Here is a 72,089-nt window from a genome sequence, read left to right as displayed (position 1 = left end):
TTTCTCACCGAATCCCAACCCTATATATATATATATATATATATATATATATATATATATATATATATATATATATATATATATATATATATATATATATATAATGCAAAAATTTTTTGATGCAAGTCTCTAAAGTAGGGTAGGCCGGGTGTCAAAAGGTACACAACCTATCATTTCTGTACTCTTCAAGCCCCTTTAGGAGAAGACAAAGAAGTTCAAATTTTGTCATAAATAGTCTAGAGGAACACTTTGGACAATCGAACTAGTTTGGGATAGGTGTAAAAAGTACGCAAATGTACCCTCTTGTTTGATTTTATACCTTAGTATGTACCTTCAAGATGATACACGTCAAGAAGGTGGGATTAATGCGTACGTTATAATTATGTCCCTTTATTGATTCAGTTGGTGCAAAGCTTCAGAATTTCAAGTCTTACCCGCTTAATTGCAAAATAAAAATAATACGAAGTATAAATTAATATTTCAATGTACTCCCCATCGGAGTCACCACTATGAGGGGTTTAAAAAGTCTGAACCCCGCCCTTTTAAATGGGCAAGACGCTTGTTTTTCCTATTTATGTTGGAGTGACTTTTGCGATTCAAGAGAGGGACTTATCATGCCTTAACTAGCTTATGGACCCACAAGATAGTTTTAGGCTTGTCGGAGAAAACTAACAAAACCAGTGTTTGCGTTATAAGCGTAGCTACATATGATTACATCTGTAGATGCTCGAATATTTAATCACAATAACAATTAGTTCTCTTATGGTCTTGAATGAAGATCTCCCCAACATACATCCGCAACGTAGAGAGCGGATTTGGGGCTAAAATTACTAATTAATACTGGGAATGCATGCCCAATATCAACCCTCTGTGGTCTTCACTAGCTTGCAAGTTTGTGTAACAAATCAATGCAAGGACATGCGCTACCTATAATACCATTAAGTTTATTTTAATGCACATATAATATAAACTAATTAATATATCAAGAGATTAATTGATTCTAATAATCCAAACTTAAGGCATTTCTCTTTTATTAATCCCACACATGATATGTTTTTTCAATAGTACGACCTTTTGGAGATATTCTCTTTTAATGGTCCCTTATGACCGTACACTTGAATAACCGGTTACTTTTATTAATATAATTTCTCACCCCTTAAGCCCAATCACCAAGAAATATGTCTTGTTGACTTTTCAGACAGTAAAATGAGACGGGGTTGTCGGCTTGAAGGGAAAGGGAAAAGGAAAGAAAATTAATGAGTTTTTTTTATATATATATAAATTAGACGAATAAGAGAGAGACACGTGTCAAGGTAACCCGCTACAACGAGTTGGTTACTTGTTAGGACCATTAAAAGAGAATAGGTCCGAAAATTGGATTTTTAATAAAACTCATATGTGAGATTAATAAAAGAAAGTCGGTCAAAGGTACGTAGGATTAGTATAATACTTTTTTCATATATCAAGAGAGTAATTTAGATTGCTTTAAGGTTCTTATCAAAATTTCACAAAATTTCAAGAAATATTTTATTAGGCGTGATCGAACATATTAATTACGTTACCAATTTAATTATAAAGGTTTAAAAATTAAATAACATAGATTTCAAATTGCAATATAATGTTAGAATGGTATTGTTGTTTAGAATGTTATCACTAGTTTTTGTTAGCTAGATCTCCTTTTAGCCTTCAAAAACCCTTTTTCTTGACCAATAGATCCTAATTCTTAATCGATTATTCTAGAGCATCCTTACTATTATCCTAAGCTCCCCAAATCAGAGTTTTTCTGGAGTAACTTTATTGAGATTGTGTTTATAGCAAGGCAAAAAATAAGACAAGAAGTACAAAATATCGAGACAGAGATTTTTAGAGAATAGAGTATGAAAAATAGACTGTAAATGAATTTTCGGAGGTGCAAAGGGACCCATTTATAGTGTAAGATGGTTCAACGGAAAATAAAATTTTAATACGACTGAAATACTCGAAATACGATAAAAAATTTCTAGCGTAGAACATTATACGTTAGAAAATTTCTAGCGCAAAAGTAGTAGAATTTCAATTCAAAACGTATGCAGAAATGCCAGCTAGATGCGCTTGAAAATTCTAGCGCAGTCCAATTTGCTAAATTATTTCTAACGCAGCTTTGGCAGCGATAGAAAATTCATGCGTACGTCAGCTTGTTTTCAACATCTCGTAACTTAAGTTTTCAACATCTCATAACAAGTTTGTTCATATGAATTTGGATTCTAGAAAATGATCTCTTTATGGAATGATACGGAAACCTTATTTCCAAACCCACGGGTCTTGCATAAGGATTTGTATGAATTGAGATATGGCCAAAAGAGTGCGAGGTGTTCCGTTTTGGTAAAGTCCAAACAATATCCTTATTATTTCTTTATTTTAAATCCCATTTGGGTTTATGATAAGTCCATGGAAATCTTATTCCGAGGCCTAAAAAATGCATGATCCAAATAATAGGCCATGTTTGGCTAGGAGCTGTTAGCTGTTTTGACTAGTTGTTAGCGAGTTGTATTAGCTGGTTTGACTAGCTGCTTGAATTATCTTCTTGTGTAAAAGTGTTTGGTAAGTTAGGAGTTGGCTGTTTAATATGTTAAATGACCATTAAGGACAATGATATAATTTATTGTTGAATACTTTAATTCATATTAGCTTTAGACAAATAATTTAATATATTGATTATTTTTCATCCCTTTTTATTTATCTTCTGCCTCGATCTCTGTAATTACTTTAGAAAAATTCTGAATAAGTGTGTAGTACTCCTTTTGTTTAACTATGGCTGCGGTTCATTCTCCAACGCAAAATAACAAATGACGGTAAGTATGTGACTAATGAAATATTATTAGAAAAAAATGATGTACAAACTATACGAATAAGTATTTTGAATGTCGTAAAATAAAAAAAATTATAATTAATTACCCAATTTTAGATATCATAGTATTATTAACATGATCAAGTATCGTCACACACGCTAATGAGTAGTAAGTTACATTATACTACATTACCCCGTTTATAAACGCTAGAAATATAAAAGAAAAATATGCTCAACAATATGTAAATACATGTTTATAGACATTAAGAAAATATTGTGCTAATATCTCTAACTGGATTAGATGTAAATTTGGCTTCATAAAACAACCGATTTTCTACATTTTCTAATATCTGTAACTTGATTAGACGTAAAAGTGGATTCATAAAATCACTTATTTTCTATAAACAACATCTGAATATACAAATGTTATGAAAATTCGAGTAGAATTTGGGATTTTCAAGGCAGGGACCGAAGGATCTTGTTTAAAACGTCATTTCCACCCAAAATACATGAGAGGCGGTCGCACACCTATAAAAAAACCTAACTTGTACAACTAACTATGTAGTAGGGCAAGTAGGGTCGAATCCACGGGGAATTACTCATAGAACTAACTTGACTATCAATCTAATAGCTAAGGATAAAAATCTTTGGGGGTTGATTAAGGACTAATTCTATCAAGAGCAACTAAATAATGAGACTAAGAAACAATTGGCTAAAGGTCTAGAGATATGAGGCATTTCACTAGCACGCATTGGCTGAATTACTTCCCCTACTACAACAACGAAACAATGAAATGCTTAAGAGAATAGATGCACCCTATATAGTACCGGGGCCCTCTTCCAAGAGGAATCGCCTATTTCCTCTACCTTACTATCACTAGGCCTAGATCAAGCAAAGGAAAAGACTTTAAGCATAGCATCCTAACATTCAACTAATTCCTACCAGCTATTTCCATGGGGTAGTTCAAAGTCTAATTAGGAATTCCTAATCAGCATAAGCATTACAATTAACCACATGAGGAGATTAGGGGAACAATTAATTCACACCAAAACATACTAGGGGTTATCTAAACCCCTAGACTAATTTCCTACTCACACATAGTGAAATTGGTACTAGCATTACTTCTACAAGCAAACAAATGTTCAACAAGAAGAAATTCTACTAATAATGAGGAGAGAGAAAATCAAGATAAAGAAACCCTAATTTCACAAATTAGATGAGTAACCACAATAAATGCAGAATTGAAGTGTAATAAATAGCACTCAACAACCCAAAGCATGTAATTAAAGATTAAGTAATTAAAAGGATTAAGAAGTTACAAAGAAACTTCAATGGCTACATGGCTTCCCCACCATTAATGGAGAACTTGGATCCTTCACAAGCTTGAGAAGTTGAGTTGCAATAGAACATTTATGTATAATTAAATGATAATCATCATGGAAAACTACCTAAACTAAGATTTAAGATTAAGCTAATCTAAGTTGAAGAAATAGAAAATGAGGGTCAGGGTTTACAATGGAGAAGTTGAGGTATTTATATGGGGCACTAAAAAGCCAAAAATACTTCAGATTAGGCACGTGGATCTACGCGCCCCTTGCAAGCTTGCATGGGGTCCTCCTGCAAAATCTTGGAGATATTCTACCCGCAAGACCCCTGCAAAGTTGCACGGTCCGTGCAATTCCCCTGCCGGACAAATTCTCGTAAAAACATCAGAACTTTATTTCTAGTTATAGAAATCAATCGTGTGACCACTTTTTGGAAGGCTATTAAGATAAGGTATCACCTCGAACTTGAATCACCTTCATATGTTAAGTAGAAACAGAGTTAAGCTCATTTTAAGTTTATGTTTGTGTAAGCTCTCTCCCATGTTCGACCAAGTAACTTCATTCCATTCCGAGATACCTCTACATAATTTGTAAGACCTTCTAGAACATACCTACAAGGTCAAACTAGTAGTAGTGGTACCCATGTCCTAGAAATATGACTAAAGAAACTAAAAACATGAAATAAGTACAAGCTACATAAAGAATTGAAACTAAGGAAAAGTAGGATATAAAGAGTAGAATGAGGATAAAAAGGGAGTAAAAGTCAAGGGAATTTGGGGTCTACAAAGAGGTATAAAACAAAACTTATCAAACTCTTCCAAGCTAAATCTTTACTCGTCCTAGAGTAAAAAAACAAAACTACGAAACACCTACCTAAGAATGAAATAAACTCTTTTTATGGTTTTGCCCAAGTTAACTTGAAATGAAGTGGTTCACAAACAGAGAACAATGAAACAACTTTTGAAACTACTTAATTTCAAATGTGCACATAAGTTAGGATTAGAGAGAAAGACTATTCAAGATTGGAATAGAACACCTCTTTAGGCATTTTACTCATCCATTAGAGAAAAACTAGCAACTCGAAATTTTTATAACCTCTCCTTAGGTTATATTAGCCAAAGTAATAGTCCACCTCCCCTAAATGTATGTATAGACCACTCCACCCTAATCGAGACAAAGACAAAAACAAACTAAATGTTGGAGGCATCCACAATTTGACCTGATGAACTTTTTGTGCTTTCATTTTTCATTATTAACCCTTTTTTCTCCCTTTTCACGCCTTTTTTTCCTTTTTTGTTTTTTCATCTTTCCCTTAATATGGGAATTCTTCTAAACAAGAAATAACTTTACTTGACTTGAACACAATTATAATGCACTTGTGGGTCTTTGTCCCACTTTTTACACGAAACAAAAAGAAAAACTTATGTCCCTTGTAGAGTTTATTTTTGAGGGAATGGGAAGTACATTTACAGACACAAGGGACCGCATATTGACGCAATTATATCCAATTATAAGTAAATTAGCCAATTTCCTAAATTATAAGTGCAAGTGGACATTCATTAGCTTCATTTGGTAGACTCTAAGGCAATCAAGATTAATGAACCCCTAAATGACCCTAAATATTATATACATTCTTCCAATTGAAGTATCTACTTGTCCATTCAAAAGTCAAAGTAAGGAATCCACATTGAGATCACAATTAAGCATCTTCCTTGGGTAAGGAAACCTATTTTTGAATTTATTTTATTTATTATTATTTTTATTGGGAAAAATAAATGAAAAACATGTGCACATAGGATCGAGATTTATATCACAGGAGATAATACCCCTCCCTCCAAGATTGAATGGATCATTGTCCTCAATGCTCAAAACAAGGCTCAAGAGGGAAAGAGACAACTAAATCAACCATCCAACCCAATGCCTCAACAAGTCATATACTAAACAATCCATGTAAAAGTAAAAAGAAAGGGAGGGGAAGGAAAATATAGGATGTTAGGTGGGTGAAAATACCCGCAAAGGACCTAATTTTTCCTTTTAGAAGACTCTCCTCCACATCCATTTTTTGTTGTTCATATGCTATTGAGAGTGAGTGTTGTTTTCCTCAATTTTTGATCCAAAATCCATGTACATGGGTATATATAATCATGATACCCGACTCAAAAATATTTTGGGTTGCCTCCCAAGAAGCGTTAATTTATAGTCCTTAGCTCGACCGCTTCAAATGTTCATTGAGAATGGGGATGGTATAGGTAGAGGACTACCTTTTCTTTAATTGGCTCTCCGGCTCTATAATGCTTCAACTTATGCCTATACACCTTGAAACTCCCTTCTTTGGGTTCTATAACTCTATGGAACCATATGGGAGATATGTTTGATCTTGAATAGGCCACTCCATCTTGAACGAAGCACGCCCGGAAAGAGTTTGACCCTTGAGTTGTATAAGAGCACCAACTCACCTTCTTTGAATTAACTTTTTAGTAAGCCCTTGTCATGCCATATTTTTTTTCTCCTTGTATAACTTAAAGTTCTCATATGCGACATGATGAAGCTCTTCTAGCTCATCAAGTTGAAGTAATATATTTTGGCCCACCAAGTTGAGATCGTAATTGAGATTCTTGACGGCCCAATATGCACGGTGCATAAGCTCAACCGGGAAATGACAAGCTTTATCGTATACCAAGAGATATGGTGATGTGCCTATAAGAGTCTTGAAAATCGTCCTATATGCCAAAAGAGTATCATCTAGCTTGTTTGCCCAATCTTACCTTGACTTGACTACGGTTTTCTCAAGAATGGTCTTGACTTCACGATTTGAGACTTCAACTTGGCCACTTGTTTGAGGATGGTAGGATAACCCAACTCTATGGTTTACACCATATTTCTTCAATAAAGCTGCAAAATTATTCTCAAGGAAGTGTTGGCCACCATCACTAATGACAACTCTTGGTACGCAAAACTTTGGAAAAAAATGACCTTTTTGAAGAGCTTGCTCAACACTGTTGCATCTTTGGTAGGAGAGGCAACGACTTCCACCAATTTGGACACATAGTCAACGGCCACAAGAATGTATTTGTTTCCCTAACAAGATGGAAACATCCCCATGAAGTCTATCCTCCCCACATCAATAGAACTTTGACCAATATGCTTTCTCAAAGGATAATAAAATTATGGAAATAATTTTTTAAGTATTAACAAATAAAATGCAATGAATAACTTTGGGTGGACGTGTTGTTAACTACTTAATAGACACAACAGTTTTAAATTTGATGATAAGAAAATAAGAGAGTTTATTGCATTTGATACATTTAGGAGACTATGAGCACCTATAATCTTTCACAAACTTCAGTGGAGCTCCAAACTGATTCATCAAGTGGAACAACATGGTCAATATCTAATCTTATTCTAAGAGTTGACAAATACAAGGTAAGTCTCGAAGAGTATTGAATCAAAGGAAATTATCATAAAGTTTATATGCAAGTATGCAAATCAAATGCGCAAAAACAAGATGGGGCAGTTTTGTTCTCTGTTAGTGGTGGACATCAATAAATTAAGTGGAATACCATGGGTACCTACTGAGAAATTACAGAAAATACATACAAAAGTGTAGACACCTAATTTGTGTCTCCCCTTAGGATCGAGGGCGATACTAATTAATCAACCTAACTTCAAGTTGGGGCAACTCCGAGCGGATGCACCAATTGCAAGATACAACGAACTTCTTTCAAATTCCAAGATTCCAAAATCCAACTCCCAATTCCGTTCCAATCCCTGACCTTGGTTCAAAATTCAATTCCAAAAACAAATTAAAAATCAAATTACAATTTCGCAAAGAGGATACCATGGTCAATCTCCGAGGCACGTTTCCACTCAATATCATATAAAGCACGTCAAATTCGGACGCCGACCCACAAAATCGAGCATCCCGGGCGCCGAGCCACAAAACCGAGCGAAAACAACAAAATATCGCAAAAAATGCCTTAAAATGTCGCTTTCGGATACACAATTGGATTCCTTAAGAAACAAGCCAAAATCAAGGACGATAGTACGCCCGTCCTTTAGGCCGCCAACGCCCCCGAGGACAAATACAACTGTCCTATTGCGTGCAAGGCTTGCGCCCTGCACAAACCAAGCCTAGCGCACAATGTAGGTTTGGCGCTTGACGCAACCCCTATTGGAAGCATTCTTCCACTTTTCTATAAATACCCCCATTTTTACACAAAATGGAGGAGGAAAAATCAAAAACTAAGAGAAACGAAACTTTGCTCATTTTCTCCATCAAAATACAAATCTTCAAACACAAATTCAAGTTCTAACACTAAGCATTGGAGCTCAAGAAAGGACCCCAACCTACAAGATCTAGGTACATTTCTGAGGCTCTAATCTCACATTCTAAAGCTTCTACCTTTCTTTGCATTTAGTTTCTTCAATTTTGCAAAGCGTTTAAGGATGTTCATATGAATTCATAACTCATATGAACTAGAAAAATGCTATAAAGGAGTAATCTTTGAAGGGATTTCACTCTTGAAATTCACTTCAAATGATCTTCCATACTCTTATTTCAAGTTCAAATTTCAATCCTTACAAGTCCATTTTCGAAAATATAATTAGTAAATGAGATTTCATTATCGAAAATTCTCTGTGCAACAATCATCATACAACTTTCCAAACCCTACTTTTGTAAATGATCAAGGATGTTTGAAGAAGTGTAAACACTTCTTCAAACTAGAACTCATGAACTTCAAGTTTCTGTTGGAAATTCTCATTGGGAAACACAAAGGGAAAAAAGTGAGTGAAAATAAAAGAGTCCCACATGGAAAAAACTCTTCATATTCTCCTTGTTTATTAATTGGGGAATGAGTGTAACTCTTGTTTAAGAAAGCGTGAGAGTGGTATGGGTGGACACATCACACACGCGCGCGCGCGCCGGGCCGGGCTCGGGCCTTGGGCTCTTGGGCTCTTGGGCTCTTGGGAATGCGGTTCGCGAGCGTGGGGTGGGTTTTGTGGGTCAACCCTATTCTTTTTGGTAACTGGACCATTTTGGTTAAGTCATTGTACGGGAATCTGTATTGATTACGTAACCGTTGGATTAATTACCATTAATTACGTCCGTTACTCCATTCAATGTTTCTGACCGTTTTTGGCTGTTGCAATATTCATTCCCTCAGCCGTTTTTGTCTGTTGAGTTGCTCTCCTTCTGATTACTTAAATCAGAGTTTTAGTTTCCTTCAAACACAGAAAATCATTCACACAAATACGAAAACACATTCTTTCTCTCACACAAAATTGCTCTCGGTTTTGGGCATATGTTCTGACTCCATCCGGCTTTGTGAGTGCACACAACGTCGGAGTTGCGCTAATCCTGGAGGGCGACCGCATTCTGTTCTACTGCACCGGGAGGTAGCGCGGAATCGTCTTTTAGGACAGTGGGTGTCCACGACGCAACAATTGTTCTTCGTTCAGTTCATCGAATCAGATAAGTTTGTTCTAATTTTTGGTTTAGTCGAAACAATCTAAAAGACGATTATTATGGCTTTGACTTCGAAATTCATGATTCCTGATATGTCTAAGTTAGAACCTCTTGATGGAAAGAATTATAAACGTTGGGCTGTTAGGATGCGATTCTATTTAGAACAAATTGAGATTGCTTATGTGCTTGATGATGTTGTCGAACCTGATGATGAAACTGAATTGCATGCTTTTGAGTTGAAATTTGCTAAAGATGATAGGACATGTAAGGGCATGTTGCTGCATCATATGTCAAATGCATTGCTTGATATCTATATGGGGTTTGGTCATGCTAGGGATATTTGGGATGCATTAGGAAAGAAGTATGGAACTGATGATGCTGGTACTAAGCGTTATTGTGTCAGTAAGTTGTTAGGTTTTCAAGTTCAATATGATAAACCAATTATTGATCATATTCATGCTTATGAAAATATTTGCATTGCTATGGCTGCCGAGGGTTTGGATATTTGTGATATTACTCTTGCTATAGTTTTAATTGAGAAACTCCCACCCTCTTGGAAAGATTTTCGTAATCAGTTGATGCATAAAAAGAAGGACCTTACCTTAGAGGAGCTTGTAGGTCACCTGAAAATTGAGGAGGAAAATCGTATTAAGGATAAGGGTCAATCTGTGTTTTCCGGTTCCGCTAAGGCTAACCTTGTAGAACCTAAGCCTAATGCATATTCTGATAGGTTTAAGGGAAAGGGCAGTCCTTTCAAGCCTCAAGGGAAACCAATGAAGTATAAGTTCAAGGGGAAATGTTTTGAATGTGGGAAAACTGGTCACAAGTCTGTAGATTGCAGATCCAAGAAGAAGCCTGATCAGAACCAAGCCAACCTTGCTGAAGCTAATGAAGTTTCTGATCCTAACCATTTTATTGCTGTTGTTTCAGAAGCTAACTTGACAGGTAATGTTGCTGAATGGATCGTAGATACTGGAGCAACGAGACACATCTGCACCAACAAAGACATGTTCACTACCTACGAAAAAATTGATGGTGAAAATGTCTTCATGGGTAATTCAGCTTCTGCAACTGTTCAAGGCAAAGGGAAGATCGTTCTCACTCTTACCTCTGGAAAACTTATTAATCTTACCAATGTGTTGCATGTTCCAGAAATGCGTAGGAACCTGATTTCTGGTAGCTTGCTAATGAAGGCTGGATTGAAGCTTTCATTTGATTCTGATAGGCTTGTTATTACTCACAATGTGGAGTTTGTGGGAAAGGGTTTCTGTAATGGGGGTTTATTTACTCTTGATGTCAAACTTGAAATTATGAATAAGAATACTAGTACTTCTTCTGTTTATATTGCTGAGTCTATTGATTTATGGCATGCAAGGTTGGGTCATCTCAACATTGCTTCAATTAAAAAGCTTAAACAACTTAATTTGATCCCCAGTTTTTCTAAAACTGATTTTGCAAAATGTGAAGTATGTGTTGAGGCCAAGTTTGCAAAGAAGCCATTTAAATCAATAGATAGACAAACTGAAGTACTAGAGCTTGTTCATAGTGACTTAGGGGATTTTAAAAATTATGAGAGCAGGGGTGGTAAAAGGTATTATATTACTTTTGTTGATGACTGCTCAAGATTTACCATGGTTTATCTTCTCAGGTCAAAAGATGAGGCTGAGGAAATGTTCCTCAAATACAAGGCCGAAGTGGAGAACCAACTTGATAGGAAGATCAAGAGACTTAGGAGTGATAGGGGTGGTGAGTATGACCCTAACACTCTTAAGGAATTTTGTGAGCAGAATGAGATCATACATGAGACAACGTCTCCCTACACACCCGAGCAGAACGGGATTGCTGAAAGGAAGAACAGAACATTGAAGAACATGATGAATTCTATGCTTATTAGTTCTGGGTTTTCTGATAACATGTGGGGGGAAGCTATATTATCTGCTTGTCATGTTTTGAACAGGGTACCTCACAAGAAGCTAGACAAGACTCCATATGAAATATGGAAGGGTCGTGCACCTAACCTAAGTTACTTGAAAGTGTGGGGGTGTCTAGCAAAGGTGGCTATACCCAGCTTCAAAAGGGACAAGATTGGTCCTAAAACTGTTGATTGTATTTTTATTGGTTATGCTTACCAAAGTGCTGCATATCGTTTTCTTGTTAAGGGTGCTAACAATTCTTATGCAGGTGGTAACATCATTCAGGCAAGAGATGCCGAGTTTTTTGAAACTGTATTTCCTTTGAAAATATCTTGTATCAATGATGTGCCTTCTTCTAACACTTCTTCCAGTATGCCTGTTGCTGCTCCTCCCACCTCTAATGTGAATTCTGAATTGGAGCCAAGGAGGAGCAAGAGGGCAAGAAAGGAAACCAGTTATGGTGATGATTTTATTACTGCTTTCTTAACTGAACCTTACTTGATTGATGATGACTTTGTTTATGTCTTTATTTTGGAAGATGATCCTAGAACCTATGAAGAGGCTATGAAATCTGTTGATGCAGTGTTTTGGAAAGAGGCAATAGATAGTGAACTTCAGTCAATCCTAAGTAACAATACTTGGGAGTTGGTTGATTTGCCTAGGGGTTGCAAGCCCATTGACAAGTATAAGGCTAGAATTGTGGTAAGGGGATTCACCCAAAGGCATGGTGTTGATTATTTTGATACTTACTCTCCTGTCACTAAAAACTATTAGAACTTTGATTGCTCTTGCTTGCATTCATGATCTTGTTGTGCATCAAATGGATGTTAAAACTGCATTTTTAAATGGTGATTTGGATGAGAAAATTTACATGGTTCCACCAAAAGGGTTTGTTGTTCCTGGTCAAGAGAATAAGGTTTGTAAATTAGTCAAGTCTTTGTATGGGCTTAAGCAAGCTCCAAAGCAATGGCATGACAAATTTGACAAGACTATGACAGGTAATGGGTTCCATGTAAATGAAGGTGATTCTTGTGTTTACTCTAAGCATGATTCTGATGGTTGTGTGATTATTTGTCTTTATGTGGATGATATGTTAATTTTTGGGACTAACTTGGATCGTGTAAATGAGACAAAAAGTTTTCTAAGTTCTAAATTTGAAATGAAAGATATGGGTGAGGCAGATGTGATTTTAGGAGTAAAAATCAAGAGAACTCCAAATGGCATTTGTCTTAGCCAAGCTCACTATGTTGAAAAATTACTTAAAAAGTTTAACTCTTTTGACGTCGATCCAGTTAGGACTCCCTATGATCCAAGCATCCACTTAAAGAAAAATAATGGTGATCCTGTTAGCCAATCTGAATATGCTAAGATTATTGGTAGTGTTATGTTTCTAATGAACTACACTAGACCTGACATTGCTTATTCTGTGAGTAGATTGAGCAGGTACACTCATAACCCAAGTCATGAACATTGGGATGCTTTGAAGAGATTGCTTAGGTACCTTAAGGGTACCATGGATTGGAGTTTGCACTACTCCAAGTTTCCAAGAGTTTTGGAAGGCTATTGCGATGCCAACTGGGTTTCTGGCAATGATGAAATTAACTCTACCAGTGGTTATGTTTTCACCCTAGGGGGTGGAGCTGTGTCTTGGAAATCTTGTAAACAATCTTGTACTGCTATGTCTACTATGGAATCTGAGTTTATTGCTCTTGAATTGGCAGGTCATGAGGCAGAATGGTTGAGAAATGTGCTTGCAGATATTCCGCTGTGGGGGAAGCCAGCTCCTTCAGTTGCACTTCACTGTGATTCGCAAGCGCCTATTGCTGTGGCAAACAACCATGCCTACAATGGGAAGAAAAGGCACATTCGTTTGAGGCACAAGGCCGTCAAAGAATTGTTGTCAAGTGGGGTGATATCACTAGACTATGTAAAGTCTGAAATGAACATTGCGGATCCGTTAACGAAAGGCCTATGTAGAAAACTAGTTTTGGAAACATCGGAAGGGATGGGCTTGAAGCCCATTGAATTAATTTTAAAATAATGAACTCCTACTCACAGAGTTCAAAGGACGACATTATGTTATAATTCGGAAGCACAAAATTTTATTTTTTGTCCATCCCCTAGATGTTATAATGTGCTTGCTACAATCGGAAAGAGGTTGAGCATACGGCTCTTAATGAACCCATACCATATGTTTGGTGGTGTGAAGGTAGCTCAAACTTGATGGGATTCACCTACGTAGGTGTGGAAGTGTGGCCGCTTCCTATGAGAATTTCGATGTGGGCTATTCTCTAGAGCACCTATGAGCATATCCAGGTCGGACGTATGGCCAGTATAAGGCGTCACTTTATTCGCGGAGTCAGAATGTCATACATATTCAGTTGCGTGCTTTAAGTCACGGGTTTCTAACTCCCTATCAAGTTCAATACGAAAGTCACTTGGTAGGAAAGAGATCATAGCTTAAATGTCACTAAGTGTTAATTCAAGTCGAAAGACATTGGCACCTATTCAATTGTTTTGTTTTGCCCAAAACCAGTATCCTTCTCCTTTTTCCTTTCTTTTCCGCATATTCGAACCTGTGGGGGATTGTTGGAAAATCTCATTGGGAAACACAAAGGGAAAAAATTGAGTGAAAATAAAAGAGTCCCACATGGAAAAAACTCTTCATATTCTCCTTGTTTATTAATTGGGGAATGAGTGTAACTCTTGTTTAAGAAAGCGTGAGAGTGGTATGGGTGGACACATCACACACGCGCGCGCGCGCCGGGCCGGTCTCGGGCCTTGGGCTCTTGGGCTCTTGGGCTCTTAGGAATGCGGTTCGCGGGCGTGGGGTGGATTTTGTGGGTCAACCCTATTCTTTTTGGTAACTAGACCATTTTGGTTAAGTCATTGTACGGGAATCTGTATTGATTACGTAACCGTTGGATTAATTACCATTAATTACGTCCGTTACTCCATTCAATGTTTCTGACCGTTTTTGGCTGTTGCAATATTCATTCCCTCAGCCGTTTTTGTCTGTTGAGTTGCTCTCCTTCTGATTACTTAAATCAGAGTTTTAGTTTCCTTCAAACACAGAAAATCATTCACACAAATACGAAAACACATTCTTTCTCTCACACAAAATTGCTCTCGGTTTTGGGCATATGTTCTTACTCCATCCGGCTTTGTGAGTGCACACAACGTCGGAGTTGCGCTAATCCTGGAGGGCGACCGCATTCTGTTCTACTGCACCGGGAGGTAGCGCGGAATCGTCTTTTAGGACAGTGGGTGTCCACGACGCAACAATTGTTCTTCGTTCAGTTCATCGAATCAGATAAGTTTGTTCTAATTTTTGGTTTAGTCGAAACAGTTTCATGTTCAAATATTCAAATTTCAAGTATGTTTATGATAGGTGGTCGCACACCTATACAAAAATAATACCTAACTTGTGCAACTAACTATGTAGTAGGGAAAGTAGGGTCGAATCCACGGGGAATGACTCATAGAACTAACTCGACAATTAATCTAATTGTTATGAATAATGTTTGTGTTATAAGAGAGTTATGGTCATTTGAAGTTGATGTTTGTGTAAGCGCTCTCGCAAGTTCGTCCAAGTAACTTCATTCCATTTTGAGATACCTCTAAATACTTTGTAAGACCTCCTTGAACGTACTTACAAGGTGAAACATGTAATAGAAGTACCCATGTCTTGGAAATATGACAAAATAAACTTAAAACATAAAATAAGTACAAGCTACAAGAAGAAGTGAACTCAGCGAAATAAGGCTATAAAGAGAAAAATGAGGACAAAAGGGAGTAAAAGTCAAGGGAATTAGGGGGCTAAAAATAAGTATAGAAAACCTTATCAAACTACCCTAAGCTAAACCTTTACTCGTCCTAGAGTAAACAAAAAAAAACTACGAAACACCTACCTAAGAATGAAATAAACTCTTATTATGGTTTTGCCCAAGTCAACTTGTAATGAAGTGGTTCACAAACTGAGAACAATGAAACAACTTTTGAAACTACTTACTTTCAAATGTGCACATAAGTTAGGGTTAGAGAGAAAGACTATTCAAGATTGGAATAGAACACCTCTTTAGGCATTTTACTCATCCATTAGAGCAAAACTAGCAGCTCAAATTTTTTTATAAGCTCTTCTTATGTTATAATAGCCAAAGTAAGAGTCCACCTCCCCTAAATGTACGTATAGACCCCACAGACTCCACCCTAATCGAGACAAAGGCAAAAACAAACTAACTGTGGGAGGCATCCACAATTTGACCTAGTGAATTTTTTGTGCTTTCATTTTTCATTCTTAACATTTTTTCTCCATTTTCACGCCTTTTTTTTTCCCCTTTTTTGGCTTTTTATCTTTCCCTTAATATGGGAATTCTTCTAAACAAGAAATAACTTTACTTGACTTGAAGACAATTATAATTCACTTGTAGGTCTTTGTGCCAATTTTTACACGAAACAAAAAGAAAAACTTATGTACCTTGTAGATTTTATTTTCGAGGGAATGGGAAATACATTTATTATATCCAATTATAAGTAAATTAGCCAATTTCCTAAATTATAAGTGCAATTGGACATTCATTAGCTTCATTTGGTAGACTCTAAGGCAATCAAGATTAATGAACCCATAAATGACCCTAACTATTATATACAATATTTCAATTGAAGTATCTACTTATCCATTCAAAATTCAAAATAAGGAATCCACATTGAGATCACAATTAAGCATCTTCCTTAGGCAAGGAAACCTATTTTTGAGTTTATTTTATTAATTTTTTTTGGGAAAAATAAATGAAAAACATGTGCACACGAAGATAAATGATCGAGATTTATGTCACAGGAGATAATACCCCAACCCCAAGCTTGAATGGAGCATTGTCCTCAAAACTCAAAACAAGGCTCAAGAGGGAAAGAGACAACTAAATCAACCATCCAACCCCAATTCCTCAACAAGTCATATACTAAATAACCCATGTAAAAGTAAAAAGAGAGGGAGGGGAAGGAAAATACCAGATGTGAGGTGGGTGAAAATACCCGCAAAGGACCCGGTTTTTCCTTTTAGAAGACTCTTCTCCACAACCATGTTTTGTAGTTCATATGCTATTGAGAGTGAGTGTTGTTTTCCTCAATTTTCGATCCAAAATCCATGTACATGGGTATATAAAATCATGATACCCGACTCAAAAATATTTTGGGTTGCCTCCCAAGAAGCGTTAAATTATGGTCCTTAGCTCGACCCCTTCAAATGTTCATTGAGAATGGGGATGGTCTAGGTAGAGGACTACCTTTTCTTCATCGGGCTCTCCGGCTCTATAATACTTCAACTTATGCCTATACACCTTGAAACTCCCTTTCTTTGGGTTCTATAACTCTATGGAACCATATGGGAGACATGTTTGGTCTTGAATAGGCCACTCCATCTTGAACGAAGCATGCGCGGAAAGAGTTTGAGCCTTGAGTTTTATAAGAGCACCAACTCACCTTCTTTGAATTATCTTTTTAGTAAGCCCTTGTCATTCCATCTTTTTGTTTTCTGCTTGTATAACTTCAAGCTGTCATATGCGTCATGACGAAGCTCTTCTAGCTCATCAAGTTGAAGTAATATATTTTGGCCCACCAACTTGAGATCGTAATTGAGATTCTTGATGGCCCAATATTCACGGTGCTCAAGCTCAACCGGGAAATGATAAGCTTTATCGTATACCAAGAGATATGGTGTTGTGCCTATAAGAGTCTTGAAAGCCTTCCTATATGCCCAAAGAGTATCATCTAACTTGTTTGCCCAATCTTACCTTGACTTGACTACGGTTTTCTCAAGAATGGTCTTGATTTCACGATTTGAGACTTCAACTTGGCCACTTGTCTAAGGATGGTAGGATAACCCAACTCTATGGTTTACACCATATTTCTTCAATAAAGATGCAAAATTATTCTCAAGAAAGTGTTGGCCACCATCACTAATGACAACTCTTGGTACGCAAAACCTTGGAAAATTGACCATTTTGAAGAGCTTAATCACCACTCTTGCATCCTTGGTAGGAGAGACAACGACTTCCACCCAATTTAACACATATTAAATGGCCACAAGAATGTATTTGTTTCGTCCCTATCAAGATGGAAACAACCCCATGAAGTCTATCCTCCACACATCAAAAATCTCGACCTCAAGGATGTAGTTCATCGGCATTTCGTGCCTCCTTGAGATATTTTCCATTCGTTGGCATCTATCACATGTTTTTACATAAGAGTATACATACTTGAACAAATTAGGCCACCATATGCAAATTCCGATAATCTTCGCCACGGTTTTTAAGACACTAGCATGACCTCCACATGGTTTTTTATGACAATGAGAAATGACCGACTCGACCTCGCTCTCGGGTACGCACCTCTTTACCAACTTATCCATACCACTCTTGTGAATATAAGGATCACCCAAAAAGTAATTCTTTTCCTCATGAAGGAATTTATTCTTTTGTGGATATGAAATACCATTCAAGATAATTCCATATGACAAGAAGTTTTCCAAATCCGCATACCAAGGGACTTCAACATTGGCAATGGTACACAGTTTCTCATAAGGAAATGGATCATCAATAGGTAAACTTGCTCCGGATTCTTCTTTATGAAAAAATCGGGAGAGATGATCGTACACCACATTCTTCACTCCCTTATTATCTTTAATCTCTATGTCAAACTCTTGAAGTATGAGAATCCACCGGATTAAGCGGGGCTTTACATCCTTCTTTTTGAGAACATATTTCAAAGCCGCATGATCCGTATAGATGATGACTCTCAAACCTACTAGGTAGGACCGAAACTTCTCCATAACATGAACTATTGCCAATAGAACTTTCTCGGTGGTTGCGTGGTTGAGTTGAGAACCATATGGAGTCTTACTATAATAGTAAAGAGCATGAGGCTTTCCATTCTTTATTTGGCCCAAAATGGCTCCAATGGCATAGTCACTATTATCGCACATTAATTCAAATGGCAAGGTCCAATTAGGAGGTTGGATGATTGGTGCCGAAATCAAAGCTTTCTTTAACCTTTCAAATGCCTCAACACTATCATTAGTAAACAGAAAAGGTACATCCTTGGAAAAAATCACGGTGAGGGTGTAATACCTCGTATTTTTATAATATTTATAAGTATATTTTATTATATTTATAAAGCATTTTACGATTTATTAACATTTAAATGATATTTAAATGCATTTTATTTAATGTATTTTAATTAATTAGAATATTTATTATTTTAATTAATTACGAAACGAATTTAATTCTTGAGTCGGGAAATTAAATGAGTTGCAAATGAATTTTAAAGCTTCGGTTTTTAAATAAAAAGTCCAATTCGTTATATTAAACGAGCCCAATCAAAAGAGTTTAATTTAAATCATAAGCTAGCCCAAATCATTTATTTCCTAAGCCCAACTCAAATCTCTTAAGCCTAGCCCATCAAGGGATTTATAGGCTCCCCCATCATTAAATGAGCCCCTAAAATTCATAAACCCTATTTTTGCTTTGCTTGCCCAATACTCCTCTTTCCCTCTCCTCTTTTGCTCGGCTCGTCCGCACGCACGCAGCCTCGTGCCCGCGTTGCTATGCTCTCGTGCTGCTCGGCCTCACGCCCAGCGTTGCACTCCCTCGCTCCCTCGGTCTCTCGCTCGTGCCCTCGCGCACAGCGCCCACACCTCCCTCGCTCTCTCGCTCGTGCCCTCACGCACAGCGCTGCACTCCCTCTCTCCCTCGCTCGCCTTCCCTCGCGCAACAGCGCCCAGCCCTCGCTCTCTCCCTCGCGCAACAGCGCCCAGCCCTCGCTCGCCCCTCGCGCGCAGCGCCCAGCCGCGTGCCTTCGCCCCTGCTACTGCTCTTCGTGCCGCGCTGCACACGCACACACGAGTGGTGTGTCGTGTGTTGTGTTGCTTCTTTGTTGTTCGTTTTCCAATCTCTTTTCGCCCAATCACATTAATTCGTGGTTGTTCTGTGCTATAGGCCGGATTGGTATAATTCTCTTCTTCCTTACCTATTCTATTTAAATTCCGTATTTTAAATTATTATATTAATATTGTTTTGAGTAATTAAAATGCTGGGAACCGGTTATGAATACCGTGGTTTGAGGATTTGCGTGTTGTGATTCATTAGGTTTGTTTTAATTATTAAAGGATGAATTTTCAGATTTGTTTATTGAATAAAGCATTGGTTTTTATGATGATAAACTAGTGTTATTGGGATTTTCAAGTTAGGGTTTTAACCTAGACCTAATATGTCAATTGATTAGCATAATTAGGTGATGATTTTAATTATGATAATCAATTATATTTTCAGATTTGAATAAAGGTTTAAGGTGTCAATTTTTATTGATTTTAAAGGCGGAAAAAGTATGTTTTTGTACTAGGGATTGATTTTGCAAATTGAGACGTTTTTATTATTGAAAAACGATTGAATTCTAAAGTTTAAAGGAGGTTTTAAATTCTATAAAGTTTCTGGAAATTTAATGAACATGGAAATAATTTAAGTTCCATTATTTTGATGATAGGAGGTGATGTCTAGTTGAGTGCTCGTTATTGCAAAGTGGCCCCTACGCTTAGGTATTCAAGGTACGTACAAGTCTAGGGCGACCACACCTTTTGTCAATGACATTACATGATTGTTGATGATGTGAATTACATTATGTGGAATCATGTTTATTTTGCTGAACGAGCATGTGATTTGTGATGTTGGATTTATTGGATTAATTGTTGAACAAGCATGTTGGAATTATTATGAGTATGGATTTCATTGTCAATCATGTTGTTCAATATTTATGCATGTATGGTTTATTTCACATGCAAGGGATGGATTATTTATTTGTATGCTATTGTACGGGATGTCTAGCATACTTTGAGCCAATTATTCGTACTTCGTTGTACTATTTATTTTACCACATGTGAAGGGTTAGCTCACGTAAGCCACCGCACATGTAGGGTTCAGTTGGGAATATTATGTATGAAATGAATTAGGATTTGTCGTGCAAGGGCACAACCCTCATGTTAATGTGCATGATGTGGAGTCTCACCTTGGTGAGGAGGAACATGGTAGTAATATCACAAGTGTCTTGCCTTGTTGATCACAAGTCCTAAAGCATTTAAAATAAGATTGTTTTGGTTGTTGTTTATTAATTGTATGTGTGCATGTTGGTGAGTCTTGAGTTCACCTTTAATAAAATATTAATAAACGTAAAGTGCAACCAGAACAAGCTTCAAAACTCTTGGAACGTATATACCTTGAGTATGAACAATGGGGGGAGTCTTGCCGGAAAGCTCGTACTCCTACTAATGATACAAGACGTTGTTTCATTTATATTATGCGCAGGAATTCCGTCGGTATGGCCCGACACTCGGTATGGCCCGATTTTATTATTATATATTTGGTGTATGGTTGGCTCCCATCACCTTTTCCCTTTGTGGATTATTCTTTTGGCCCGTTCGAGGCTTATTCTAATTAAATTGTGAGTCAAGAGTCGAGTCAAGAGTCGAGTCTTGTATTCATGATTGATTGTTTATTTATTATATGGCTTTTGCATGTTGATTAGTACTTAGTGAGTGATGCATGTTTTAGTTTCATTCACTCTATGCTTGTAAGTACTCAGCTTTTGCTGACTACGTGCTTTGTATGTTTTGGTCATGCCCTTTGCCTTAATGACCCTATGATGATCTATCATTTGCACTTGCATTGATGGGGAGTAGAATAAATAGCAGGTTGGTAGATCGGAATCATGTGGCTTGGGATGATCGAGAGAGTTGCATGTTTTCGTATTTCGAACTATTTAACTTTACTTTAATTATGTTTGAAATGTTTGAATTATTTATACTTTGGGTTTTGGGCCATTATGGTTCCAAATTGTAGGAGGCCTCAATATTTCATTAATTATGTTTTTAAAAGTTAGTTGACATTTAATTCCGCTGCGTAATTCTGGTGATAGCCTTAACCGTTATCACGGTGGCGGTAATACTTTAGTAATTCCTTTATTTTAAGTTGGAAAATGGTTTTATAAAAGCAAGGAATTATTAGGGTGTTACAGAGGGGATTGGCAATTTTTGAAAATCTATTATGAATTGACGATAAAAACCCACATGCCCAAGAAAAGTCCTTATCCCCTTCACGTTAGTGGGAGGGGGTAGGCGTTCTATTACCTCCACCTTAGTCGTGTTCGCCTCAATACCTTTATTAGAAACAACATAACTTAGGACAATTCCCTCTTGAACCATGAAATGACATTTCTCCCAATATAGAACAAGGTTCACATCTTTACATTTTTTCAAACACTTAACAAGGTTGCTAAGGCAATCATAAAATGATTAACCACAAACGGAAAAGTCATCCATGAATACTTCCACTGAAAACTCGATCATATCGGAGAAAATAACCAGTATGCACCTTTGGAATATTGCAGGTTAATTACATAATCCAAATGCCATCATTTGATATGCAAATGTACCATAAGGACATGTAATTGTAGCTTTTTCTTGGTCATCGGGATAGATAGGAATTTGGCGAAATCCAGAATATCCATCCAAATATCAAAAGAAAGAATTTTTGGCTAATCTCTCTAACATTTGGTCAATGAAAGGGAGAGGAAAATGGTCTTTCCGGGTGGATATTTTTAACTTTCTATAATCAATGCACATTCTCCACCCGGTAACCATTCTTGTAGGAATCAATTATCCTTTTCCATTCTTGATAACGGTCATGCCTCCCTTCTTAGGAACTACTTGGATTAGCCTAACCCATGTGTTATCCAAAATTTGATAGATTATGCCCACTCTAAGTAATTTATCTTCCTCATTCCTAACAACTTCCCTCATGTTGGGATTCAGACGCTTTTGAGGTTCAATAGAAGTGGCATGTCATTATCAAGGAACATTTTCATGCATACAAAAGGAAGGATCGATCCCCTTGATATCATCAATAGTATACCCAATATCAATCTTGTATTCTTTTAAAACTTTCAACAATTTTTGAAGTTGAGTAGCATTAAGCTCACTATTGACAATAACGAGGTAAGACCCATTTTCACCCAAGAAAGAATATTACAAATGAGAGGGAAGACGCTTTAGTTCTACCTTGGGAGGAGTCTTGGATCTCTCCTCCTTTGCTTGCACTTCCAAGGTCTTGAAACTGAATTCATTATCCATAAGGCTAGGGGCCTTATCTAAGAGTTGCTTGTAGTCATCAGCTTCTTTGTCACTCACTTCTTCATTGTTCAAGAGAGATATTTTGAGAGGGTCTTCTTCTAGCATTGCACTCTTTCCTCCAAAGATTCATTAATAACATCTACCACAAAAATGGGCTCATGACAAGGATTTTTCATAACTTTTAGGAGAGAGAACTCAATTTTTTCATTTCCAATGCTAAGTGACATTCTTCTATTTTTCACATGAGAACATGGCACCGGCGATTTTCAAGAATTATCTCCCAAGGATGAGTGGAGTTTTCTAATCTTCTTTCATTTCCATTACGATGAAGTCGCATGGAATAAAGAACTTTCCCACTTGAAGTGGTACATCTTCAAGAACACCTAAAGGATACTTGATTGAACCATCGGCTAGTTGTAATGTAACTCTTGTTGGATTCAAATCACCAAAGTTCATCTTCTCACAAATAGAGAAAGGCATCAAGCTCACACTAGCACCAAGATCACACAAGGCCTTCTTTTCCTCCATACCTCCTATTTTCACCGGTATTGTGTACCTTTCGGAATCTCCATGCTTTGTAGCAAGTGGAGAAGACTTGTTGAGAATAATGGGACTACATTCTTCTGTCAAACACACCATATCACCTTCTTCAATTTTTCTTTTGTTGGATAAGATTTCCTTGAGAAATTTAGCATAAATGGGCATCTCGGAAATCATGTCCAAGAAGGGAATGTTGACATTCATTGTCTTCATTTCTTGAATAAATTTTTCATAATTTTTCTCAAGAAGAGGTTGCTCCTTTTCGTTTGGAATCTTAATACTTGGCTTCATTTCAACTTCCATCTCAACTTGAGGTTCTACTTTCTCATTCATTCTTGTCCCTTCATAATTGATTCCGCTTCTCAAGGTGATTGCTTGAACATGGCCCATAGGAGGACTCACTAGTTGTGAAGGTTTGCTTTTTTTGTCTACACCTTCCTCAAACGGTTTGAACATAAGGTCAGTTTTCACATCCACACTTTTTCGATGTTCACCAAGGATCTTTTCCACATAAGAGTTTTCTTGAAGAGATAATAATTAAACTAATAAAAATAAATTCCGAGAAAAAATTACAAGCATGAAATTAAAATTAATTAAATTCATCACTTAACGAAAATTAAATCGGACATTGGGCCAAGGCAAGGCCATGAGCACGAACCCCACGCCTCACCAAAGCCATGCGCGCGCAGCTACGCTGGCTCGCCCAGCGCCTGCTGGCCCGCACTTGTCCATCGCCTAGGCCACTACACGGCAGCAGGCCATGGCCCGTGTGCATCGCTGGAGCGCCCATGTGCTTGTGGGCACAAGGCAGCACGCCTGGCCGAGGCCACCGTCCACCTTGTTGCTTCGCGCACAGGCAGCAGGCACGCAAGGCAGCACGCACAAGTGTGCCTGCCCAGCGTTGCTTGCCTTGCCTCGTTCTCTCGCCTATGCTCGTTCACTCGCACATATCACACACCCACATGCCATAGCCCATGTGCGTGCTTTGCGCTTTGCTCATTGCCATGGTACTGAATGGGCGACGAGCTCCTTTGCTCGTCGTTGCATGCCCGTATCATTGCAACACCCCTTAAGAGTAACACTAGGCTTCCATTGCTTCGTGCGTGCAATTTTTGTGGACATTCATAAAATAAATATTTTAATGGAAAATTTGCTAAAAGGGACCTTTTTAGTCCAGATTTTGCGAGAAAGGACCTTTTAATTTTTTTTTTGTGAAAACACACCTAAACATAAAAATTATTTGCGAAAGACAAAAAAATAACATTTCCGACATTGACTCATTGTTTCCGGTATTGACTCTCACGTGCCACGCACGTGTTCCCTCATTTCACTAAAATCAGCCAATTTCCCTCCATGGCTCCATAATTGCTGAGTATATAAATCACTTTGAAAACCTAAAATAAAAAAAAATCTCTTCACCTTCCTCCCTCCCTGCAGCTCCATCAATGAAGCAACTTCATGCTCAAGTCATTACGACTCGTATACTTTCTCTCTCCTCTTCAAAACTCGTCACTCTCCTATCTAATCTTGCTTCAATCTATGCTCTTTGTGGTCACATTGCGTATGAACGCAAGCTGTTCGACGAATTACCCCAACCAAAGTTGTTCTTGTATAATGCCATTATTAGGATGCCCTCACAAAGAGGCTCGCCATTTGAGGTTCTTAAGCTTTTTGTTAATATGCTTACATAGCCTTTTGTTATCAAGGCATGTGGGGATTTGTCATTGCTAAAGAGTGGTGTTGTTCTTCACGGGAAAGTTGATGACTCATATGAATATCTTGGACACCATTGTACATAGCATAGCCGCTGCCACCACTTAAAAAACCAGAGGAAGTCTAAGAAACGGAAAACATGTGTCTGGGACAGTATGAAGCTTTCTGTAATTCAATTAAATTCAATTGAATTATAGAATTGGGGAAAAAACCCTAATTTTTCGACATTAAAATTTCACAAAATTAAAACGAATTCTTACCAGATACTTCGTGCACATAGTCGAATTATGATGGAGATGATTGCGGTGATTCCTTGTTCAATTTAATTTGTAGAGGGAATTGCAAGTTTTTTTACTGTGGGGTTGGGGGAGGAAGAAGAAGAACAAAGGGGGGAGAAATAAATGAGGGATATTTTTATTTTTTTTGTTTGGTGGTTAAAGACAATGTATTTTTGGAGGGAAAGGGGTGCAAATAACAAAATGAGGGAACACGTGCTTGGCACGTGAGAGTCAACGCCGGAAACAATGAGTCAATGCCGAAAAATGTTATTTTTTTGTCTTTTGCAAATAATTTTTACGTTTAGGTGTGTTTTCACAATTTTTTTTTAAAAGGTCCCTTCTCGCAAAATCTGGACTATAAAAGGTCTCTTTTAGCAAATTTGCCTATTTTAATACTTCTTCTGTTCTTATTTAAATGACACAATTATTTAGTCACGTTTGCCATTGCACGATTTTAAACACTAATATCATCAATTATGCATAAGAAAAAGTTATAAAAAGTTGATATTAAAAACATATTTATTGAGACGAATTTAACAAGACCCCACACGACTATGTTTTTACTTAAGTATAAACCACAAAAAGAAGTCAAAGGAACTTATGTGAATAGTATCCAAAACCTTATTGTGTCATATAAATAAGAATGGAGGAAGTATATTTTAAAATTTATGACAAATTAATAAATCGTATTAATTTCATAAAATTTTAGGCGATTAATTACAAATTCAGTAATTAAAATAATTTTCGATATACTTTTATGAATTAAATTTAGGTTTCAAAATTTTAAAGATTCAAACTTTAACAAATTTTAGTTGCTCTTTTAGTCATAAGATCCCAATTAAATTACTAATCTATACCTAGTCTATCTATACCTAGTATTTAAAAAAGAAAACCATAGACCATTAGATGACATGTGTCACCCATCTTTCATAGATCATTAGATGACACGTGTCACCTCATCTTTCATCCATATTTTTTTTCAACTTTTTATTTTGTTATGTAAAATATTTTACAGTTTCAACACCTCTTCTCTTCATCTTCCTCATTCAACATCAATTCACCATTTAGTTCATATATTCATTCAACCTTTTCCAATTCATCTCCATTTAAAAAAGAAAATCATAGACCATTAGATGACATGTGTCACCCATCTTTCATAGATCATTAGATGACACGTGTCACCTCATCTTTCATCCATATTTTTTTTCCAATTTTTTATTTTGTTATATGAAATATTTTACAGTTTCAACACCTCTTCCCTTCATCTTCCTCATTTAACATCAATTCACCATTTAGTTCATATATTCATTCAACCTTTTCCACTTCATCTCCCTCTTTAACACTCAATACTAATTAACAATCTAATTTATATGTTTTTCAGTTTTAAATATAACTCACATAAATCATATATTCCCACTAATCAAAATCACAAACCCACAATAAAACTAACACTTTAAAAGACGGTTTAATAACCACTAATATGCCCGTTCTTTGAACGGACTCGAAAGCTAGTTAATTATGAAAATTAAAACAAATTCAGAATGATTTGAATTTCAACAAATCAATAATAATTACAAATTAGGTAGCATAATTAACGAATTTAAAACTTAAAATTATTAATCTGATGCAGTAGTTCTTTTATTAACTCAAGATTATTAAACAAGATTCGCAAATATTAATTTTTAATATCATTATAATTATAATTATGCATCCGAAAAACTAAAACCTCAGAATAGTCATAGTTAGGCTTCGAATTTGAGAATTCTGAGTTCGGCCGAAAATCATAAGATTCCGATCATTATTGACAAAACTGCCGAAAATCCACCCAACATATTAATTAATAATCGCATGAATTTGCAATTAATTATACCAAATTAATTCACCCCTTTAATTATTTGCAAATTTATAAGATTAATCCATATTAATTTAAATGATTATGCAATTAATTAGAGGCTCGTGATACCACTGTTAGGTTATGAACAATCCAACGTCATGCGGAAAAACCAAGAATGCCGGAATCCAAATTAAATGCACATAATCATTTAGCATAATTTAGTGAACACACTTTGTGATGCGTGCCTTCCCTAGCTGCTCCCGAACCGAACAAGAACAAGTTAGAACGCCAAACGTCGTCCCTCCGTAGAAAGTCCACAGTACGTTCTGATCCGCCATAGACCTTACCAACTAGGATATAATATAAGGTTTATGATTTCGGGATCTCACTTTTAGGTGATAGGCAAAGTGTATTCAATTGTATTTTAATTTATGTGTTTATTCATGACCATAGGCCATGTATTTATAGGAAATAAAAAAAACTCTAGGAGCCAAAACCCTAGCATGGTTTTAGGAAAGTCTTGGAAATATACCAAAAACCAAAACCCCTAAAACCCTTAGGGCTGGCTGGTTGCCTTGCTTGCATAGCAAGCAAGCCGCCCAGCCTTGGTGCACAAGCAAGGCACGAGCCGCACGAGGCCTGCTTCGTGCGCTGGCCCAAGGCAGCAGGCGCAGCAGCGCTGACTCGCGTGCTAGGCGCATCAGCGCTGGCCCATGCATGTTGGCCGGCAGCGCTGGCCTTGTTGTTGTGCGCTGGCCTGCTGGCCCATGGCACAAGGCGCTGCGCCATGGCCCATGAGCGATGGGTCGTTGCTTCGTGCAACGGTTCGTCGCTCGTTTCGTGCTTCCGATTTGTTTTTCCGATTCCGAAATTTATTTCCGATTCGAACAATATTTACGTTTCCGATAATATTTTTGATTCCGACAATATTTTTGATTTCGACAATATTTCCGATTCCGATAATATTTCCGTTTCCGGCAATATTTCTATTTCCGATAATATTTCCGATACGAACCATATTTCTGTTTCCGGCAATATCTCCGTTATGAACCATATTTCCGTTTTCGGTAATATCTTCATTTCCGGCAAATATTCTTTCTTTGCCTTTTGACAGTTTGTTTAGCTCCCACTGAAACCAACATCCGTCATTTTCGAATATCCATAATTAGAATATTCATTGAATATAATATGCAACCAAATACTTGATTCGTTCACGTACTATTTGTGTGACCCTACGGGTTCAGTCAATAGTAAGTTGTGGCATTAATTACATTAATTCCACTTGAACTAAAGTGGAATCTAGCTAGGCATTCAGATCATTTGATCTCACTGAATAATTAACTTGCTTAATTAATACTGAACCGCATTTATTAGACTTAGCATTAAATGCAAACTTTGACCAAGGACATTATTTCCTTCAGTTATCTATTAAGTGAAATGAATGAGACCTACATCACCCTAATTCTTTGAAGTTGTAGGTGACTTCAGGCCTATTAGCCTATGCAACACCTCTTTCAATATCATAACAAAGTGCATTGTTAGAAAGATGAATCTAGTTGGGGACTATCAAAACACCTTCGTTCCAGGGCGCAAAATAGCAGAAAGTTGTTGGATAGCTCACGAAATGATGAACTCGATCAGAAAGAAGAAAGGCAACAAGATGTCGGCAATGTTCAAAATGGATCTTAGCAAGGCTTGTGATCGGGTCAGTTGGACATTCATCGAGAAGGTCCTAAAAGCAATGCAATTCTCAGAAAAATGGATTCAATGGCACATGCAGTGTGTCATCACAATTTCCTATTCAATACTAGTTCACGGAGAGCCAACTAACAGAATTGTTCCTCAAGCAGGTCTACGACAAGGGGATCCCTTATCCCCTTACTTGTTCATCTTGGGCATGGAAGTTCTTTCCAATAAACTTTCAAGGCTGCAAATGGAAGGAAAAGTTCAGGGCATAAAAATTTCTCATAGAGCTCCTCAGGTTAACCATATCTTCTTTGCAGACGATGCTCTCTTCTTTTTAAATCCTAACATTCTGAATTTCACATAGATGAAAAAAGCAATGGATGAACTTTTTGGGATATTCCGGGAGATGGTAAACCTCCACAAATCTTATGTCATCCTCTCAAGAACACTCACAAAAAATTTTGGAAAATTCTTCGAAGAGTACTCGGAGTCAAGACAAATGAATCCCTTGGCACATACTTAGGCTGCCCAATGGAGATTGACGGGAGTTCTTATACAACATACAATGAGCTCACCCAAAGAATAATGTAGAAGTCCAGCTCATGAAAATTCTTATCTTTGTCACAACCCGGAAAGATTCTCCTCATCAACTCCTTTATTGCGACTATGGCCTCTCATATCATGGAAATATACCAAATCCCAAAAGTGGTATTGGAAAAAATCTCCTGCCTCATTTTACGCTTCTGGTGGTCGACCACAATGGACAAGAAACTGATCTACTGGTGGTAAACGGAACTTCTAGAAGCACACAAGAACAATGGGGGGTTGGGTATGCGAAATTTATTCCACCTCAACCACACAAATCTTTTCAGGCAAGCTTAGAGAATGTACTCCAAACCAGACCTCATGACAAGCAGAATATTCAAGGCCAAATATGGCTTCGATTGGTTTGACAAAGCATTGAACTGTGACCCTCCAACATCAGTTACTTGGAGTACCAAAGGCATACTGCAAAGCGTTGGAGTGATGAAGGCGGGGCTTAAAAAAAGACTAGGCAATGGGAGAACAATCATAATTACAGAAGAACGACGGGTAGGACTGCACCAAGTCAAATTCAAGCACCCTGGTTCCATGAGTGATCATCACAGACCAATTCTAGTATCTGAACTAATCACAACAGATAGCTCCTTGAAAGCTTATGAAATTTGGAGATACTTTGATAAAGATACTGCAAAAACCATTATGGCTCAACATATCCCAAAAGCAGTGAAGGAAGACACATTGGAATGGAACCTCTCCAAAACAGGAGGGTATGACTCGATATTTGGCTATTGGATGTTAAATACCTCTCCACAGGTGGGGAACCATAACAATGAACTTTTTTTGGAAGAGGGTGGAAACAAAACTTATTCCCGAAATGGAAGATGTTCATCTGGAAGATAGTCCACAATGCAATTGCCACCAAAGACAACCTCCCCAAGCGAAGAATCGACGTCAACAAAGGATGCATATTATGTAAATGAAAGATGAATCCCTTAGTCACTTGTTTAGGGATTGTGAATTCACAAGGCAAGTGTGGAAGGCAAGCAACCTGGGGATCACTCCACAATATTCAGAGGCCTTACCTCTTTGTGATTGGATCAAGAACTATATCACCTATTTCATAAAAGAAGATCGTGAAGATCATTCGCGTTTGGCTGATTTTGTGTGCACTAGCATTTGGCTCCACAAGAATGATTGCATTTTCGAAAGACAACAAGCTAACCCCTAGTTATCATGGCTTGCGCCAAGAGCTGAAAGTGAAGATGGGTTACCACCACTGCAAGGAGGATTAGCTATGGAGTACCACATCCCAAAACTCCTTCGTCTATAGCTAAAGAAGCAGCCTCGTGGTCATCAGGAGATCAGACGTCAAGTTTTCCATTGATTGCATTAGTTGATGGAGCATGGAAAAGAAAAATCAAAGGGAATGATACAATTTGGGAGCTGCAGTGGGGCTAGTTTTTACCCGACAAGGTAGTGTCATCTCAGAACATGGTGCCAAGATCTTTGCAATTGATGCAGGGCAAGCTGAAGCATACACTGCACTCAAGGCAGTTGAGCTCCTTCTAGCAGGAGAGACCAACCTTATCATATACACAGACTCGCTGGAGTTGGTGAGAGCATTCCAAAACTAGAATTTAGGAAGCAAAGATACTCAGGGAATTATAGAAGATATGAAAGCAGCAACAAGTGGTCTTAGTCAATGGCGGATCTTTGTTGTGGCTGGGGTGGCCCTGGCCCTCCGGCCGGAAATTTTTGTAGTGTATTTTTAGTTACGCCCCCCCCTAAAATTTGTGTATAATTGTATAGTTACATATTATATTACTTAATTTTTTTCTACCGGCCCCCCTCGTAAAACCGTTCAAGGTCCGCCACTGGTACTCTTAGTTTCTTTAAAATTACGAAAGTAGTTAGAAACTCTGTCATTAAAGTCCACAACCTGGCATTTAGTGCTAGAAAAGGCTCGTAATTCCTTGTTGTAATATGCTATAAAAAAAGGGTTAAATAATTAATTTTATAAATTACCGGTGATTTTGAAGATATATTTTTTAATCAAAATAAAAAAAATCATCATTAAAAATACAGTAGATAACTTTGATCTATATAAGGATAATGTTTAAATATTTTGAATTAACTTTTACTACTCCCTCCGTCCATAATATAGTGCCCGTTTGAACTTTTTTTATGGGAATCAAGAAACTTGAAAAATAATATGATGAACTATTAATGTTATTGTACTTTAGTAGAAAATTACACAATTTATTTTACTTTTTTAAACAAAAGACAAAAACTAATGAATTATGGAACCATATTTTCATTATAGAAACACGCTATTTTCTAGGTACAAACATTAAATATTGGATCACATTTTAGGATACCTAAAATGAAAAATATGCACAATATTTTTGGAAACCCAAAATAGAAAACACGCACTATATTTTAGGACAGAGAAATAATATTTATCATACACCATTTATAATAAGAATTTGTGTTTCCTAAAACGTGTGTTTTTAGTCGGTATGGGACGACGGAGGGAGTAGTAATGATGATAGAGAACGTGGAACATTAATGTAGTTCCATGTGCACATTTCCTCATTTGTTGGAGTCTTGGAGACCTCAAGTGCCGGAAAATGCCAAAATGGGTTTCATCCGTTTGTTTTCACCTTATCTTTGTGACTTTGTCTCCCAATTCCCCAAACCCAATCACTCAATCTCTCAGCACGTCTTTTCCGACCTTATTATTGTGCTTGTAGTTGTGGGTTTTGATAATTGCCCAAATCAACTGTACCAGTTATTCAATTGGGAAGTTGGGATTTGAAGAAATGGGCAAGAAGAAGAAGGAATTCATCCGATTAGACCGTGAATCAGTAATTCCCATTTCCAAGCCCAGGTTGATTCATGGTTTAACCCAACTCTTTGGTAATGTTGTCTCTTCACTTTTTTTTTTTCTACTTCTACTTCTACTTTTGATTTGCAATTTCTTTCATTCTTAAGTTGACTTTGTGTTTCCAGTGGAATTTGGCCGGAAAATCATTCGGATAGTTACTTGTTAGTTGTTACATGAGTTGCATACTTTGCATGTTACACTTAAGTGGTGGGGTTAGACTTAATTTGCACATTAGACTCATGTCACGGGGCTAATTTCCGGCTTTCCTTTGAAATTAATTAACCCGAGGTTAAGATGTTGTAATTTTCTTTGGAAAGTTCTTAATAGTATCCTCCAACTATTGACTATTTTGTATTATGTCTATGTCAAAAGTGGCCTGTGTTTAAAATAGATGCAAGGTGGCAAGTGACTCGTATTGGTACTGTATTAGTGTGTTATTGGTGTAGATGTACGCTATTAATTAATACCAATAAAAGTTACGGAGTACTTGTGTTATTGATACTAATACTTTGTACTGTTTTTTCATGAATACCCCGAGGTTTGACTTTATTCTCCAAATACCCTCGTAGTTTCAGGTTTTCACCATATACCCCGAGGTTTTATTTTCTTGCATGATATGACCCTGCCGTTAAGTGGCCATTAGAAACTTTCATTTTTTCACTATATGCCCCTCTGATATCTAAAACTTTCACCATATATTCCTGTTAAGCAATGACTAGTTTTGTTTTTTTGGCCAATATTCTAAGCATTCTCTCCTCTATATAAAAAAGCAGCAACAGTATTTCCCACACATCTCTTTCCACACTTCCTACACATTACACCCTTCTTACAAATAAGGTCTAAGCCTAACCCTTATTTTTTGATGCCGTGCAGTTTCGATCTTCATATCTTTCCGCGAAAGGAAAAAGACTAAATGGTTAACACCAACACTCTGAAAAACCACTCGTTGTGTTCTTAGTATCAAAGTAATCAAAATTAGCCTTTAGCTCGATGCCCTTTGGTGAAGTAGTAGCCTAGTAGGTGCATAACGATCAACAACGTTACCATCTTTATCAACGAGAAACTTGGTGAAGTTCCACTTATGCCCATCTCCAAAAAGTCCACCTTTGGTTGACTTCAAGAACTTATAAATCCGGGCAGCATTACTACCATTCACATCAACCTGTAAACAAAATATTAGGCAAAATGTTCCAAGAAAAATCATCAAAGCTGTGAGTTCAACTGTGTCTTTTCGGGGGCAACTTTGAGACGCGTGCACGCAAAGTCCATGACCTCCTCATTACTTTCCGACTCTTGATTACCAAACTGGTTAATGTGTGGGAAGCATAGAAAGAGATGTGTGAGAAGAAACTTTTTAAAAACTAGTTTACGTTACCATCTTTATACAGAGGAGAGGATACTTGGAATATTGGCCAATGACTAGTTTGTTTGAAAAACTAGTCGTTGCTTAACAGGGGTATATGGTGAAAGTTTTAGATACTAGAGGGTCATATGGTGAAAAAATGAATGTTTCTAACGGTCATTTAACGGCAGGGTCATGTCATGCAAGAAAGTAAAACCTCGGGGTATATGGTGAATACCTGAAACTACGAGGGTGTTTGATGAATAAAGTCAAACCTTGGGGTATTTCATGAAAAAACTGTACTTTGTATTAGTTTGGATTGGGTGACCTGTGTCCAACAAGGCACTTGACATTTAGAACCTTAATTTGGTCTTCGCAAGAAAGACATTAAATCTAATTTCTCTTATCCTTTTCTCCTCATCAATGGCGGATGGATACCATTAAATGGTGAGGATGGGTAGTAAATTTTCGCTCTCCACCTGTATCTTCTCAGCTCTCAGTACTATTTTCACAAACACCTGTTGTGCTCTTGCGGAATGATGATTGTGTAGGGGTCTAAAATGACTGTATAGGTGGTTGGAAAGTGGATAGGATGAAGAAAAGAGAAAATATAATTTGAGTTTGGAAAATGAACATTGTGTTTGGTGGAAACCTAATTAAAAGTGTATATACTTCGTATTTGTTAATTGGGAGAGAAAACTACTGAGTAAATGTGTGGAAATATTTGGAAATCTTTGTAGTTATAATCTAGTCATTTAGTTACCAAATTTAATGAAACAATGAATATTTTGAACAGAGTAATGGAAGAGAGATAAATAATAAAATATGATAGAAATTTACCAAATGTGAAAGTAATATATTTAAGAAACGGTTAAAAAAGACAAGTCGTGCATTTTAAAAAAAAGGAGGGAGTATTAAATTTCCTATTTTCAAAATTGATTAGAGGATTATTTGTAATTTTGCTCATAATTTTTGCAGAAAGTATGTCAGAGAGGGAGGAATTTTCTAGATTTTGTAAAAGAGTTGAGTACACGATTCGAGCTTGGTATCTTGTAAAATTTGAAGAGATGATGGTAATGTTATGGCTTAACCTGTGCAATTAAGTTGTAGATAATGCTTTTTTATGTAAATTTTGGTTGAAAGTTGGATGATCTGTTTTGATTGGTAGCAATTATTCAACCTTTTCGAACCTGTTGCTGGAGCTCATAAATTGAAAGAGCGCAATCTTTCTGAAGATGAAATTGATGAACTTGAGCAGAAGTTTCTCGTTCTTCTATTTCAGGTATTACCTTACTTGTTTCAACTCAGTTCCTTTGCTGAACTAAATACATGCACTTAGTTTGTGATAGTGAGTCTATGTAGCATGTAAACTGAAACGGGAAATGAAACCGAAGAATGGAGTTTCTACGTATTGTGCATCATTCTAGTGTTTTTGGAGGAAATGGATGGAGAGGGAAAGTAATGGATCTTCTTCCTTTTTTTGGGAATGAAATAGGGGAAGAGAAGGGGTAATGGATGGATCGATTTGATTTATTGAAATTCCATCCGTAAAAAACGGAAGAATTCTAATTTCTAGAAGAATAGGATTATTGCAAATAATTCAATGCAACCCCGATTTTTCCTTTTTAATAAACCAAATCCTTTCAATATTGAAAAGTTTTGGAAGGAAAATGGAAGCACACGTCTTCCCTCCCCTCCTCTTCCCTTCGGTCCACAAATGTTTTAGCAAAACTCACTGTTAATCTTTGTTTGTTATCACTAGTTTGCCTCTAAAGAAATTAGCCTCAAAATTGCATTATTAATTCTAACTCCACACTTTATCTTACTATGTTTTCTCTTTTACCCCACACTTTATCTTATGTTTTCTTTCCTACCCCATACTTGTCATCCCCCTCCCCCCCTTTTATCCCTCCATCCAAAATTGTTATTTTTCATGTCAAATAATGCAGGGGCATAGAGAGTTTTGTGCAGTACTACGTACACTTTTGTAACGTTCTTATGGTTTTCCGTTTTCGGGGTTTATCTATGGGGGCTTCAATTTTAATTGTTTAAGCCTGCTAATTGGTCAAACCTTAAATTTAATTTTTTTTTCCTATATGGTCCTGAATATGATTTGTAACATCATGTTACCTTATTTTGGATAATTTGACAACAACTATCGTTTTCAATGTCATTTTGGCAAATGACTATATTAATATGTTTGAAAAATTACGTTTCAGGATGCATTTGCATTTACCTAAATACATTGGAGTTCGACGGAAAACATTCCAAAATTATAAGGAGGTTTTTACTTGATTAACACCTAGTGCATTGAATTATTTTTCTTGAGCCATAGCTTAACCGACTAAATACAATTCTTAACTTCTCGGTGTGACTTTGGTGACTCAACTGTGATTCAAATTAGACTATCCAAGTCTTTTTAGGTCCTTTTTGCATCAAAATCCATAAAAATGTAGTTATTTAAATGTAAACTGGGTCATTGGCTTGTTTAACAATGACAAAGAAGAGAATAGCGATGGGGAGTGAGATTACCAATAATTTATTAAAAGAAGATATAAAGTTTCTAACACTTGGTAACTTAAAGGTTTACATGTATTTATTGAAGAAGAAATGTGCCCCTAGCGGTTTGTATTTTGATATAAGTATCGATATAGATTATCACATAAAGCAATTATTTGTTTGTTTGTTTATTTCTCTGAAGTTGAAGGATAGTTTATTTTTAAAATTTTGTTTTACCATGATCATTTTTTGATCGAAAATTTGCCAATTAATACCTAGTTTGTTAAAAGTTATTAGGGATTTGATTTTGGGACTTTTTGTTTTTTAGATTTTCATTTTTATTAATTAAAATCATTAAATTATAACTAAAGGTTAACTATGATGTCATTATTGGACTAACTGGGCAAAATATGATTAAGGTAGCAATTGACATCAATTGTTAGAAATGTTGGTAGTAATTGACAACTTTTAACCACCTAGGTAGTAATTGATTAACTCCTTAACAACCTAGGTAATAATTGACAAATCTTCTTTTTTAATATGTGAAAGTGATGGTACAAATTACATATGTAGTTATTCTCAAGCCTTTTCATCTTATTATTCCATCTTATAGTGAGAGAAAACTAAGATTATAATTCTTTCCTGACAACATCCATTTTCCATTTTTGTCTTTTAAGATGATGAATAAAAGTAATTTCAAGATAGTAACGGATCAAGAGTTTGAAGTTGCTGCATCTGGGAGTTATTGTCTAAATCTTCAAATCAAAGTTGATGAAGATAAGGTTTGTCACAGTCCTTGCTATCATCAATTTTCATAAGTGCTTTATAATAGCTTATGCACCTACCCCTTACATCATTAATAAAATCTTCCATGTCAAGTAAGATACTTCCTCCATTCCATATTGTTCTTCACTATTACTATACATGTGGTTAAAGTTTAAAAAGTTTGACCATAATTAATGGCTTGTGCATTAGAAATAATGTTAAGATTACATTTGCTACTTTTCAAAAGATTAGGTACCTAATATCACTTTTTTTTTTTAAAAAAAAAACGCGGTTCGAAGAGGAAACCTCCCTTTCCTCCTTTGTCGCCATGAAAAACACGCGTAAGCAGACTAAGAAGAACTCTAGTGGTGGAAACAAGACTAAGACTAAGACTCCGCAAGCAGTCCCTAAGGTGTCGGCAAAGACTAAACCTCCCTTGAACCTCAGCAAAGACCCTGCAATGGTGGTATGCGATGATATTTCTGTGCAATGAGATGAGAACCCAAATGATCAATCGTTTAATTTGAATGAGATTTTGACACCAACTGCAAGTCTGCGACACCTACAACAACAATCGCAGGTTAGAGGTGAATTTAACGCCTAGTTAAGTGGTTAAATGGCCTACACAGTGGTAAAGACGCCCGTACCCACTTTCAATCGAATTCAAAAATTGGCGCGAATGATGTTGCTTTGATTGATTCTTTGAATGCCCGTACTTCTAATGAGACTCTTGTTAATGAAATCATGAATAGGGATAATACTAATGTTGCCCCCCTGTTTTGACCCCATTGGTGACAATTGATTTTTATATTAAAGAGGAGATTGCATATTGGGAGTCAGCTGAGTTTGTTACGTTCTGGGTGCAAACCCTCCCCAGAATATCATGGAAGGTTATGTGAGACGAATTTGGGGTAGATAAGATCTCACAAGTTGGGAGAGGCATCTATATGGTATGCTTTACTACAATGGAGAATTGTGGTAAGGTTTTACAGGGAGGTTTTTCGTTTTTTTACTCCAAACCTCTGATAGTGAAGCTCTGGTTTGCTGATTCAGTGAAGACCTTGTCAAGAAGCTGCCCATATGGATCCAGTTGCAGGGGCTAGATGTTAAATATTGGGTGGAGAAGAGCCTAGGCAAGAAAGTTGGTCAATTGGGGTCCTTGATCAAGGTTGATCAGGCTACAAAGAATAGGGATAAACTGATGTATGCAAGGATTTTGATTGAGGTCAGTATTGACCAAGAATTTCCTGTTGTGATTCATTTCATAAATGAAAAGGGTACCAAAGTTGACCAAAAAGTCAACTATGATTGGCTTTCTGTGTCATGCTCTATCTGTAAAAGGATAGGACATGATAAGACTAAGTGTGCTAAGAAACCTGCTAGCCGTACTAGAAGAATGTGGGTACCAAAACCAATTCAAAAAAGAGTGGCTCCTGTACAATCTGCACAAGCCAAGGTATCTGTGCTACATCCAATGGATTTGTGCAGGCTACTAAATTCAGTAAGTCTATACGGCAACAACTGAAACTTGTGGTTACCTCCAACACTTTCCAAGCTCTGACTCTGATACTGAATTGGATAGTGGTGTGGATGAATATTTAGTTACAACTTAACAGGTTGGGAGTGTTCAATCATTAGGTAGGGGGATGGCATCCCCTGGACCTAATGGATAGAATCCTAATGGATAGAATTTTGTGCTGGAATGTAAGGGGGCTCAACAGGAATGATAAACAAGCTAATACCATTAAACTGTGTTGCCTCCTTGAAACAAGGGTAAAGTCACCCAAGATGGGGGAGACCTGTATCTCAATGTCTGCCCAAATTGGTGTTTTACTACTAATCTAAGCTTCACAAGAAGGTAGAATTGTTCTTGCCTGGGATCCTGATATATTTCACATGGACATTATCCATATGAGATAGCCAGATTCTCCATGGGTTTGTTACTCCTAGGTGCCCTAGTGTGGGATTCTATTGTTCCTTCATCTATGGCTTCAACTCTGCTTCTGAAAGGGAGTCTCTATGGTCAACTTCATGCACTCTTGCTAGCTTGATCTCCACAACCTGGGTGATAATGGTTGACTTTAATGCTATAATGGAAATTGTGGATAGAATTGATTCTCCAGTTAGGCTCTCAGATATACAACCAATGAGGAATTGCATAGCTGTTTGTCAACTTACTGAGGTTAAAACCATGGGTAGACTCTATACCTGGAATAATAAACAAGATGGAATAATAAACAAGATGGAACTGATAGGGTGTTTTCCAGAATTGATAGAGTTCTCTCTAATGTTTTGTGGGATGACATGTTCAATAATGTTGAAGCTTTGTACTTGCTTGAAGGTGCCTATAATCTTAAGTACTTATCCCTCTAGCTAGCAGAAAAACCCATACATATTCTACAATACGTGGACTTCATCTAATGAGTTTTTGCCAATTGTGGAGAAACATTGGCAAAAGTATGTTTATGGATTCTTTATGTTCAGAATCAACCAAAAACTGAAATGGATCAAACAAGACTTGAGAGTTTTGAACAACACTGGACATAGTGATGCGGTACAGTAATGTGGAGGTTGTTAAACTTCAGTTACAAAAATAATTGGCTGATGTTCAAGACAGGCTGCATGCTGACCCCACCAATGCTACTCTTTCCACCGAGGAGAAGAAGACTTTGACTGCAGCTTATAAGGTAGCTCAAGACAATCTTCTTTCCTTTCTCCATCAGACTGCTAAGTTACATTGGTTAGAGAAAGGAGATGAGAATAGCAAAGCTTTTTATTAGAGCATCAAACAAAGAAGGAAGTACAACACAATCCATTATATCCAAACAACAGATGGGGAATGGGTGAACTCTCCTAAGGAGGTTCAGAATTTCAGATAGCCTTTCTAGACTTCTACATGAACCTATTTTGTAGCAAAAAAGACACTAGAACTCCTGTGAAGAAGGCTATTATGGACAGGGAGCCAAGGTTACTTCAGCTTCGCTGATATCAAGAGGGTAAAGCTCTTGTTAGCTAGCTTATGATACAGTTGAGTTGGACTTCATTGCCGAGGTAATGACGGACCTTGAGTTCCCACCCCACTTCACTCAACTGATCATGACTTGCTTGACCATCAGTCAATACTCGGTTTTGACGATTTTGATCAATGCTCACGATGGTGTAAAAATGCGGTATCGGTCGCGGTCGCAGAATAGTTTCGGTGATGCGGTAAAGGTACGGTTTCGATGGTCGCGGTGGTCGCACGGGATGACTTAGTGAGGAAAATAAAAATTAATTAAAAATAAAGTAGATAATTGAGGGATTAAAAAGAAAAAAATAATTAAAAAAACCTGTTTAAAAAGTGTAGATTAGTTAGGGAATTAAAAATAAAAAAATTAAAGCACGTGGAGATAAAAGTGAAAAAAATCCTTGTATACAGGCATACAGCTGTTATTATTATTATTATTATTATTATTAATAAAAGAGTAGTCAATCCCTAGTTACCACCTACCCCAACCCTCACCCCACGCACGTAATTTATTTATTACTCCAGTAAAATGGAAGTTGTCAACTGTCGAGTGTCCAGTCCCCACCTACCTGGCTTCCCCCCACTCCCATAAGAATCCTAAAAAACCCTAAAGCCCTCGCCGCCTAGCTCCTCCTTCCCCCTTCTGATTTACTCATTCCTCCTTCCCCCCTTCTGATTTACTCCTCCTCAAACATCCATGGCGGCAAGCTTCACTCTTCTACTTCTTCTCTACTATGAATTCTCTATTTCTCCTCCTTTAAATCGGTCAATTTGCAGTCGTATCGGTATATCTCGGGCGATTTTTGACAAGAAGGTCAAATCAGACGAGATACCGTTGTTTTGTAAAACGCCGTGATAAATCGGCAAAACTCGTATCGGCATCCTCCAAATCCGGTACAACTCGACCGAGTTTTTAATCCATGATGCTCACCCACGGAGTTGATTCATCCAAGAAGGGGTTTAAGACAAGGGGACCCTCTATCCCCTCTTCTCTTCACCCTATGCATGGAGTACTTTTCTAGAGCTATGAAAGCTACAGCCCTAGCTTCAAATTCATTCCAGATGCAGAAGTATGAAGCTCATCCACCTTTGTTTTGCTGATGATTTGCTTATGTTCTGCAAAGGTGACAAAAAGACTATGCAACTAATGCTGGCGGGATTTCAGGTTTTCTCTGATAGTACTGGTCTTATGGTTAACCCTCATAAATCCTCTCTCTATTGCGGTGTGGTGGGATCCCTGATCATCATGCCCAAGAGTGTATATTGCTGTCTCTGACATGGGTTCTCTTCCCTTTAATTACCTTGGTGCCCAGTCCATGAAAAATGAAAGCCAGGGACTGTATGCTCTCATTGACAAGATGACTTCTAGAATCAAGCTCTAGAGCTCTAGGAATCTCTCTTTTGCAGGAAGAGCTCAATTAGTTAACTCTGTCCTAATGAGTCCTAATGAGTATCATGTTTATTGGGCTCGGATGTTCTTGTTTCCCAAAGCAGTGCTCAAAAGAATCAACTCTATCTGTAGGTCCTACCTTTGGTTTGGGAACTGTGAAGATAGCATACCTGGTCCAGTTTCATGGGAAAAGTTGTGTCAACCAAAGTCTCAAGGAGGTCTAGGTTTCAGGAATATTCTCCTTGAGGGGAAAAGTTGTGTCAACCAAAGTCTCAAGGAGGTCTAGGTTTCAGGAATATTCTCCTTTGGAATCAAGCTGCAGTTGGGAAATAGGTGTGGGCCATTGCACAAAAACAGGACAATCTCTGGGTTAAATGGATTCACACTGTGTATGTGAAGGAAAAAGTGTGGGATCAGTTCACTGCACCTGCTGCTGGTAGCTGGGTAGTGAAGGTTATTTGTAGTGTTAAGAACAGCTGCACTGCACAACTTAGCTCCTACCAGTGGCTAAGGTCAACTAAGTACTCTATCAAAGAGACTTGCAACCAGCTTTGCATACAAGGGATCAAAGTTCAATGGCAAAACTATGTTTGGAACAGACTTTCTGTGCCCGAACATAGGTTCATCTTGTTGCTTGCAATGTTAGACAGAGTGAAAACAAAAGATAAATTGTTTAAGTTAAGTATTGGCACTATGACCTATGTCTAGTATGTGGATCTGCTACTGAGACAACGGCTCATATTTTATTTGAGTGCCCCTTTAGTGCAACAGGCTAGGTTTTCAGCACAATAGGACCTCCATCTTCTTTCTTCTGAAGTGGATTTAGAGATATGACAGGAGCAAATTTCAGTGTACATAATGGTACACTGCTGTTGCCAGCTTGGTTTACAATATATGGAAAGCTAGAAACTCTGCTGTTTGGAACATGAAGGTTCCAAGTATCAAGTATCCTGTTCAAACAGTTCAACTTGAAGTCAAGAGTAGGGTTGCAATCTGCTCAACAAAAAAGCTTGTAATAGAGATAGAAATTGGTTCTTTAGCCTGTAGGGCTTTGGTCTTTTTAGGCTAGGTGTTCTTAGCCTCTGTGGTTTGCTTTTTGTTTCCTTTCTAGGGTAACTTTGAAGCATGGTTGTAAAATGTTTGGGTGATCAATAAAATTTATTACTTGCTTGACAAAAAAATAAAAATAATAATGTTATGTTATGTTATGTTGGGGGATATTTGTTAGATTTCTTTCAATGTACATTTCCTAGAAATCAAATATTATAATTTTTATTAATACGTAATAAGAGATTAAGAAATGCTAATGGTCAAAGAAGTGCATTAAAGACCATACAAAATGCAATAGTGAAGAACAATATGTAACAGAGGGAGTAGCATACCAAAAATATGTAATTGTCTAACATGTCATAGGTTTCTACAATAAAGAAAATTCTTAAATGGATTGTATGTAAATTGAGGGAGTCCAATGTAGTACACTAGCAAAACTATTTGATTGAACACTAGGAGAACTGGAGTTAAAAGGGTTCACTTCCCTTTTTGGCAAGTATGATCTGTTGTTGTCTGTTGTCTTCTTCTGCTATTCATTTTTCCAATTTGTTTTGTCTAATACTGGTGTTTTTTCCCCTAACTAGTGAACCGTTATATTTGTTCATTTTGTAGCTCGACTCAACACTTTTGAGGAGTTATTTTTCCAAGCACCCCCAAGATCACCTTCCTTACTTTGCTGACCAGGTACATATCACAAATTATTTCTCCTCCTTGATATATAACTATTAGGATCTAACTATTAGGATCTTACTGTCCATTCTGTTAAAACAAAATGGTTAAATGTGGCATATTATGTTGAAATGGATGGATATAACATTGAAGAAATATGAAGAAAATGTAATACACAGTGCTTCCTTTTAAAATGCCGGTGAGGTTTACTTGGTATATTTCTTTCATCTAGTTAATTGATTTAATGCAGTACATGATTTTCCGTCGCGGTTGTGGATTGGATCAAATGACTGGTTACTTTATTCAATGGAAAGTTGATGCACTTATTTCACGTACTGTGCAAGGATTCTTAAGATTGACTGGGTAAGTGAAGTAAATAAATAAAATGCATAGTTGTTGATTTTGTTTTTCTTCCTCACTCGAACTTAAGAGTCTAAATTCTAACAGGGAGGTTACTGTTGAACTTTTTCTATGAATTATTTTATCGAAAATTTCGAATTGAATGTCAGTCACGATTCACTTCTGCTTGATACTCTTATTTGAGATTAACATTGTGTTGGTTCTAATACCATGTACAAACTGCTACACTTGAACTTTTAAACTGTTAATGTAAACAAAAAAATTTAGCTTGTTGAACTTTGAAAGGCATCATAAAGTTTGCTGTAAAGGGTTCTAAGCATGTGGATTTATTTATGTATGGATTTGCGTATTTGACTTTTTGAAAGTTACAAAACTATCATGTATGGCTCATGGTACAATTTTTTTACTATTCTACCAATGCATTTTATGCAGTTTAAGTACTTGAGTAATCAGACTTGACTTGGCCCAAAGCAGACGAATAACTTGTTTTTGTTGCCAGAATTTGACTCACTGACAAGTTTTACAGATTATATATTGCAACTAAGATGTAAAACTAATATTCCTAAAATTCAATTCATGAAAATGGAAAATTGACATATTCAGCATAGTTTCGAGCTATACACCCAGATTACGCAGCTGTTAATTACAGTGAACCTTCCTTAATAAGAAATCTAGTTGTATGTGGATAATATGCTTTTTTTGCAGCAAACACAGAACATTTAAGAAGGGTCCTTAATATATTACATATCTTTGAGGTTGTTTCTGGCTTGAAGATCAACCTCTCTTAACACCCTAAGTGTAGTTTAGTTGGGCTAATCGTGATTCATTTGTTCTTGGTGTGTGCTGCAATGTTGGGTGCCAAATTGATAGGTGGTCTCTAATTAGTTATTTAGTGATGTTTGTCTAGTATTCCTCTTTACCATCTGTCTCCTTATTCAAAATACTGTTGTGCATTGCAAGTAGGATTGATGAAATGGTAAGGAAATCGTTGTGGTTTGGGTCTAGTGATGTGAGAAAAGATCATATTGTATGTTTTTATTTGGTGTTTTATCTGATAGCTGAAGGAGGTTCAGGTTTCAGGAAGGTGGTGGCTTAAAATATGACAATTGTGGGAAAATGGTTGTGGCGCTTTTCTCATGATCATGGGTCCCCTTTTGGAACTGTGTTGTAATCAGCATATGGATGAGATGCACAAGGATCTAGAGGAGTTGCATAAGAATGAAAAACAAAAAGGGTTCTTTCTGCAGAAGTTACACTTTGGTAATCATGGAAATTTATTGACCAAGTGTTCACTTTATTATTTTGATGAGGTTCAAGATAGGGTATGCATCTGGCATTCATTTTTGGGAAGATGTTTGGATAGGAGGGCAAGCCTTTCGTGTTAGATTTCCCCGATTATTCCAATAGTCTTCGCTACACAATGCCTGGATTTTTAACTTTTTGTTTTTTTGTATCATGAGATTTCTAGGGGTTTACATTTCCGGAGGTCTCCACGTGAGAGGGTATTAACTATTAAAGGAGCTGCCTTCCCTGATAACGTATTAGCCCAATTTGGTTGAATATCCCCCACTTACTTCTAAATACGAGGGAGTCAATGAGGACAATTTGTCCTCCGTTCTTGTACTTTCTGCTAATGATTTATGTAAACAAAAAATAGCGAGCAGAATGTTATATTATATGGTACTTCTTTCCGTTCTTATCTACTCGACTCACTTTGACCGGCACAGAGTTTTAGCCAACTTAATTGACTTCATTTTATTGTGTGATATGTAGTAGTTGGTAGTGAGTTATATTTTATTATTATAGTTGATAGATGTATTTTTTGTATGTCCACTTCCGATGGAGCCAAAGATTCATTTGTTCTTTTGGCTGTCGGATGTAATGGACTAAACCAAAATGGCTCTTAAAACCTCTTCGCTTCCTTTCCATGAAGTAGAAGATGGTCGTCTGGTTGTCGTCCCGTTATCGCTTTTGGGTCAATTGGAAACAACCTTTCTGCAATTGCAGGGGTAAGGTTGCGTACACCCGACCCCCCCTCACCTCGCTTCTTGCGGGAGCCTCTTTGAGGCAACTAGCTCTTAAGCCCGTTCCAAGAACAGGCAATTAGTGGTTGTTAAACTGTCTTTTAGAATTCAATTTTTTTGGAGGGCTAGCTTGTATTTGAGTAGGAGAATATGATTTAAAAGAGGTGAGAAATTTGAAGGTTAAAAGAATATACTTCATAAAATTAAATTAAATGATGAAATTAATATTAAGTGTTAAAGAAAGAGAGAATTGGAAAAGATTGAATAATGATATATGAATTAAAATGGTAAATCGATGTTGAATGAAGAATATGAAGTGGAAAAGGTGCTAGAGTCGTAAAATATAAGAAACAATTGGAAAAAAAATGATGAATTAAAAAGGGGATGCCACATGTCAAAAAATGATGTATGAAAAAAGAGGATGCCACATGTCATCTATAGATTTATGGTTTTGCTTTTTAAATAATAGGTATAGATGGGGTAATGATAATAATAATGATAATGAATGTTGATAGATGTATTTTTTAATTATAGTTAGTGGGTCCAAACTCCAATTAAAAAAAATAGTGAGCCATGTCATTTAAGGAAAGAAAGAGAAGCGTGTCAAGTAAACAGGGAGGTTTTTATAAGAAAAGTGAGTCAAGTAAATAGGGACAGAGGAAGAAATAAATTTGGTTGACTTATAAGAAATAGAATCAGTTGCATACAGTATATTACAATGATGGTTCTTCTTTCTTCCAAATTTTCATCAAATTTCCATTTCTTTCCTTTGATTTCCGTTTGGTTGTATTACTTATTGACATTCAATCCACATTTCAAACACCTTATTGTCTCTGGGCGTTTCTGGCGCAGTCTGAAAAAGATCTTCTCAAGAAAAGGAAGATTATGGTATGTGAGAAATCAAGAACTTCTAGAAGGTATAGTCACCGAGTGTGAAGAGGATGAGTACGATGATAATGATGGTGATGAACACAGCTTATTAATTGAAAGGATTCGTGTTCAGAATATGGATCTCAGGTTTGAAAGAGACTCATATTTATATTTTGCTGATAAGGCACTAGCGAATAGTGCTTTTCTTTTTTCACTAAAGCTACTGAAGTTCTCTAGTATAAAAGCATGTGAAAATCCATACCTTTTGAATCGTATATTGTTGTTGGGAGTTTATCTTTCTATATTAACATTTTTACTTGAGAAATGTCAAAATTTCAACCCGCTTGCTGTTTTCATGCTTACCAGATTCCAGGTTAGCTTATGGAAGATAAGTAACATTGAAAAACTAGGCAAAATATTTTCGCTACTAACTTGATATGCATTGTAACTCGAGTTACTAAAGTCTGAAAAAGCAAGTACATGTCACAAAGTCAATGTCAGATTAATGATAACTGCTGGTAGGATGGCTGAGATGGTGAATTATATGTTTTGATAAAATTGATTATTGTTTGATTCTTTAATCTACCTGGTTAGTGACAAAGCTGCATACTGTGGTGTTGTTGCAGCAGTTGGTGTAGTTGCGATATTTGGTCTTATAAATAGTATCTACATTTGCCTCACGGCTTAAAGCTAACTTGATTGTAATAGTATGTATTTTCGCATCTCTGCTGCCTGTTTTCAGTTTTTTGACATTCTGCTTTTCCTCAGTATTTGCAACCTCTTCAGTAAAACAACAATCCAAGAGCCAACCTTTGAGAAGATTATTATTGTATACCGGTAATTCCTCCCACCCACAATAACTTTAACCAGGGGTTGTTAACTGATTATCATCTGTTCGAGAATCATCTTTAGCCTTGTTTCTGTAGAATATTGGAGTGGCTAATAATATCAAATCTCTGCTTGTAAAATTTGAAAACATAAGCAATACAGCCCCTTTTAGAAACTGAAAATCTGTTTTATTATAACTTGCAGAGAATATATCTTTTGACTTCTTACATGTAGAAACCCTGCAGATTGCACTCTACTAAAGATGGCAGAGCAATTTATGTGAAGCACTTCAAACACATCCCCATGGCTGATATGGAAATAGTTCTTGTATGTTGAAGGACTTCTTTTCCTTGTTGTGAACCATAAATCATTACATTATGTTGTATACCTTTTGACAATTTTCACGTTTTCTTGTAGCCCGAAAAGAAGAGTCCAGGATTAACTCCATCCGACTGGGTTAAATTACTTGTTTCAGCTGCCATTGGACTGGTACCTTCCTTTATTTTAAAACTAGCTTCATATGCACGCGATGCGTGTGGGAGTATAATATAATTAAAATTGTGTTATTATAATTAATCACCACAAACAATAGGCAACAAAAATTGTTCACAAAGTTTATCTGAAGAAAAAATTAGACATTATCTATCTCTACATGAACCAAACATGTAAATAGTGAAATAATGTAATACTCATGCCCTTACATGATGAAAAACCTAAATTGTAGTACCAATGTAAAAAAGTAAACATATAATGTGTTTCACTTTTATTATTTGCTCACAATATGTTACCTAACCACGTGCACTTTTCCACCCAATCAATTTGTCGCACAAAACTACAGTATAAGAGTATAAGAATATTCTGGATTTAAATATGTTATTGGTGTAGGTAACACCCATGAAGAAACTTTGGTTCCGAAGGTTGAGATTTTTTTTTTCCATGAGCCGATTACATCTATTAGGCTACATAAACGTAAATCATTTCCCTTTTTATTTTAAGCTCAATATGAGCTAATTAAAATCAGAAGATTATTTAGTTATAGTAGATTGAAACCTGTTGAAGTACTTTTATTTCATTAGCTAAGGAACCTAAAATGTGTAGTGCAAGGTAGGTCGAAGTAATAACCTATTAAACCAAATTAGATATTGATTTTCCCTTGAAAAACCAGATATTGGTTTTGACCTTCAATCTTTCGTATCATATCTTCTTTTCCGTCGAATATAGAACTCTAGAACGACACATTATTTTACCAACATTATTAATCAACCTTATTACTTATATTTTCTTGTTGGTCTTACATCTTTAATATATAATTATACAAATCATGATTTTCTGCTTTTTAGTACTTTGTATTGAAAATTAATCTTTTGTCGAGTAAAGCGTAGTTTTTTTTCTTCTTGTGTATGATTAATACTCATATTGTTTGCTACTAATATTGAAAAGAAAATACTACATTTAATTTTAGTGTATAATTTGATCCATTTTAGTACTTTGTATGTACTACAACTCTTGAAAAGTGAGTACTACATGTATTATTTGCAACTTGTACCGAATAATCTTATTTTGACTTTTTCCAATCAGATTGTTTCCCTTAGGAAAATAGTATAGGTTGCAAATTTGCATTATACTTTTCATTAATTATATATTTAATACAATTAGATAAGTTCAAATTGTGAATGGCGGATTGAGGATAGGAGGACACCAAAAGGTCCTTTACTAAAATGACCATAAGAGTTCCCTGATAAAATAGAGATAATATGCCACATTTGAATTTAATGGTTAATAATATACTTTTTAAGTCTAACCAGTAATTTGAGAAGATACTATTGCCCATTGGTAGATTAATCTAATTAAGTGCCTTCAAAAAGATGACTGTTAGCTTACTAGACTGCTCATCCAAACTCATTGTGCTACTATTTCAGGTGACAGTTATAACTCAGCTCTGCCAGACTAAAGCTAATATAAAAGTGTTGGCTACTGTCTGCTCTGCGGTAGTTGCTTATTGTGCTAAGATATATTTCACGTTAAGTGTTTCTTCCTCTAAATCTTCATGTATTATTCATTTTTTTAATCTCTTTTCTTTTCATTATAATTTTTTATACTCTCAGAGAAGTAACCTAGCTAATTTACAAAAAATAAAATGTATGGATTCTCTTATACCCTTAATCGATATTCATTTTCTTATTTGATTCTATCAGATTTCAGGCAAATTTGAAAGACTATCAGAGTTTAATCGTGCAGTCCATGTATGACAAACAACTGGACAGTGGGAGAGGAACTCTACTTCATCTATGTGATGATGTAATTCAACAGGAAGTAAGTTGCTACATTTTACCGTTAACTTTCTGAGGTCGATAATCTCTCTTGTACAAGTGTAAAATCTGGAACATACACAACCCTCAACACAGCTCCTAATTGGTATTCCCAGAATTTGAAGGTTCTTGCTGTTTTTACAGGTTAAAGAGGTCATTGTTGCATTCTTCGTGTTGATCAAGTACGGGAAATTAAGTCGCCAAGTAACAATCATTATCATTATTAACCGTTTATACTCCTTTTTTTTAGAATAATTTGTACAAGATGGACTCTTTGTTGGTTAACAGGACTTTATGTTGAAACAGGACCTTGACCAGAAATGTGAGGAGCTGCTATCAGACCAATTTAACGAGAAATGTAATTTTGATATAGATGATGCTATTCACAAGTTGGAGAAACTGAGCCTTGTTTATAAGGTGAAATTCCCTGCAATTCCCTTTTGATTTATTTATAAGTAGCCTTAAAAGTAAAAATATGTGCAAATGCACTAACTAAAATATGGGTAAGTCCCCTCAAAAAAAATGAAAAACAAATTTATGGGTATGTCTCCTATAAAGCTGCCTCACACATAAGGCCGTTGATTTCACCATATTTTTAATTATACGAATATAAATTTAACTATTTGATTTTTTGTAGTTAATAACATAACTATTGATCAGTGTATCTATTGATTAGAAAGTACAACTATGTGTAAGAAGTTGGCCTTATACATAAGACTGCTTCATAATAATTTGGTACTAAAATATACGGAGTAATTAAGAATAAACTACTATAAAAAAAAGTGCCAAAAAAAGGTTACAGTATGAAAGAAATTATTCAAATAAAATTCTGAATTTTAATTTTTTTTCTTTTTCAAATCATCTGAAAAATCCTAGTATAATAAAGTCGTAATTTTATTTGTACACAAATAATTTTTGAACTTTTAATTTGCAACTGTGATGTGACACGCTTAATCGATACTGGTATGTTTTATGAACTCCTAATTTTCTATGTTTGATTAGACCTGGTTATTGGACAGGGTAGTCCAATGGATATAGGGTTAGGGTCAAGTTAATAGGGCTTTTATTGGGCAGGGCTCTTATTGGACAGGGCCTTTATTGGACAGGGACATTATAGGGTCAAACTTATACTACAATTAGTTTGAAAATAAAAATAGTAATGATACAAAAAATTACATGCATAGCTTCGTATTTACTTGTACTTGCACATGGCTCTTTTGTTTTTCATTTTTCATTGCTCGTTTATTGACCCGCCCAATAATGACCCGCTATTGACCCGCGACCCGCTTTTGACCCGCCCATTATCGACCCTCTAAAAATGACCCTTTCAATACCCGACCCTCTTTTGACCCGCACCGACCCTGACCCGCCCCGCCCGATAACCAGGCCTATGTTTGATATGTGAGATCCTGCAATGTATCATATTCCGTATTAAAGTATAATTTAACTGATTTCATGTTGAGTAATAAAATGCAAGTACTAATTCATTTCCTGAAAGATTTTTACACTCCGCTATTTCACTTATGTCATAAAAGTTTTTGCATTTATACCTCACTTGGCCACCACAATATACAACTTACAATATTTACAAACTTTTAATATTGGAGTTCACTACCACCTACTCACAATAGTTTAATACTTTGTATTAGTTTTCATCCACTTATAATGTTGAACAATATATAACCACTCATTTGAAGAATGGAGGTAGTATATATGAATAAACAAAAGAAAGTCACGAGGAGTGAATATGTGCTTAACAAATATCATGATACACTGCTGAAGTAATTATATGTTAATTATGAACACAGGATGAAATGGAACAGTACTCCTCCGTAGATGTGGGAAAAGCTAATGAATTCATTCGCATTACAACAGAGGAAATTGTTACAATTGCATGTCAAGGTGATCAGTGAAGGCGATAAGGGGATCAAAAAAATAGCTTGCCACCTCTTGCAGTAAACGCATGCATTGCGATCTTGATATTTTATCGGTTAGATTGCAGCTACTGTAAAATGCTATTCATACAAACTAACTCCGTAAGTATGTAACAACTAACAACACAGTGACATAATTCAAATGCCAACATTTTTCTGTAAGCAAGTTTAGGAGTTTTCCTTTACTTAGTACAATGCATATTGTCATAATTCATAAATAGGGAACTTTTTGGAAACTGCAGATTTTCATTGAGAAGACTAGTGCATAATATGACAGAAAGTCTTTTGAATGTGCTATGCCATAATCATGCAACAGTCACTACCAATGCTTCTCTTGGACATCTTTTATCTATGCAGCTGCTAATCTTGGAATCAGTTTCACCTACAGACAGCAGAAGACATTTTACTTCACATATTACATGAGAAAAAACATATAAATTAAACTTGATAACATTTACTTGAAATGGAAACGTTAAGTTTTAAGTATCCCAAAAAGGAAAATGTTTTCAAGGGCAGGGAGGGAGAAATCTGTAATCTATGTAATCTATTGCCAAATCAAAATAGTTTAAGCAGATGTCAACTTAATGCATCAGTGGAATAGACGGGGATTACCCGTTGTTTCCCTGTTCACTTTCACCAAAGCTGACAGCGCATTGCCTTCAATTTCTCCTCCACTGAAAGTTGGACTATTTTAGCTATTTGATCATCAAATTACTAGCATAATGGATACATTATAGTACCCAAATAAACACCATTGCTTTTATATGAAAGTACTGTGCAGCCAACAAAATTCAGTATAAAGCATTCAATCTTATCGCAGAATTTTGATGTTATTTCAACTTGCATTTTTCATTAAGATTTAACTAATCAGGACCACCCACTCCTCTCATCAAGTATATAAATAAACAGAAACAAACTGAAGAAAGGCACGAGAGAAAATCAAACATCAACTCACCTCCCTACTCGTTTGATGTGAAATAGTACACTGAATGACCCCCCAGTGAAATCTCAAAATTTGGGGATAGTTCAACGAAAGCAAAGGCTTAAGCTGGGGATCGCTCAACCTGGCTAGGCATGGGCGGAAAATCCTATAAGCGTGGCCAAAATTGTCAAATTCATCTGAGCATGCTAGAAGAAATAGAGATCAACTTTAGAGAGCTGTAATACTTCTTAAGGCAAAACTATGAAATTCCCCCCTTGCCTTCCGCTGAACTTGTCTATAATTCAATGCTGAAAAGAGAAAACACATCAGGAGTTGGAACTTGCAGTATAGTACTGTATTGGTTTATTGATGATTATTCTTCTCCTAGAATCCTAGTAAATATAGTAACAGAGTAGCTACTGGAAATTAAATAAGGAACACATTCCATTAAAAATGAAAAGATGTCATACCTTGAATATGCTATCTTAATAACCGTATCTGTCACAAGCTTTTTTCCAAGATGCTTATGAAGTTATTATTTAACACTCACATCATCCTTCAGGAACTCAGTTGTTTCAATTTCTCAAGAACCTGTTTCATTGACGGCCTAATAGCAAGTGATTCCACAGTGCATGACAATGCAAGCTGCAACATCTTCAACAAGTTCTCCTCAGGCCCTGATTCCCACAATTCTGAGTAAAAGAACTCAGAACACCGCCCCTTGCCCATCAATAACATGGCCCATCCAACAATATTGAACCCATTACCGTACTCGGAAAATGATGGATCAAGAGTCTTCTTCCCAGACATCAACTCTAAAAGCACAACACCAAAACTGTAAACATCAGCTTTGTCTGAAACCCTACATGTAATCGCATACTCTGGTGCCACATAACCAAATGTGCCTGCCACATCAGTTGTGGCATGGGTTTGAGAAACTTCAAGCAACCGAGCTAACCCAAAGTCAGACAGATAGGCATTCAGCTCCTCATCAAGCAGAATATTGCTAGGCTTGATATCCCTATGAACTATTCGAGGAACACATGAATAGTGAAGGTAGGCAAGGGCATGAGCTACATCATCTGTTATCTTGTAAATTTCTGGCCATTTGACATTTTTTGCTGATCTATCATGTATAAATGTCTCGAGGTTTCCCCCCGAAAGATAATTGTAAATCAAAAACATTTCAGTATCTCCTACATAATATCCAATTAGGGTAACCAGATTCTTATGTCTAACTCTACCTAATGTCTTAATCTCTGCCTCAAACTGTTGGATACCTTGGAATCTACCTATGGACAACCTTTTAACAGCTACAAGATAACCTGGGACTAGTTCAGCCTTGTAAGTTGACCCAAAGCCACCAGTACCAATCAAATTTCGAATGCTGAAATTTCCTGTTGCACTGACTACATTATCATAAGTCAATTCAACAGGGGTAGCAGCAAAAGTCACAACTACTTTTCTTCTAAGACAAGTGAGTCTCCCCAACTTCTTTTTACCAAAAATAAGCCCAAGCACTATCATCAGGAGAACACTAACTACAACCGACACAGAAATGACTGCTGCAATTATTAAGGATTTCACTTTTCTTCGATGGTGCACATTCTCAACTTCAAGTGGAACTGGCAGACCAGCTGGTGGTACAGAATATGGATCAGGACATGAATGCAGAAACCTATTCCCCCTGAATCTTTCACAATCACTTATATTTTGAAGGTGTGGAATATGACCTGTGAGATTGTTGAATGAAACATCCAACTCCACAAGATGGGACAAGGAAGAGAATGACCAAGGTACGTCACCAGTAAGCACATTGTGATCCAACAAAAGAACTTTTATATTGGTTGCATTTGCCAATGCACTAGGAATTGGACCTCTGAGATTATTTCTGGAGAGATCCAAGTCCTCAAGGGAAGTCAATTGACCTAGATGTAGAGGAATTCCCCCAGTGAAGTTGTTCCCGCCAAGAAATAGTGATTTCAGAGTTTTCAAGTCTCCCAACTGCTTAGGTAGTGGCCCAGTTAACTGATTTTCTCTTAAATCAAGATGACTGAGCATATGCAAGTTGCTGATCCCTGACGAAATTGACCCTTGCATCTGATTCTGCGCAACTTCAAAACTTGTTAGCTCCAAACAATCTTGAAGCAGTGTCCGGTATATCTCCCCAGATATATGGTTGGCGGTCAGATTCACAGAAACGCTATGAAGGTTTTGACAACCAGATAACAGCTTTCCAGGAAGAGATCCATTGAAGCCATTACCATTCAACAAAAGTTCATATGATACATTACCACTGGAAACAAACAACCCATTTGACAAAGAAAATAAAGGCAACGAACCAGTGAAGTTATTACACCCAAAATCATGTTTTATCACCAGCTTGTCATCTGACTTCACATCAGGTTGACCATTCAATTGAGGATCCCACATGTAGACATGGAAGTAAACACTTCGAGCATCTTCTTCATCGAGAGAATACAAACCATTCTCCTTCAAGTTTAAGCCTCTACCACAATTGTGATTGAGCAACGGTAGAAGAGAGCCAGAAAGCGAGTTCCAACTAACATTCAAATACACCATGCATGAAACTTGAAGCTGCGTAGGAAAGTTCCCAGAAAGACCATTTGAACTTAAATCCAAAAAAGTCAAATTTGTACACATTGCAATACCCTCAGGTATAATATCATCTATATAGTTCTGACCCAAATTAAGAGCTCTCAGGGAGCAAAACTTAGTCCAATTCCTAGGCAAGCGACCACCAATATTTGCTCTAGGTGCCCAGAAAACCTGCAAAGCAGGAATCATAAAAACCTCTTCAGGAACCCCTCCCACAAATGCATTATACTCGCCCCTAAAAATATCCAATGATCTATCATCACTATACTCCACCAAGTTGGTCAGTACGAGAACAGCCAACTTCCGGCAATTTGCAAGCTCCCTAGGAATCATATCTGTAAGACTATTTCTAGAAACATCCAACACCCTAAGTTCTGAAAGTCGACCAATCTCTCGAGGTATACTACCTTCCAAGATATTCCCATCAAGCAACAATGTCCTCAACTTCAAACATTTCCCAATCTCAGTAGGAACATTACCAACCAGAAAATTATTCGAAAGCTTCAAATGCGCAAGGAACAAACAATCATGACCTACATTAATCTTACCAGAAAGCTGATTATCAGACAAATCAACGACCCTAATTCTCCCAGAACCAATTAATCTGCCCGGAACCTTCCCAGTGAGAAAATTAAACGACAAGTTAAGCAAACGAAGCGAAAATGAAGAAAGATTGCTTATCTCATTAGGGATTCCCCCAGAGAAATTATTCCCCTGAAGTTCAACCACCTCCAAATGCCGCAACTCTCCGATTTTGGAAGGAATCTCGCCGGAGAATGCATTGTTCGGAAGCGATAAAACCCTAAGCTCCGTCAAGTTTCCGACAGAAGAATCTAGGGTTCCGGCGAGAACAGGTGACCCATTTCCATTCGAAAATGTGAGATTCACAGAAACAACTCTACCACTCACAGAATCACAGGAGATTCCGCGCCATTTACAATGGTGAGTCGACGAAGACCAGCTCGAAAGGAGGTTAGAGCTGTCGCGAGAGACGGCGGATTTGAAAGCGAGAAGAGAAGCAGCGTCGTCAGCGGCGCCGTTGGTGGAGGAGAAGAAGAAGAAGAAGAAGAAAAGAGAGGAGAGAAGCAAGAGTACAGATTGAATCGGCATTGTTAACAGCGGTTGATGTTGAGGTTTAAGGGGAGGGAAAATATCAAAATAAGGGTATTGAGTTTAGGGTTTCAGAATGTAGGGCGGTGGAGTTGGTGTAAGTACCGGCGGCGAGAGTGTCGCCGGGGACAGTAGCAGCATTCGGCGGCGGAGGAGATGGAATTGAGGAGAGAGAAAATGAGTACTTATGTAAGAATGTGTGATGCGTTGTTAAAAAGGTCGTAAAGAGAGCTCAGCTGACTGACTCACTGGTAAACCCACAAACTCAGCTAACTCGCATCATTCATGCCGTCTCCTACCCTTTTTTTTCTTCAAAAGTTGCGTGTCAGACCGCCTGACGGCCACGCGCGTGTCAGACGGCCCATTTGTCCACGCGCGCGATCTCACATGCATTTTAAAAGATTTTTTTTTCCTCTCCTTCACAATTTCATTTCCCCTCTTTTTCCTTCCGCGAATCCCAGGAACAACATTCGCGAACCTAAGCTCACGAGCTTTCTCTCTCCTTTCGCAACCCTAACTCACGAGCTTTCTCTCTCCTAAAAGCCTCGGGCATGTCGTCGCCGCAGTCACCTCCTTGCAGTCGTTGCCTCACCTCCTCGCCGTTGTTGTACTAGTCGTCGTCCCCTCCAAAACCCTAGAAACACTCATTCGCTCTTTCTCCTTCCTCAATCGATCTCCGGCCACCTGAGTCACTCCATTTAATTTGTTGAGTTCCAATCTCCGTCATTTTTATTTTTCAGTTTTTTCTCTTTAATTTGTTGTTTTTACAATTTAGGTTTTTGATTAATTTTGTTGATTTTTTCGATTTTCAATTTCATGACAGGAGGTGGCGATGGTGGAGGTGCGGCTAGGTGCTTCTAGGGAAGGTGGTGGTGGAGGTGTAGGTCAACTGACAGGAGTTCTTCGTTGGTGGTGCGAGTGGTTTCGGTGGGCCTGAATGACGGTGATGCAGCATAGAGGTTGATCTGCGACAGTTGGAACGGCAGTGGCGAGGTATGGTTGATGACAATGGTAATCTTAGTTAATGATTTCTCATATTAAGTATTTGTAGGGGGGTGTTTTGTAAATTTTTCCGTACGTGGTTTTTTTCCCCTACGGGTTTGAGATTTTGAATTTCGAAGGAGTCGCCACCAAACAATATTTAAGGGTCCGGTTTGGAAAGACCAAAATTGACTATTGTGGATAAGGCATTGAATCTTAGAAACCGAATGGGTGAGATTCGGGGCACGGGAACGAACCGCTTATTTGGCAAGCTTTAAAAGTACATTCGAATACAAGACAAGGAATGTTTTCGAGAAATCCTAATCATGACACTAGGTCGGTTGGATCATGCATTTTAGAACATCGAAATTGCTATTTGTATGTGATCACTTTGCTTTAAAGTTAATTGAAGGAACCTAAGGCCGGTTTGTCCAAAAATTATCTTTGTTAAGCGTGATGTAACCTTTTGTATGTTGTTGAATTTAGCATATGAGGTGATGAAAGCAATAAACATGTAAAGCGTCATCACAAGAAATGAAGGAATTATTGAAATGCATACAAAACCACGTCACCTTAAAAAAGGTGAGTAAAGAGTGCGGAATTGAAATGGAAAAAATAAAGGTGCGATATTGAAAGTGCTTTATTGAAATGCGACATTAAAAGTGCGGTATTGAAAGTGCGATGTTGAAATGACGATATTGAAATGACATTATTGAAATGACGATATTGAAATTGTATTATTGTACTTGAGATCTGAACGTCAAACAACTACTTAATAATAAGTGTGCCCGAAACGGATTCAATTCTCTAAAAATCTAAACTTTAGATAAGTTGCTCATCATAAAGCATCCTTGATTTTGATTATTGAAATAGAACTTGAATATTGAACATGAATATTGAACTTTGAATATTGAACTTTGAATATTGAACTTTAAATATTGAACTTGAATATTGAATGTTGAAATAAGGAGACTTGGTTCTTAAATATTAAACCTTTTAATGTTAAAAAGGCCTCGCCTTTAATATGGTCCATAATCTTGAAGTTGATTCTAGTTTAAGGAGGAGTTGCTCTCACTTAAACATCATTGAATATTGAAAATAGAACTTTGTATTTGAACATAAAGAATTGCATGTTCATGTGTTCTAGTTTGGAAAAGGGTTTGCACTTTTCCAAACATCCTTGAACTTTGAAAAGATTTGTATTTTGTAAAATTGTATGGTGATTGTTGTAAAGGAAAAACTTTTCAAGTATGAAAGCTCATCACTTTACTAATCATTTTCGAAAATAAAGCTTGAATCTTGCATATTGATATTGAAAATTTGCTCAGGAAATCATTTGGGAAGAGTTTCAAGAGTGAAAACCTCCCCAAAGATGGCACTTTTGAACATGTTTCCTAGTTAGTCATGAGTATGAACTCAAATGACAACATCCTTGGAATTGTATACTGAATTTTAGAAATGTAGAAGAGTAGAAAACATCATATTGATTTGATTAGGGATTCAGAATTACCTATTTAGGATTAGGTTAGTTTTCCGATTAGTGCTCCCAATTGCTTAAGTATTTTAGAAATTGTAACGGAAATTGTAGATTTGAACTTGAATTTTGTATTTGATTTTGAGAGGAAAATTGGAGATTACGATGTTGTATTAGAAATCTGCCTCCCTCATTTGGTGTGGAAATGAGGGTTTATATACGGGATTAAGCGGCTAAACGCCAAGACCCACCAGCGCCCGACGCAGGTCCAGTGCCTGGCGCTGGTGACGTATCCCAGAATCCGCCAAAACAAGGACGATGACACCGTGCTTGGTTTGTTTTTTATTGCTGTCCTTCGTACGATTTGTACGAATTTAGCACGTAGTGTTTGCTTGGAGGTTAAGGCTTGGGTTTGCGTCTAAAAACACGCCTTTTTCGAATTCGGATTTCGTGTTTGGACTCGGTTTTACGGGACGGGGCACGGCATGCTCGGTTTTGTGGGTCGGCGCCCGGTTTTGGATTGCTTAATGTCATTTTGACCGGAAAGGGCCTTGTAAAACCAATGGATAGGTCCATTGGGTGAGATTGTGTTTGGATTTTGAAATTGATTTTTGGAAATTGAACTTTGTACCAAGTTCCGTAATGGGAATGGGCTCGAGAATTGGACTTTGGATTTTGGATTTTGGAATACACTTTAACAATTGGGACTTCCGCACGAAGTTGCACCAACCACCTAACAAGGATAATAGTATCGTCATCATCCCATTAGGGGAGACACGGATTAGGTGTCTACAGAAGCACCCACTTTGACTGAGCGTTCGGTTAGGAAAGCGAAAGTCAAAGTTTTCGAATAGGGACGGAGAACGGTCAGGATGCTCTGCAATCAAGACCATTCTTTGTACGCCGGTACCTGCACAAGATAAGTGTTAGAAAAAAGGATAGAGTCTACCTCCGGGCGGTTTTGACGACTTTGATTTCTTGTATTTGTATTGCTTTTCCGCCTTGACTTAGAACGGAGCTTGGTATCGAAAATTTTGAATTTTGACTCTTGAATCTTAAATTTTGAATTTTTGAATCTTGAATTTTGAATTTTGAATACCCGGAGTTAATCCGCTGGGCTTTTGTACAAAATGTTGTCTGAGGCTTGATCCGCTGGGGAATATGTCCACTGGGGAAAGAGTTTTTTATTGACTCTTAGAATTTTGAAAATTTTGTTGACTTTCCCGAAGCTTGGGTTCGCTGGGAGTTGAACGCTTAGATCTGCGTTTTTTTCGGACTTTGTATGCTTGAGATATTTATTTGTCAATGCCGTAGAAACAGATACCAGTATTTATCGGAAAGTAGTATGATTTGACGTTTGATGCCTGGTGCAGAAAACCTTAGTAGCAAAGTACACGCAATAAGCACGGATGACCGCGCATGGATCAGGGCCTGCGCCTGGCGCAAGGGCCAGCACCCAGTGCAGGGCTTGCTATAAGGCCCCCGCCGTGCTCTTGCATGAGCACATTCACTTGCTCCTTCTTATTTTCTCAAAGTTCGATTGCTCTCTCCCTTTGGTTTTGTTGCTCTTGTCTTGCCTCTACCTTTGTCCGTGCAAGTATGTCAAGTTTTTCTTATGAAATTACCTTAGGATTGCATGTAGGGTAGGTTTTTGCACTTGAAATGTGCTCTTATTTGTTGATGTTGTACTTGTATGGTAGTAGGCTTCTTGCATCTTGTATGAAGAAAATTGTTTGGTAGCCATTTGAACTTGAATTGTTGGAACCTTGTAGAAATTGAACTCTTGTATTTTGAATTTTTTACTTAGAATTTATAGATAGTGATCCCACTGGTGACCTTGGTGGGTCTTGTAGGAGAATAGGCTGGGATAGCCTAGGCGTTGGTGTAGAATTTGAATACCTGCTTTGGCATGGATAGCCTAGGCGTAGGTGTAGAACTCGAATACCTGCTTCGGCATGGATAGCCTAGGAGTTGGTGTAGAACTCGAATACCTGCTTTGGCATGGATAGCATAGGCGTTGGTGTAGAACTCGAATACCTGCTTTGGCATGGATAGCCTAGGCGTTGGTGTAAACTTGCATACTCCCTTGAAATAGAGGTCCCTGGCTAAACTTGTATGGCCACTGGGGATTTTTAGACTCTTAAATTTTTGTACGGGCTAGTATAAGATATCCCCCAGACTTGGATGTTGATTTTTTTGTATTTTGAATGTTTAGTATGCCTCGTCACACTCGGAGGAAACTTGTCGAATGCTCGGGTAGTCGAGCGGCCATGGAGGATGCTTCGGACAATGAAGCTGCTGAGGTAGATCCACCGCCCACTGGCATGGTTCCGAGGGGAAAACCTGTTTTTGAGGGTGACGGTTGGCAGCCCACAGACCTTGTATTCCACCCGAAGTTTCATTTGTCTCAGCGGCCACGCGCTGGTTTGGTATGCCTTGTACTCTGCTTTGAACTTGCTACTTGAACTTGTATAGGTTTGTATTGATCCACCCTTTTTGTAGACTGGTAGGGACGGGATGCGAGCGTTTTGATATTTGGAGGAGATTTGGACTATGTAGGGGGGGGGGGTTGCATGTTTTTTCTCCCTACAGGGTTTTGAAAGATTTTGAATTTCGAAGGAGTCGCCACCAAACAATTTTTAAGGGTCCGGTTTGGAAGGACCAAAGTTGACTCTTTGTGGATAAGGCATTGAATCTTAGAAACGGATGGGTGAGATCTGGGCAAGGGAACGAGATGCTTATTTTGCGAGCTTTAGAAATACGTTCGAGTGCAAGACAAAGATTGTTTTCGGATAACCCTAGTCATGACACTAAGTCGGTTTGAACATGCATTTAGGACATGAAAATTGCTACTTGTATGTGATCACTTTGCTTTAAAGTTAATTAAATGAACCTAAGGCCGGTTTGTCCAAGAATTATCTTCGTTAAGCGTGATGTGACCTTTCGTATATTGTTGAATTTAGCATGTGAGGTGATAAAAGCAATGAACAAGTAAAGCATCACCAAAATAAAGGAATTATTGAAAGTGCGTACAAAACCACATCACCTTAAAAATAAGGTGAGTAAAGAGTGCGGAATTGAAATTGCAAGAATAAAGGTGCAATAGTGAAATGCGATATTGAAAGGTGCGATATTGAAATGCGTTATTGAAAGGTGCGATATTGAAATGCGTTATTAAAATTGCGGAATAGAAATTGTATTATTGCATTTGAGATCCGAACGCCAAACCACTACTTAATAATAAGTGCGCCCGACACGGATTCAATTCTAAAAATCTCAAATTTAAGATGAGTTGCTCATCATAAAGCATCTTTGATTTTGGGTATTGAAATAGAACTTGAATCTTGAACTTGAAATAGAACTTGAATATTGAACATTGAAATGAGAAGTCTTGAATGTCAAAGGTTAGACCTTTTAATGTTAAAAAGGCCTCACCTTTAATGTGCTCCATAACTTGAAATTGATTATAGTTTAAGGAAGTGATTACAAACAACCTTAAACATCATTGAATCTTGAAATGTAACTTGTATTTGAATCATGAAAGATGAACATTCATGGGTTCTAGTTTAGAAAAGGGATTGCACTTTTCTAAACATCATTGAACTTTTTTAAAAGGTTTTGATTTTGTAAAAATGTGTGATTGTTGTAAGTAACACTTTTGAGAGCAAAAGTGTCAACTTTACTAATCGTTTTTGGAATTAAAGATTGAATCTTGTATGACATATTTGAAGTGTGTTTTGGACAATCATTTGGAGAGGATTTCAAGAGTGAAATCTCCCAAAGATAACACCTTTGGCATAATTTTCCTAGTTAATCAAGGGTATGAACCCTAATGATAACATCATTGGATTTTGTATTTAGAAAGGTAGAAGAGTAGAAAGCATTGCAGATTTGATTAGGGATTCGGAATTACCTATTTAGGGTTAGGCTAGCTTTCCGATTAGTGCTCCCAATTTCTTAAATGCTTGAAATTGTATAGGAATTTGTAGTTTAGGATTTGATTTTTGTATTTGATTTTGAGAGAGTATTTTGAAATTACGACGATGTGTTTCTGATTTGCTGCCCCAAATACTTAGAAATTGGGGGTTTAAATAGGGGATTAATCGGCTAAAATCCAAAAGCCAGTTGCGTCTGGCGCAGGTGACGTGGCCCAGAATCCGCCAAAGCAAGGACGATGACACCGTCCTTGCCTTTGTCTTGTATAGCTGTACCTTCGTACGGTTTGGTACGTCCTTGGCACATAGTGATTTCTTCGGTAATAAGACTTGATTTGCGTCTAAAAACAAGCCGTTTTGAATTTCGATTTCGTGTTTGAACTCGGTTTTACGGGACGGGGCCCAGCATGCTCGATTTTGTGGGTCGGCGCCCGAATTTGGATTGCTTAATGTCATTTTTACTGGAAAAGGCCTTGTAAGACCAATGGAGAGGTCCATTTGGTGAGATTGTGTTTGGATTTTGAAATTGATTTTTGGAAAATGAATTTTGTACCAAGTTCTGTAATGGGAACGGGCTCGGGAATTGGACTTTGGATTTTGAATTTTGGAATGCATTTTAGCAATTGGGACTTCCTCACGGAGTTGTACCAACCACCTAGCTAGGATAATGGTATCGTCATCATCCCGTTAGGGGAGACACGACTTAGGTGTCTACAGAGTCCCCCACTTTGACTGAGCGTTCGTTTGGAAAGCGAAAGTCAAAGTTTTCGAAATGGGACGGAGAACCGTCAAGATGTTCTACAATCAAGACCATTCTTTGTACATCGGTACCTGCATAAGACAAACGTTAGGAAAAAGGATAGAGTCTACCTCAGTGCGGTTGCGACGACTCTGATTTTTGTACTTGTATTGCTTGTCCGCCTTTGATTTAGAACGGAGCTTGGCATCGAAAATTTTGAATTTTGAATCTTGAATCTTGAATTTTGAAATACCCGGAGTTGATCCGCTGGGGATATGTCCACTGGGGAAAGAGCTTTTTATTGACTCCTGACCATTTGAAATTTTGGCTGACTTTCCTGGAGCTTGGGTCTGTTGGGTGTCAACGCTTGAATCCTTGTATTTTTCGGCCTTTGTATTCTTGAGATAATTATCTGTCAATGTTGGAGAAACAAATGTATAAAAATATTCGTCGGAAGGTAGTATGATTTGATGTTTGATGCCTGGTGCTGAAAACCGTAGTAGCAAAGCGCGCCCAATCAGCATGGATGACCGCGCCTAGATTTATCTGTCAATGGCTCAGGGGCTGCGCCTGGTGAAGGAAATAATGCCCTTGGTCCAAGTATGCATTCTATGTTAAGTCTAATAAATGCGGTTCAGTATTAATTAACAAGTTAATAATTCAGTGAGATCAAGTGAGCTGAATGCCTAGCTAGAGGCCGCTTCAGTTCAAGTGGAATTAATGATATTAATCCACAGCTTACTCTTGACTGAACCCGTAGGGTCACACAAATAGTACGTAAACGGATCAAGTATTTGATGGCATTAAATACTCCATCTATGAATATTCGGAACCGACGGATCTTGGTTTCAGTGGGAGCTAAGATCGTCACAGGCAAGAAATGAATACTCCGGAAACGATGATATTGCCGGAAACGGAAATATGGATCGTATCGGAAATATGAATATTATCCAAGTCGTAGATGTTGCCGGAAACGGAAACATGGTACGTATCGGAAAATATTATTGGAAATGGAAATATTACCAGAATCGGAAATATTGCCGGAAACGGAAATATTGTCAGAATCGGAAATATTGCCGGAATCGGAAAATAATTCCGGAAACGGAAATATTAAATAATTGTTCGAAACGGAAATTAATTCCGGAATCGGAAATATTGAATATTGTTCGTATCGGAAATAGATTCCGGAAATGGAATTTTAATCGGAAGCGTATCGTACGAATTAGCATCGGACGAGGCCTGCCGGACGAAGGCCCAGCACGAAGCCAGGCCATCGCCCAGCAAGCACGCACGCCACAGCCCAGCGCGCACAAGGCCACGCATGCGTGGGCCGCGCTGCGTGGGCTGCTGCTCGCATGCGTGGGCAGCCCTTGTGGCTGCCGTGTGTGTGTGAGTTTGAGCTCATGCGAGATTCCTGAATCTGCAAGAGTCAGTGTATGATTAAATGTCTATTCCTATTGGATAAATTGATTAAGTAGAATTCATGTAGAATTCTAATTCCAATTAATTCGCATCCTACTAGGATTACGATTCCTTTTCCATAACTCTATAAATAAAGGCCTAGGGGTCATAATTTATACACAAGTTTCAAAGTATTCAAAAGTGAGTTTTTTGAGAGAAAATTCAAACACCCATCTTGCCCCAAAAGTGCCGAATTTTCTGAGTACCTTAAGGGCGATTCTAGTTGGTCAATCTTAAGGCGGATCCGGACGTGCTGTGGACTTTCTACGGAGGGACGACACTTGGAGTCCTAAAAGACTTGTTCTTGTTCGGTTCGGGCGCAGCTAGGGAAGGCACGCAACAAAGAGTATGCATCTAAACTATGCTAAATGATTATGTGTAAATAATATGTTTCCTGGGTTAATGGTTGTTTCCGCATGATCTATGTAATGTCATATGTATCATAACCTAACAGTGGTATCACGAGCCCCTTATTATTTTCATAATCTAAATTGCATGAACATGGTTAAATATTACAAATTTGCAAGAATTAAAAGGGGTGATTAATTTTCGTAATTGTTAATTAGTTGCAAATTGCGTTTATTTAATTATACGTACGCAGTTTTTCGGCAGTTTCTTCATTACTCATCCGAATTGAGTGATTTTTGTGTCAATTCCGCATGTAAAAGGCATTCTAAAATTTTGACAAAAATAATATTTTTCTGCCGAACCCAGAATTCTCAAATTCGAAGCCTAACTATGACTTTTCGAAGGTTTTAGTTTTTCGAATGCAAAATTTCGTAAATTTAAGATGTTAAATTAAATATTTGCGATTCTTGTTGATAAATCTTGAATTTTTGATTGACCTATTGCATATGTTTAACAAGTTTGAATGCCTAGTCTTGTTAATTATGCAATCTAATTTGTAATTATGATTAATTTGTTGAAAATTAGAATAATTTAGAATTAATTTGATTTTCATAATTAATTGTAATTTAATTAGAAACCTATGATTAAAAACCACCATAAAAATTGTAAATTTACGATAAATTTTAAATTTTTATGACCTAGACTTGAATCCATATCAATCGGAAATCAATTGGATAATAAATTTTCGATTTTTTCGCCCTAAAATTATGAAATTAATATTATTTATTAATTTGTCATTAATTTTAAATATAAATTTTAAATTTTATGCGATTCGTTCAAATAACTTGCACGCGCGAAGCAATGGACGCTTCGTGTTACCCTTAAGGGGTGTTGTATAATGCGGGCATGCGACGACGCAAGGGAGCTCGTCGCCCGTGCGGCACGAATGCAATGAGCAAGGCCGTAGTGCACGAGCACAAGGCAGCAGCCCTGCCTTGTGTCGTGTGCCACGAGCAATGAACGTATGGGCATGGGCGAGGGGCGAGCCAAGGCAGTCGCGTGTGGGCAGCAAGCGAGCTGCGCCACAGCGCGCGCTGCCTCGCACAACAGCGCGCAGCCTCGTGCGCAGCGAGCGCAAGCTCGCGTGCCACGAGCGCTGCGCCCAGCATCACTCGCGCGCACCAGCGAGCGATCTCGCGCGCCAGCGCGCGATCTCGCGCGCCAGCGAGCGATGCAGCGCCCCAGCGAGCGATGGCTCGCGCGCACCAGCGAGCGATCTCGCGCGCCAGCGCGCGATCTCGCGCGCCAGCGAGCGATGCAGCGCCCCAGCGAGCGATGGCTCGCGCGCACCAGCGAGCGATCTCGCGCACCAGCGAGCACGGTAACGCGCGCGCGCTGCGAGCGATAGCTCGCGTGCGGTGGGCGCTGTGCGGAGGCTTGCGTATGGGACAGCAGCAGCTATGCAACGAGCGCATGGGCTGCGCGCACATGGCCAGCAATGGCTGTGTGCGTACAGCCCATGGGCGTGCAACGCGTAGGGTGTTTGCGTTACGATTAGATCGTTTTGAATGTTTAATTTGAAAATTTCAGTTCACGTAATTTTTAATTGATTTTAAAATTAATAATTTGAATTAATTTCTTGGATTTTAATTTTGAATATTATAATTATAATAAATGGCATTTATTCTAATTATTTTACTAAAATTAAAATCATAAATTAATTTAAATGTGACTGAAATTAAAATTAAATTTTTGGATTCAATTATAAATTTATATGAGCTTTAAATTTTAATTAAATTTGTATGTTTCCGGTTAGACTAGAAATACAATTTTATGTTTAAAATTAGTAAAGCATATGAATTTATTGGTTTGAGTGGGAGTGCTTTTAGTCATAAACTCTTGATTAGGTCTACAAATCCTTAAGGTTAAAACAACTCGATTAGAATTAATAAGGACTGAATAATTGGTAGATTATTGGTGCCCTTGATTAATTGCTGCAAATGTTTACGTGATGCATAATGTGTTTAACTAACCAGCTATGTGGGCCATTCATGATAATGAATGGGTGAATGGTATATATTGTATATGTACTGTTTTGCAGGTTATGAAGTGACTAGTATGGCCCAAATAGGATAGAAAATATGGTCTGCGTACCATTAATTTGAATGTAATTGGTCTAAAGTACCAAAGTTGTTTTTCAATTCAAATATGGTCTGCGTACCATCAAATAGTTGTAATTAGTTATAACTTATCCTATTTGAAGAAAATGGTGCCTCCCACGGAGATTTTCAAGACGGACTTTGAAGTCAAAGCTTCAAGATGAAGTCGGGCCATACTAGATCACAAATATCTTATGCATGTTTTAAGTTATTTATTGCTTTAAATATGTCTTAAAATGCATGAGATCAAAAGCTTGATTATGTTGCATGATTAAGGATTTTAGTTCACTTAAAATCTAACCAACATAGTAAGAGCCTTAAGTTCCAAACTTAAAAATTGAGTTAAAAGGTGCCATGCCAAAATATACACTTGCTTGGATATCCTTTACATCAATCTAGTAATAGTTTTCGCTCAGCGAGGTGTTACTTATTGGTCCTAAAGGGGCAAGGTACACAAATATTGTGAGTACATGTTAGTTTTGGTGAAACTCAACGATATAAGTAAGGAGTCCTTTTATGTCGTGGCAAAATCGATAGGTTTACCTAATAAGTTCTTAGACGTGCCTATCAACCAAGAATAGTTTCTAGACTATTAGCAAAAGGCTTTTGCTTACCTAAGATGTTCTAGGATTAAGTCGACAAACTGTGCTTAGTTCTTCAATGATTTTAGGATCTTGGAATCATTTTATTCACACCTGCCGGAACACATAATTCGAATAAAATGCTAATAACTTGTTTGAATTGCATGGTTGCTTTAATTTCAAGTTATTATTCATGATAAATGTTTAGACTTTGCATGCTTCAATGTATGTTTTAATTATTGTTTATAATTAAATATCTTGCACTGCAATAAATCCTTTTAGAAAGGTAACAGTAAATTTCCTCGATTGGTAGTGAATCCAAGAACGATTCACGGAAAAGAGAGAAAGTGAGCAATTTAAAATGTACGTTTCTTATAGCGACTTTTATGGTTGTTTTCGAATATCAAAATCGAATGGCAAACCAATTGGTGCTTGTGAATTCAAAATACACTGTAGTTTTGAGATCATAAAGCATTGAGTTTAATACGCTCAGCTTTACCAATGGTTAACAACCTAATATCTTTGTCCATTTAATTCTCGAATGAGTCTAGTCCCTAGACATTCAAATAGATCGGTGCTTAGAGAACTTTAGAAGCTTCTGGTAAGATCATCTAGTTGGAACAAAATATTCAACATAAATGGTAAAGAACCTTGTTGGTGACATTGGACATGTCTAACAAAGTATAAAGGTCAACACTAAAGAATTCAATTCTTAAGACTATAAGAAAGGGTACAAGAAATAGGAAAACGAGGAACAATGAAAGGAATTTACGATTCCGTTTCTACCTATAAGTTTATATTTAAAGAGAAGTAACCTAGCAATCAAACTTCCTTGGTATCATATACCGCTTGAGGTTCTTACTTCGGTAATAACTCAAACAATGGAAGCTAGGATACACTAATGACCTACAAGTGGGAAATGAAGCATGGCATTGCTACATTAATTGTAGGGTCATCTAGTTTGTTTTAAGTCCTTTCAAAGGCTGGAACTTAATGGCTACTTTGTTCCATAATCAGCATACCTAAATTTCTGTTTCAAACACAGAAAGACTCACATTCAGAAGAACAAAAACAATGTTTGTTTGTTTATTTGAATGAAATGGTCAATTACTGGTTGAGTCAATATGCTTGATTAAAACAAACAACTCTTTAAAGAACTTTACTAGGTTCAAATCAAACCCTTGATTTGAGTTCCATTAAATCTTTGGCATTGTTGCTTAGACCATATCAACAAGTTAACATTCATAAGCTCTATTTTGATGGACTTTTGAAAGTTGGTTGATTTCTAGATCAACTTAAGACAAGCTAGTCTTACTTGTTGAAAGTAACAAAAGATGTGAACTATTGTTAGAACGCCTAGACAATAGAGTTCAAAGCTAAAGAAATATTTTATGACTTTATTATTTCGCATGGATTTGAGTAAATGTAGGTTTATTTACTCAAATGTGATATAAGTTGAATCTGTTTGGCTAGTTCAAAGATTCAGAAGTATAAAATCCACTTGGCAAGAAATCATAAAGATCTAGGTTAGATCATGTTAATGATTACTTGAGACCAAATATGATCATCAATGATTGTGTGTTGTAATTTCACAATCTAACTCCATAAGATATGGCATATCTTAGTTGGAATAATTGAAGTCAATTAGTACTTGATTCGATTAATGATGAATCATAAAGACTTTTCCTATAATTTCTAAAACAAAATGCTCAACTACCACCAAACTAAACCAAATTCGTCAAAGCTATTGAAAAGTAATTTCAGAGTAACTTTTCATAAAATATATCTAGAGAGTTGCAAAACTCAGTGGGAGCTTAGTGTTTGTCATTCGACAAACTAAGGCCCAAGTATAGATATATGTTTCATTGTGATTTATTCAAATGAGACACAAGGGTATTGTTTCTACCACGAATTTTTTGAGAACATAATGTTTGTTTGCTCGAAATAATGTCCTTTTGGAGATTCGTTTCCAAAATGACAAGTGGGAGAAAATAGACCTCGAAAGTCTTCGAGGCGAACAACAAACATAAACGGACATTCCGGAGGCTTTTCGAAGTGCTTCAGAAAATCCGAACTTATTCTTTAAGACTTTAGAAGTGGCTTTAAAGAATAGACTTCTCTTAGAAGACTTTACAAGTGCTTCAAGGAGAACAGAATATTCAAAGGACTTTCAAGTGGCTATTGATATTCTATTGTTTGATGTTCTATACCCTAGTAGGCATAGAGTTCAAGTCACTGGAACTATGAGATTCTTCTATTAGATAGTGAAGAAACGTGGAGTTCAGGTCATTGAAGCTATGCGATTCTTCCATCAGATAGTGAAGAAACCTACAACTTGCAGTCAAACTATTATCATGTAGATTAATGAGTTTGTGACTTGTAAGAAAGCTATGACGAAACCCAGATTCCCTAAAATGGTTAGAGGCCATATATAGACTCAAATGTTTTAAATGGTTAGAGGCCATAAAACATACTCAATGTTTTGATTGTTAGGTTATGATACATATGACATTTACATAAATCATGCGGAAACAACCATTAACCCAGGAAACATATTATTTACACATAATCATTTAGCATAGTTTAGATGCATACTCTTTGTTGCGTGCCTTCCCTAGCTGCGCCCGAACCGAACAAGAACAAGTCTTTTAGGACTCCAAGTGTCGTCCCTCCGTAGAAAGTCCACAGCACGTCCGGATCCGCCTTAAGATTGACCAACTAGAATCGCCCTTAAGGTACTCAGAAAATTCGGCACTTTTGGGGCAAGATGGGTTTTAATTTTCTCTCAAAAAACTCACTTTTGAATACTTTGAAACTTGTATATAAATTATGACCCCTAGGCCTTTATTTATAGAGTTATGGAAAAGGAATCGTAATCCTAGTAGGATGCGAATTAATTGGAATTAGAATTCTACATGAATTCTACTTAATCAATTTATCCAATAGGAATAGACATTTAATCATACACTGACTCTTGCAGATTCAGGAATCTCGCATGAGCTCAAACTCACACACACACGGCAGCCACAAGGGCTGCCCACGCATGCGAGCAGCAGCCCGCGTAGCACGGCCCACGCAGCCGCGGCCTCTTGGCGCGCGCTGGGCCTGCCTTGCGGTAGGCCTGGCCGCTCCCTTGGCTGGGCTTTGTGGCGCGCATGCTTGCTGGGCGATGGCCCCGGCTTCGTGCTGGGCCTTCGTCCGGCAAGCCTCGTCCGATGCTAATTCGTACGATACGCTTCCGATTAAATTTCCATTTCCGGAATCTATTTCCGATACGAACAATATTTAATATTTCCGATTCCGGAATTAATTTCCGTTTCGAACAAATATTTAATATTTCCGTTTCCGGAATTATTTTCCGATTCCGGTAATATTTCCGATTCTGACAATATTTCCGTTTCCGGCAATATTTCCGATTCTGGTAATATTTCCATTTCCAACAATATTTTCCGATACGTACCATGTTTCCGTTTCCGGCAACATCTACGACTTGGATAATATTCATATTTCCGATACGATCCATATTTCCGTTTCCGGCAATATCATCGTTTCCGGAGTATTCATTTCTTGCCTGTGACGATCTTAGCTCCCACTGAAACCAAGATCCGTCGGTTCCGAATATTCATAGATGGAGTATTTAATGCCATTAAATACTTGATCCGTTTACGTACTATTTGTGTGACCCTACGGGTTCAGTCAAGAGTAAGCTGTGGATTAATATCATTAATTCCACTTGAACTGAAGCGGCCTCTAGCTAGGCATTCAGCTCACTTGATCTCACTGAATTATTAACTTGTTAATTAATACTGAACCGCATTTATTAGACTTAACATAGAATGCATACTTGGACCAAGGGCATTATTTCCTTCAGTCTCCCACTTGTCCTTAGGGACAAGTGTGCATTTCCTAATTCCTTTGTCGCTCGATGCTTGCTCTTGAACATAAGGTAAGAGTTGTCATCCTTATTATGTCCAGAGGTGTTCCTCGGTTTCAGAGTTCAACTGATCAAATAAACAGATAATCATAGCCTATGATTCATCCGAGCACGGCCATGCATTTCACAGTTTCTAGCTCTCCGAGTGGCCTTGTACAACTTTTAAGCATCTCATCCCGATTTATGGGAGGACAATCCCAATCTTGCGATCTTGAGATTAGACTTCGTTTGATAGGTGATTACCTGAGCGTTGCCTTTATAGCCTCCTTTTACGGTGCGACGGTTGGTCAACGTCAAAGCAACCAGTTCTCAAACAAGTAATCTCAAATCACTCAGGTATTGAGGATTTAGTGTCTAATAATTTAATGAAATTTACTTATGACAGACTTTCATCTCTTACAGTAAAGTTTCATAGGTCTTGTCCGATACTAGTCTTCCCAAAGTAAGTATCTATGCAAATGATTATGACATTGCCATGTCCACATAGTTCAAGAAACAGAACTACTAGTCATCTTGCATTCTAATCGTCTAACGTTTTCTATGCGTCCAATTTTATAGAAAACTCCGACTAGGGACCATTTTCAACCTTTGAC

The 72,089-nt window shown here is 37.3% G+C and overlaps 3 protein-coding genes across 9 annotated transcripts; 1 reads left to right on the top strand and 2 right to left on the bottom strand.

The window, feature by feature from the left end:
• Positions 1–23,005: 23,005 nt before the first annotated feature.
• Positions 23,006–23,578, bottom strand: LOC110804913 (uncharacterized). Its single transcript, XM_022010508.1, has one exon. It carries the CDS (start codon positions 23,576–23,578, stop codon positions 23,006–23,008), a length of 573 nt encoding a protein of 190 aa, XP_021866200.1.
• An 8,281-nt stretch (positions 23,579–31,859) lies between these two features.
• LOC110804910 (uncharacterized) lies at positions 31,860–51,489 on the top strand. Of its 4 annotated transcripts, none has more exons than XM_022010506.2 (15): positions 31,860–32,218; positions 34,507–34,601; positions 34,697–34,810; positions 36,705–36,809; positions 42,852–42,923; positions 43,159–43,271; positions 46,145–46,309; positions 46,931–46,999; positions 47,236–47,317; positions 47,408–47,479; positions 48,910–49,010; positions 49,186–49,303; positions 49,444–49,481; positions 49,606–49,716; positions 51,108–51,489. In XM_022010506.2, exons 1-14 carry the CDS (start codon positions 32,122–32,124, stop codon positions 49,670–49,672), a joined length of 1,308 nt encoding a protein of 435 aa, XP_021866198.1. In that variant the 5' UTR covers positions 31,860–32,121; the 3' UTR covers positions 49,673–49,716; positions 51,108–51,489. The 4 variants fall into 4 exon arrangements, with proteins under 4 accessions (XP_021866198.1, XP_056687235.1, XP_021866197.1 ...); XM_022010503.2 differs by having other exon boundaries at positions 31,864–32,218; positions 49,444–49,503; XM_056831257.1 differs by lacking the exon at positions 46,931–46,999 and having other exon boundaries at positions 49,444–49,503.
• LOC110804909 (LRR receptor-like serine/threonine-protein kinase RPK2) lies at positions 51,368–56,145 on the bottom strand. Of its 4 annotated transcripts, XM_022010500.2 has the most exons (4): positions 52,626–56,093; positions 52,189–52,463; positions 51,846–51,907; positions 51,368–51,615 (listed from the first exon to the last, which is right to left on the bottom strand). In XM_022010500.2, exon 1 carries the CDS (start codon positions 55,882–55,884, stop codon positions 52,714–52,716), a length of 3,171 nt encoding a protein of 1,056 aa, XP_021866192.1. In that variant the 5' UTR covers positions 55,885–56,093; the 3' UTR covers positions 51,368–51,615; positions 51,846–51,907; positions 52,189–52,463; positions 52,626–52,713. The 4 variants fall into 4 exon arrangements, with proteins under 4 accessions (XP_021866192.1, XP_021866193.1, XP_056687234.1 ...); XM_022010501.2 differs by lacking the exon at positions 51,846–51,907 and having other exon boundaries at positions 52,626–56,145; XM_056831256.1 differs by lacking the exon at positions 52,189–52,463.
• Positions 56,146–72,089: the final 15,944 nt, after the last annotated feature.

The sequence above is a fragment of the Spinacia oleracea genome, chromosome 6 (assembly GCF_020520425.1).
Source record: "Spinacia oleracea cultivar Varoflay chromosome 6, BTI_SOV_V1, whole genome shotgun sequence".
Lineage (NCBI taxonomy): Eukaryota > Viridiplantae > Streptophyta > Magnoliopsida > Caryophyllales > Amaranthaceae > Spinacia > Spinacia oleracea.
The sequence above is the reverse complement of the archived record's forward strand: the minus strand, read 5'-3'. Positions and strand labels throughout refer to the sequence as shown.

What these genes read in the sequence shown, in the direction of transcription:
- LOC110804913 (XM_022010508.1), bottom strand. Translation starts at nt 23,578, where the DNA reads ATGAATGAGAAAGTAGAACCTCAAGTTGAGATGGAAGTTGAAATGAAG.
- LOC110804910 (XM_022010503.2), top strand. Translation starts at nt 32,122, where the DNA reads ATGGGCAAGAAGAAGAAGGAATTCATCCGATTAGACCGTGAATCAGTA. An exon ending in TGTGCTAAGATATATTTCAC is followed by an intron (nt 49,011 to 49,185) that starts GTTAAGTGTTTC and finishes TGATTCTATCAG; the next exon opens with ATTTCAGGCAAATTTGAAAG. An exon ending in ACGGGAAATTAAGTCGCCAA is followed by an intron (nt 49,504 to 49,605) that starts GTAACAATCATT and finishes ATGTTGAAACAG; the next exon opens with GACCTTGACCAGAAATGTGA.
- LOC110804909 (XM_022010501.2), bottom strand. Translation starts at nt 55,884, where the DNA reads ATGCCGATTCAATCTGTACTCTTGCTTCTCTCCTCTCTTTTCTTCTTC.